At 48.1% G+C, this 68,500-nt stretch overlaps 1 protein-coding gene across 7 annotated transcripts; it reads left to right on the top strand.

The window, feature by feature from the left end:
• Positions 1–13,354: 13,354 nt before the first annotated feature.
• On the top strand, positions 13,355–53,163 carry LOC137562529 (RING finger protein 145-like). Of its 7 annotated transcripts, XM_068273967.1 has the most exons (12): positions 14,003–14,286; positions 14,336–14,950; positions 22,323–22,705; positions 22,794–22,902; positions 24,952–25,043; positions 27,329–27,564; positions 29,353–29,528; positions 40,244–40,384; positions 40,662–40,844; positions 41,284–41,431; positions 45,452–45,808; positions 51,170–53,163. In XM_068273967.1, exons 3-12 carry the CDS (start codon positions 22,537–22,539, stop codon positions 52,145–52,147), a joined length of 2,589 nt encoding a protein of 862 aa, XP_068130068.1. In that variant the 5' UTR covers positions 14,003–14,286; positions 14,336–14,950; positions 22,323–22,536; the 3' UTR covers positions 52,148–53,163. The 7 variants fall into 7 exon arrangements, with proteins under 7 accessions (XP_068130049.1, XP_068130101.1, XP_068130068.1 ...); XM_068273948.1 differs by lacking the exons at positions 14,003–14,286; positions 14,336–14,950 and adding an exon at positions 13,355–13,435; XM_068274000.1 differs by lacking the exons at positions 14,003–14,286; positions 14,336–14,950 and adding an exon at positions 13,368–13,435 and having other exon boundaries at positions 22,350–22,705.
• Positions 53,164–68,500: the final 15,337 nt, after the last annotated feature.

Below are 68,500 nucleotides of genomic sequence, written 5' to 3'. Positions count from 1 at the left end.
AAATTCAGTGTTGAACAAAATCATGTAAACAGTAGCCAATTCCTTTACGATCCACCAATATTTTCCATCCCGTCTGATCAAATAAATTCAGTGATTTAGGCAGAGGTCTAATGACAAGTATAAACTACAGAGCGTAATTAGTGCTGTACAAAAGATCATTGATTGGTACACCTCTGCCTCCTCTTGATCTCCTCCTTGCCGCTAGAATGAAGAAAAGAGCCACTAGGATTTTGCAGGATCCCTCCCACTCAGGCAGACGCTTCTTTAAAGCCCCTCCCATTGGGCCACCGCTTCAGAACCACGATGCACAGGAACACCTTTTTTCCCCAGGCAGTCTTCCTGCTGAACACCTGCCCACCTGGGCGCCTCTAGCCAGAGCTAAAGTTTCTAGGCTAAATTGCACCCAGGGCAAGGGTGTAAAAATTGTGCCCCTTTTTCCCCCCACCCCCGTGGACTGGCGATCCCTTACTCTTTAGGGACAGTGACCAGCCGCACCTCCAGGAGTAGGCAGGGACCAGAAACCACACAGGTGAAGAGAGCCCACAAAGCTGACTCCTCTCTCCTCCATGGGCACCGCCTGCAGTACCGCTACAGGACATCAGGTGTCATCATGCAGCGGTGACGTGATGATGACGCGACGTCTGACGCAGCTGATCGCGCTGGTAATCTTTTTTCCTTCCTCCATTTGGCTACACTGCGTGTCACCAGCTCACGAGCAGTTATGTCTTTCTGCCTGCTCCCCCTTTTTCTACTTGCCGGTCTGCGCCCAGGGCAACCTGCCCCGCACTGCTCTAGAAACGGCCCAGCCTCTAGCCCATGGTCAGCCTCATGTATGTCTCATGTATCACGCTCCCCTGCCACTGCCATGTGTACCACAACCAATTCCAGGTAAGTCAACAGCATGCGCGGCAAATAAAGTTGATTCTGAGATATCACTTTCCATTGATCGAAAAGCTTGGAATTAATTCTCCCCCGAGCCGATAAAAAGATTGAACCAAATGGTTAAGAGACAATTGCTTTTACAACTGTACAGAGTTATTTGTTATATAGTAGTGACCCGCCTTCCAGAGGACATTTAGCAGAAGAGTCTTGAGTGAGTCTGCCTGCCTTGCACATGACCCAGGCCACCGCTGACCCAAGTTCCATTTATACGCAATGCTTCCTGGACTAGCCTAGTCGTGTACACTTATTGGGGTGATGCTAAAACCAGATCCAGTACATAGAAATACTCCTAATGAATGCAGCATGCAGGGAGCGTTAGAGGATATACTTCTGTGTATCTCTGTCACTGCCGCACCACAGGCCTAATTACCCTAAAAATTCACTTTATTTGGACAGATGAAAGAAGCCTGCACGAGAAGGAGTGGGACTCATCCCTATTTATATACAGCCATTTGCTGCTGTTATCGGCAGAAAGTGGAGGATATGGATATTAGGGTATATTTTTAGGCCCCTCTGCCTTGTATCTGTCAGATCTGAGCACGTTTTCGGAGGTTAGTGCCTGCTAGACAGCGCTGGGATTTAGGGCAAAGCGATAAATATAGATGACGGAGAGAATGGAATACATTCCTCCCAGGAACGCGCTTCTGAATTGGCACCGGCTTTTATCCCTACGACATGAAAGAAGAGTTTTGTCACCGGGACAATCCCGCAGCCCGAGGCGACTTCAAGCCGCGGGGAGTGATTGTTCCAGACGGCTGCGGGGGAACGAGGCGAGAGATCCATGTCATCATGACAGCAAAACGACTTACAAAAGACTACGCATCTCCAAAAGAAGCCGTCAGCTTCAGACGCCAGAGACCATCACCTGCCGTCTACGCCAATTGTCTTCAGAAAGTCTTGACGAGGCGTTTGGCAGATGGCTGACAGAGAGGAAGAGCGTGCAGAGCCACCCCTCTGCCAGGAAGAAGAAGAAAGTCTTCATTACGCCGTGCAGAAGAGCAGCGAGAGGCTCTGGGACAACGTGCGGGACCGGTACCTGGAGGACAGAAGCTGCGAAGATTAATAGACCTATTCATCTCAGATCTCTCATTCGGCTAGTTACCTCCGACACAAATAGATTCTACACAAAAGTACCTCTGCTGTAAAAATCAGAGGAACGGATCACAGATGAAGGGATAAAGGAAACTGGGAACACATAGAACCAATTTCAGTCAAAATTCAGAGCACAAGATAAATGCTGACAGCCCGGCCTCCTCCACACCCTCCCCTAATAGAACAAAATATTATCTGTAGAAGAACAACGTGGAAGGTACCGAAAATCATAAATTATGCTGCAATATTCCTGTCGCCTTCTCCTAAAAAAAACCCAAACAGGCAATAAACATTTCAAAATGTTTCTGAGGAATAGAGATCAGGAAAGCCATGGAGAGGGTACAAGGAGGCTTACCAGTATCTGGCCCAGGTTAAAGGCTAAAGATCAGGGTGGCAATTAGGGGGGTAGAAGGTGGTACTCCAGTATCAGGCCCAGGTGGGTGGCCTGTGATTTGGGGCATACATTTGAAATCGTCACCGGTAGACTTGGGCGCAGGATACAGCCGGTATATGGCTGATCCTGCTTCTGCACAAGTCCGGGCCGTATTAATTACTATTCCCCCTCCAGGCCGCCATGGATAGTGGGGAAATGATTTAATTCGGCTTCCAGCGATTGCTGGAGGCCGAACTATTATGTTTTTTAACATCCTTAGTGGTAACCCCGTGTGTGACACGGGGTAAGCCGCCGGAGGGTGCCGCTCAGGCCCTGCTGGGCCGATTTAAATAATTTTTTTTTTTTGCTGGACGCAGCTAGCACTTTGCTAGCTGCGCCAGCACCCCGATCGCCGCTATCCGGTGCGGCGCACCCCCCCCCCCCCAGACCCCTGCGCTGCCTGGCCAATCAGTGCCAGGCAGCGCCAAGGGGTGGATCGGGTCTCCCAATCGGTGACGTCATCCCGCCCCGTCGCCATGGCGACGGGGGAAGCCCTCCAGGAAATCCCGTTCTTTGAACGGGATTTCCTGATCGCCTATCGCCGGAGGCGATCGGCGGGGCTGGGAGGATGCCGCTGAGCAGCGGCTATCATGTAGCGAGCCCTGGGCTCGCTACATGATATAAAAAAAATAAAATAAAAAAAAAACTGCTGCGCTGCCCCCTGGCGGTATTTTTCATACCGCCAAGGGGATTAAGCAACCTCGGCTCCGTCTTCTGACGGCGCCGACGTTACTCACTGAGCGCTGGTCAGTTGTGATTACTATTATAGTTTACGGTGGTGCCGGCTGCGCCCAAATCTAGCAGCACCGAAAAGCACTGCTCCGGATTTGTGATCCAATGGTGGTGGTGTCGGACTGGGAGGTGGAAAAGGTGAGGAAATCCACCTGCTGGCCAAGCAGCAGAAACCCTGTGTTATCACTCCCAAACAGAAACCTTCAGCAAGTCTACACTGTGAGCTGCTGCTTGGCCAGAAAGTGGATTTCCTCAGCTTTACCAGCTCCCAGTCAGATAGTGGGGAGACGGTATAAGGTAATACTCCAGTATCTCTGGCCCCAGGTTGAAGTTCATTGCATGTTTGTGGACAATAAATCCAGAAGGAAACCATGACAGCTTACAAAGCCTCAGCCAAGTTCCATTAGCATGTGTATGGGGCTAAAGGGAAGACTAGAGGCGGGACAAGGCCCTGCAGCACCCAAGGCTGAGACACCAAAGTGCGCCCCTCCATCCCTCCCACCCCTGCCGTGACGCCCTGTGGCCCTCTTAGTCTAATAGCAATCAGTGTGTGACACACTGATTGCTATTAGACTAAGAGGGCCACAGGGCCCACAACCTCCCCAACACCTTAATAACTAGTTATCTGGCTTGCAGTCACTGTCAAGTATCCCCTTTTCTTATTTCTTTCTGCTTCAAACACAATTAGGAATGACAGCTGAATGAATTCTGCGCCCCTCCTACACTGCGCCCTGAGGCTGGAGCCTCTCCAGCCTATGCCTCGGCCCGGCCCTGGGGAAGACTCTGTGCATACTGCAATGGTGTGTGCTAAAGTTGAACCTCGTGTTGGTCGTCAGTCACGACACCAGGTATACCTGCTGTCTGCTTCTACTGCTACAAAGATACTTCAGCTGCTTTCTTTGCTATTCTTCGAAAGAATAAAACCTCAAATAATTTCTGACTCCCTTTTCATGCTACCAATACCCTACTGTATGCTTTTTTACCTGGATTAGGACTTCAGTGAGGGCTTTGGAGATGTCACATGGTCCCCTCCTCTGAAGTGATGAACGGTGGCGGCACAGCGCCCCCCTCTGTCTGCAGCATGACATGATTTATTACTACAAATGGGAGGGGATTACAGACTGACCCCTACATACACACTACTTAAAGGAAACCTGAAGTGAGAGGAATATGAAGGCAGTCATATTTAATTTGAAACAATACCAGTTGCCTGGCTGTCCTGCTGATCCTTCTGGTCAGTGGTGTCTGAACCACACACCTGGAACAAGCATGCGGCTAATCTTGTCAGATCATTTTTGTCTGAAAAATCTGATCTGCATGCTTGTTTATGGACTATGGCTTAAAGTATTAGAGACAGAGGGCCAGCAGGACAGCCAGGCAATGTGCATTGTATAAAATGCAATAAATATGGCAGCCTCCATGGCCTTCTCACTTACAGGTTCTCTGTAAGCTGTCCTCATGTATAAAACATAATGTCTTAGTTACAACATATTTATATTACATGTTACAGGGCCATATAACACTTGTAAGTAGTTTAAAGCACATTGAAAACAACCAAACATCCTTCTTTATACTGTATGTCTGAATACAGAGCAGCCTGAAAGAGATTATTTGCATGTTCCAGTCTGTATAAGGGCATGATTCCATTAGAAGCATGCAAATTCATGCTATTGGGTCATATGCAACATTGCATGCAAACACAAATTTGCACACATATACGTCCGTTTTTTTAAATGCAAATTCTCAAGCGTAATCAATACTTTTTTGTTTTCTTTTTCCATTTTTCATGTCTATTGACATAAACAAAAATGCATGTGCAAATGCAGAAAAACCGTGAATGCAAAACCGCATATGAAAACGGCATGCAACGTCCAAATAAATTGTAGCATTGCTGTCCATCTAATGGAAACAGGCCCATTGAAACGCATTGCTATGCAAATTTATGTGCTGAAAAATCACACAGATTTACACCTAGTGGAAATGGGCTCTAAGACATGACTCTACTTACAAACTCCCTGCAGGGGCAAAACCTGTGTGTAGGTAGAGAACCACCTATAACTGGAAATCACCAACAGCTAACTGCCAAAGCAAAAATAAATCAAATTATGTTTTTTTCACACATAACTTTGAAGACAAAAAACAAAACCTCTTCTCTTAACTAGCGTCAGCTGCATTCAGGGTTCCGCATCCCCCTAGGGGCTCACAACACAATAATGACTCAACAAGGAACTACAGCAAACGCTGTTCTGCCCGGTAACTCAAAAGTCTTTGACATCGTTGAAACGAGCCGCCAGCAGCCGCCTGTGTGAACCGGGCCTTAGGGAAGTAAATTGGCCTTGTGTCGGGACTCATATGCCCAGCACAGGGGGGAGGGGTAGTGTCAGCAGATGCACAGGGGGGAGGGGGAGTGTCAGCAGATGCACAGGGGGAAAGGGGAGTGTCAGCAGATCCACGGGGAAGGGGGAGTGTCAGCAGATGCTCAGGGGGGAGGGGGAGTGTCAGCAGATGCACAGGGGGGAGGGGGGACTGTCAGCAGATGCACAGGGGGAATGGGGAGTGTCAGCAGATGCACGGGGGAGTGTCAGCAGATGCACAGGGGGAGGGGGAGTGTCAGCAGATGCATGGGGGGAGGGGGAGTGTCAGCAGATGCATGGGGGGGGGGAGTGTCAGCAGATGCACAGGAGGGAAGGGGGAGTGTGAGCAGATGCACAGGGGGGAGTGTCAGCAGATGCACAGGGGGGAGGGGGAGTGTCAGCAGATGCACGGGGAAGGGGGAGTGTCAGCAGATGCACAGGGGGGAGGGGGAGTGTCAGCAGATGCACAGGGGGGAGGGGGAGTGTCAGCAGATGCACAGGGGGAAGGGGGAGTGTCAGCAGATGCACGGGGGAGTGTCAGCAGATGCATGGGGGGAGGGGGAGTGTCAGCAGATGCATGGGGGGAGGGGTAGTGTCAGCAGATGCACAGGAGGGAAGGGGGAGTGTCAGCAGATGCACAGGGGGGAGTGTCAGCAGATGCACAGGGGGGAGGGGGAGTGTCAGCAGATGCACGGGGAAGGGGGAGTGTCAGCAGATGCACAGGGGGGAGGGGGAGTGTCAGCCGATGCAGGGGGGGGGGGGAAGTGTCAGCAGATGCACGGGGAAGGGGGGGTGTCAGCAGATGCACAGGGGGTAGGGGAGTGTCAGCAGATGCACAGGGGGAGGGGGAGTGTCAGCAGATGCACAGAGGAAAGGGGGAGTGTCAGCAGATGCACGGGGAAGGGGGGGTGTCAGCAGATGCACAGGGGGTAGGGGGAGTGTCAGCAGATGCACAGGGGGAGGGGGAGTGTCAGCAGATGCACAGAGGAAAGGGGGAGTGTCAGCAGATGCACGGGGAAGGGGGGGTGTCAGCAGATGCACAGGGGGTAGGGGGAGTGTCAGCAGATGCACAGGGGGAGGGGGAGTGTCAGCAGATGCACAGAGGAAAGGGGGAGTGTCAGCAGATGCACAGGAGGGAGGGGGAGTGTCAGCAGATGCACGGGGAAGGGGGAGTGTCAGCAGATGCACAGGGGGGAGGGGGAGTGTCAGCAGTTGCATGGGGAAGGGGGCGTGTCAGCAGATGCATGGGGGAGGGGGAGTGTCAGCAGATGCATAGGGGAGGGGGAGTGTCAGCAGATGCACAGGGGGGAGGGGGAGTGTCAGCAGATGCACAGGGGGAAGAGGGAGTGTCAGCAGGTGCACATGGGGAAGGGGGAGTGTCAGCAGATGCACGGGGAGGTGTCAGCAGATGCACGGGGGGAGGGGGAGTGTCAGCAGATGCACAGGGGGGAGGGGGCGTGTCAGCAGTTGCATGGGGAAGGGGGCGTGTCAGCAGATGCATGGGGGAGGGGGAGTGTCAGCAGATGCATAGGGGGAGGGGGAGTGTTAGCAGATGCACAGGGGGGAGAGGGAGTGTCAGCAGATGCACAGGGGGGGGTGTCAGCAGATGCATGGGGGGAGGGGGAGTGTCAGCAGATGCACGGGGGGGAGGGGGAGTGTCAGCAGATGCACGGGGGGGAGGGGGAGTGTCAGCAGATGCATGGGGGGAGGGGGAGTGTCAGCAGATGCATGGGGGGAGGGGGAGTGTCAGCAGATGCACGGGGGGAGGGGGAGTGTCTGCAGATGCACGGGGGGGAGGGGGAGTGTCTGCAGATGCACGGGGGGGAGGGGGAGTGTCAGCAGATGCATAGGGTAACTTTCTAAAGCAATCAGCAACAACAGATGCTGCTATAACTGATGATCTGTGAGTCTAAGTACAGGTCTCTGCCTGAGAAGCGGAGCTCCCTTTTAAAGTGATTAAGATGGCGGGCAGCGGCTGACAAGGGGTAATTGTAATTATTAATTATCTTTTTATTTTAGCCATGCACGAGGACACATTTGTTTTAATCTCGTTGCTAATGATGTAGTGATGGGTCGTTAATGAGATTTCTGAGCAGCGAGTGTCACATGAGACTGGCGGCGGGCGGGGGAGGGGGGGCACTACAGGCGAGACAAGAATTGCTGTAATGAATATGTCGCATGGAAAATGGATTACCGGCCTTTATTTCACTGTTAATTTGGGATCAGCTGCATGAATTAGTGAGTGCTCCATATACAGTGACAGTGTATACTCCGGGGGAGGTGACGTCAGTGTGGCTTCAGGACAATGAGCGCAGACACGCCTCGCAGGGGCAGGATGATGAGCGCAGACACGCCAGGCAGGGGCAGGACTATGAGCACAGACACACCGGGCAGGATGATGAGCGCAGACACGCCAGGCAGGGGCAGGACTATGAGCACAGACACACCGGGCAGGATGATGAGCGCAGACACGCCAGGCAGGGGCAGGACGATGAGTGCAGACATGCAGGGCAGGATGATGAGCGCAGACACGCCAGGCAGGGGCAGGACTATGAGCACAGACACACCAGGCAGGATGATGAGCGCAGACACGCCAGGCAGGGGCAGGACTATGAGCACAGACACACCGGGCAGGATGATGAGCGCAGACACGCCAGGCAGGGGCAGGACGATGAGTGCAGACATGCAGGGCAGGATGATGAGCGCAGACACGCCAGGCAGGGGCAGGATGATGAGTGCAGACATGTAGGGCAGGATGATAAGTGCAGACACGTGGGGCAGGATGATAAGTGCAGACACGTGGGGCAGGATGATGAGTTCACATATGCAGGGCAGGATGATAAGTGCAGACACGAGCTTGCACGTTACCCCAGTATATAAGACTTGGTGTGAAGAAACGCGGAAAAGCCGCCGCATGGACGCAGGATAAGGCGGCTGTTTCCGCGGCTGGCATAGCGGAACGTGGAGAAACCGACGCGTCTGACGCAGCGGTTTGTACGCATAGGCCTGCTTCTCTCAGTAAGACGGAATGCGGAGGAAACGCCGCACGCTCAGAAAGCGTGGCGGCGGATTCCGCATTCCATACAGCAACAACATTACAACACATGACTGGTGTGGCTGGGACTGATAGTCCACACTGGTTTAGGAGGACGCGTGTGCGCGCAGAGAGGCAGGGCCTTTATGGCAGTCAGAGGAGGGTCAGCTGACCAGGCCGGTCAGCTGACAATTGCAGCAACTTTCATTGGTCCAGCACTTAGGGGAGGTGCTGGAGAGCACTGGTGTATATATACTGGTTGCTGGTCATTTCTCTGGCGTTGCGATCACTACGTGGTAGCACTCAGGCCTTGTCTGTATCTGTGTTCTAGCATAGTTTCCAAAGGTGCTGACGATCACGGACCTCACACCTTAGCGTTAGGAATATTGAACTGTATTATCTGTTATGACCTTCTGCCTGCCTGACTATCCTCCTGAACTCTGATTCTGTACCTTGCTATTTCTGATATCCTGTTGCCAAACTCTGCTCGTTCCTGGACTCTGTATTTGAATCCGGATTCTGTACCCTGCTATTTCTGATACTCCGTTGCCAAACCCTGCCTGTTCATTGGATTCCGTATCTGTCTCCTAAATCTGTACCTTATCTGTCTGTGTGTTTACGACCTGGCTTGCCCGACCTCGAGAACTGGCCTTAGGGCCCTTTTCCACTAGCAGTCGCTAGCGTTCACGCTGAACGCTAGCGATTGCTGAATCGCAATTACCGCCGATTCACCGACGTTTGCGGCGGCGATTTTGCTATGCTTTGCACTGCATAGCAAAATTGCGGCAAATATCGCTCCCCCGCGCGTTCGCGTTCCCGTAAAAAACGAATCGTGGTAGTGGAAATTACCTACCGCGATTCCTATGTTAAAAAGCAAACCGTAGCGATTGTAAAATCGCTAGCGGTTTGCGTCTTTGCGATCAGCCAGCGCAAACGCGCTGGTGGAAAAGGGCCCTTACTGTTAGAGGCAGTTCCCAGACCTGTTAGTGACACCCTCTTACTGGTGTCACTCACGCTCTGTCCTTCCTACTCTCAGCCTAGCTCCTCCCCCGGGAGAGTCTAGGCCTCCGGAAGGAACCTTCTCCTGTGCAGTACTCTCCGTATTGCTGTTGCACTTAACACTCACTTGTTACCTCAGGTGTCCAGAGGTTAGTAGATATATCTGATTATCGGTGATACTGCAGATCATCAATAATCAGGTATATTCTGTATTGTCAGTGATACTGCAGTTCAGCGGTAATCAGACCCTCTCTGGGTTACACCGATCGTTACACTTGGCGTGTCATTTCCACGGTGTCCGTTATAGATTTCAGTTATCTGAGCCTGGGCATTGCTATATCACTGAGTCTAGTTAGTGATCCGTAGAGCTATATATATATTGCATACACTGCTGATATATATGTACTCTAGTTAGTTCAGTATTGTATATTGTATTCTTGATTGTTATTCTGTGTATGACCCGGCGTATCCTCCACTTCGATTAAAGTCTCATCCCTCTGTACCATAGTCATCTGATTCTCGATATAGCCTAACGAACCTGTCTCTGTCTCATTCCATTTGTACCTCAAAACATCTGATCTTATGTGTATGACCTCAGCCTGTATAACGACTTAGCACCTGTCTCAGCCCATTTGTACTTTAGCCATCTGATTACCAGTGGATGAATTTGGCCTGTTAATTCACCTAGCTCTGTCTTAGTCCATTTGTACCGCATATTCTGACTTCACGTGTATGACCCCAGGTGACGATCTGACTTCCATTTATTGTATTCTCAGTGTATAGTACTTACAGCCAGCATTACAAATACTTTATGTTTTTTTCTTCTTCCACTTTTTAAGCCAAACGTTAGGTTAAGAAAGTGTCCAAGTACATACATCCTAACCTTTTTAGATGATAAAAAGCGGCTCTTAAACCACACCCCTGCCACACCCCTAGTCACGCATACCATAAAGATTTTATAAGAAAAAATGGTACTTACATATTATCCCGTCTGGAAAGTTTGGCAGCTTTTTGTTAAAGTTCTGTTTGCTCCACCAGATAGATCTGACCATTTTTGGAGAGCTGAAACTCCTGGCTTTCTGTTGCACCAGGTCCCGAGTTGGTATGATGCTCAGTTCCCAAGCTATGGGGGTTTGAAGGAGGGGTGTCCCCAGAACTTGGCTGCAGAAAGTGCAATTACAGAGTACAGGATGAACCCGACATGATGATCAGCACCACATATCAACTTATATCAAGTTCCCTGGGCCTCTCATTACAGATGAAGGAGCAGCGCAGCTAGGCACCCTTGTCTTACTGGCATGGGCAGGAGACTCCATTTCAATGTGCTCTCTGCAGCTAAGTGCAGGGGACATCCGTCCCCCAAACCCCCCTTAACTTGGGAATGGGGCATCGCATTGACTCGGGACCCAGTGCAAAGGAAGGCCAGGACTTTCAGCTTGCCAAAAAATGGTTAGATCTGGCTAGGGGATCAAACAGAACTTTAACAAAAAGTTAAAAGCCAAACTTTCCAGATGGGATAATACGTATGTACCGAAAAAAATATGTTGTTTTATAATTCAAACCACACTGGTCCTTTCTCTCCTGCTTCATTTGCCTTCATATTAACATTTGCAAATAAGAAATGTATCAGTTTAAAAGATGGGAGTAAAGTTAGAGTGTTAAGCACATTTTCTATAGGAAAAATACATATATTTACACAGATCTGTATAAATGAGGAAGAAAGAGGGGCAGGATTCCCAAAGAGGGACTGTCACTCCGAAAGAGGGACAGTTGGGAGCTGTGGGAGTAGCATGGAGAGAAAGACAGTAGCCCCACCCAACAGAAATCTAAAACTTAAATGGGCACTATGGCGAAAAATTTAACAAATGTGCAAACATAGGCAAATAAGAGGTATGTTTTTTTCCAGAGTAAAATGAGCCATAAATTACTTTTCTCCTATGTTGCTGTCACTTACAGTAGATAGTAGAATTCTGACAGAAGTGACAGGTTTTGGACTAGTCTATCTCTTCATAGGGGATTCTCAGCATAGGATTTAAACAATGATGCTGGCCAGCCTCCCTGCTCGCTACACCGTTTTATGGCAGTTGGATAGAGTAACTACCATTTATTAAGTGCTTTTGAAAATAAATAAATCCCTGAGAATCCCCCATGAAGAGACGGACTAGTCCAAAACCTGTCGCTTCTGTCAGATTTCTACTACCTACTGTAAGTCACAGCAACATAGGAGAAAAGTCATTTATGGCTCATTTTCCTCTAGGAAAAAAAATGTACTTATTTGTATATGTTTGCACATATTTTAAATATTACATTTTTTTTGCCATAGTGCCCCTTTAAGGTGTACCCAAGGGGAACCTCAAGTACATAAATACATACTCACCTAGGGAGAGGGAATCCTATAGAGGCGATCACTGAACAAGGAACAATGGTGACACAGGCTTGTTGGTAGGAACATTGGGGATATGCTCGTCCCCAGGCATGGGTGGCTCCATGCGCAGGTGCGGTAGTACTCACATGGGTGCATCACGGCTGCACGTGCCAGAAGAGCAGCTCGGCCCCGATGTTAAGGAGGGTCCCGGCAAGCAGCGGCAAAAGCAACGAGTCCCTGGGAAGCCTCTATCCGATCCAGAGGCTTCTCTCTTCTTAGGTAAGTATGAGTTTTCTTTAACATACGGCTACTGTTAATCTTGGGTTTTGGGTATCCCTATTGCTACGCCCCTGGTTCTGGGTATTCAGTCTGCCATCTTATCTGAACACTAATTTTTGAGGTGAACTTAAAACTACAGCCAACCCATACAGTGGGGAAAGGAGGGGGGCAGATGGCGGAACAGAAGCTTCTCACTGGATCCATACTGGTGAACTGTGTCCTGGACGCAGACAGCAACTGGGGGGAACCTCCAAAACTTTGCTATGGGGCCCCATGAGTTCTAGATACACCCCTGGGAGCTTCCTCAGGATACTGGATTGCAGCAGTGTGCCCATGCCAGTGCTGCCCTGCGTCTTAATGTGTAATGACTTTTTCCAAGGCGTGATGCACACTTGTTCGCTGACCATCTGCCCCCTTCACATGACCCCATCTGCAGGAATAACTATCACCAGAGTACATTAGTGTGGTGCACAAACCATTAGTTACACGGCCTGCATGCCTGTTTCCTAAACTCTGCTGAATCAGCTCATGGGTAGAGTCAAATGATAACCCCTCCCCCAGACTGCTCCGCCCTATCTGGCCAGCTCAGGCCCCTCCTCCGCAGAAGGGATGTGTGTGAAGAGGGCCCTCCCTCAACTATAGTATTAGCTCTCTATTGGTCCTGTGCTCATAATAATCACTTCTATAGATAATTTGAACAGTGGTAATCATTAACAAACTGTTCCCCATCCCCTTCTTGCACCTCTGACACTGTAGTTGCCATTGGCAGGTTTTGCGCGCGTATCATCAATTGTTATGTATAGAGTGCTTGGGGGGCCCCATTGTAAAACTTGCATCGGGGCCCACATCTCCTTAGCTACGCCACTGGCTGCAGTATATTCAGTGATATAAGTATAGGGGTGAGGCTGACTGACATACATACAGCCTCGCGTCTGCAGCATCATAATACATAAATACTGATAACCTGGAGAATCTCCGGTAACCATGACAGCAGAGATGAGACTAAAGCGCGGGTCGCCGTGTGATTGGCCACTCCCTCCCACGTGTCAGCGATGCCTCCAGTCACAATTTCGAGCTCCACCGCTAGAGGTTGCTGTTGCGTGCCGTCACGTGACACTGACCTTGCGGTCGCCCGGCGCGCATGCGCTGCCCTCACCTTAGATGGCGGATCCGGCGTCATGACGGCTCTCAGACACCGGCAGGGGGTAATCCGGGGATTCAGGGCCTGAATGCTGGAGGGAGGGGGTTACTGCTGTCACCTGGGGAGACCCTCATGTGTAGCGATAACCTGACGGGGTAGGAGGGGAAAGTGCCTGGAAATGAGACAGCAATCCTATCGTCCTGTGTGCCTTGTGTCTGCTCTACAGGACTGGGGCGCCCCTGAGCAGAGAGAGGACTCCCTACACCCCCCCCCCCCCACACTTCCCAAGTCATAGGTCCCCCATGTCCTGTGTTATGTCACCTCCGCTCCCCCCCCCCCCCCCCCCCGTGTTATGTCACCTCCCCTCCCCCAGTGACAGGTCCCCCCCATCCTGTGTTATAATGTCACCTCCCCTCCCCCAGTGACCGGTCCCCTCCATCCTGTGTTATAATGTCACCTCCCCTCCCCCAGTGACAGGTCCCCCCATCCTGTGTTATATTGTCACTTGCCCTCCCTCAGTGACAGGTCACCTCCATCCTGTGTTATATTGTCACCTGCCCTCCCCCAGTGACAGGTCCCCCCCATCCTGTTATATTGTCACCTCCCCTCCCCCAGTGACAGGTCCCCCATGCACTGAGTTATAATGTCACCTGCCCTCCCCCAGTGACAGGTCCCACTCATCCTGTGTTATAATGTCACCTGCCCTCCCCCAGTGACCGGTCCCCTCCATCCTGTGTTATAATGTCACCTCCCCTCCCCCAGTGACAGGTCCCCCCCATCCTGTGTTATATTGTCACCTGCCCTCCCCCAGTGACAGGTCACCTCCATCCTGTGTTATATTGTCACCTGCCCTCCCCCAGTGACAGGTCCCCCCCATCCTGTGTTATATTGTCACCTCCCCTCCCCCAGTGACAGGTCCCCCATGCACTGAGTTATAATGTCACCTGCCCTCCCCCAGTGACAGGTCCCACCCATCCTGTGTTATAATGTCCCCTCCCCTAATGACAGGTCCCACCATGTACTGTAATATCTTCTCATAGCCCCCCTAAATCCTGTCATGTCACCTCCCCTCCCCTGGTGACAGGTTCCTGCATAGCCTGTGTTATATTGTCACCTCCCCTCCCCCAGTGACAGGTCCCCTCCATGTCCTGTAATGTAATATCTTCTGATAGGACCCCTTAGATCCTGTCATTATGTCAACGCCCCTCCCCTTGTATCAGATCCCCCATGTTCTGTATGGTAATGTAACCTGCCTCTTTGCTGGGCACTGGTCCCTTCATATCTCGTCCTAATTTACAGTGACCAGACATCCCAGTTTACTGGGGACATGTTTCCCTGCAAATGTCCTAGGTGGGCCGCTGGATGTCCCAGCTGACAGATTCTGTAGCTGCACAATTGGCTCCTTGCCCGCCTCCTTTGGCCTGCCCCTGGATCAAGGGGGAGGGGGGCACTCTGACGTGTCTTCCTTCTTTTGTGTTCCACCTTTTAGCTATTTCTGGACAGCGTACTTACATTTGTGAAAGTAGATTCACATATATATGGGTACAATGCTTCAAGTCAACTTGTAAGGAGAAATAAGGTAAAAGTGGCTTTCCTCAGTAACGGAGAGGCGCTGGATAATCCATTCCAGAGGCTTCCAGAATCTTTCTTGAGTTAAAATTGGGCTTTAATCACAACGTGTACCAGAGCTTAACGAAATAAAAAAAAAATGGATACTTACCTGCAGCTTCCTCCAGCAGTATGAGCTTGTCTGAGTCCCACCTGTCCTCCCGCGGTCTGTCGTTCAGCCGCGATCAGCCCTGGTAATAGGCTCTGTTGCGTCAGTCCGGGTCTACCGCACATGTGCTGGAGGTCAGCGCGTGCTCAGAAGACCCAGACTGCCACGACCTGTTACCGAGGCTGATCGTAGCTGACCAGCAGACCACGGGAAGACGGCGTGGGACATTTTTTTAAATTTCGTTCAGCTCTAGTTTACTTTAAATATAAGCACTGTAAGAATTAAATGTAATGTTCCACTTTTAAAAGTATGAAAGTTTCACAAGAAATGTTGTTGTTCAAAACCTCCCTTTTGTTGTTCAAAACCTCCACTGGCCACTCCTCCCTGTGTCGTCTCTCCATCCCTGCTGGCCACTCCTCCCTGTGTCTTCTCTCCATCCCCGCTGGCCACTCCTTCCTGTGTCTTCTCTCCATCCCCGCTGGCCACTCCTCCCTGTGTCTTCTCTCCATCCCCGCTGGCCACTCCTCCCTGTGTCTTCTCTCCATCCCCGCTGGCCACTCCTCCCTGTGTCTTCTCTCCATCCCCGCTGGCCACTCCTTCCTGTGTATTTTCTCCACCTCTGTCTTCTCTCCTGGGGTGCCTGCGTCACGTGACCAACACTAGAGCCCGAACACTCTAGTGGTCACATAAGGTATATGCTACGTTGCCTCTAGTGTTTGGCACTGGACATAGCTCCAGAAGAGATGGTACAGGAAAGAGAGCCTGGTGGTGGGAGGCATACACACAATGGCAGACAGGTGAGTGTAAGCTGCCTAAACTCTGCAAGGTTCGAGGGGCACATAAATCGGGGTGACCTGGGTGTTCTGGCAGGCTGTACTTGGTCTAGTGTGTGAATTGATTCAATCCCTATCAGATCAGACATGATCTGAGGGAGATCTGAAGATTGCATGTTCTGGCCATCTATTATTGTATGGCTGCACCATTTTCTCAGGCCAGCAGTAAAATACTTGTCTTCATGCTGGTCCTCCTTACCTATGCCTCATTTTTGCTTGGGTTGCATTTTGCCCACGTGTGGTTCTAGCCACAGCCCAGGAACTGCACTGCCAGTCACTGGGACAGGCTGCCTATCAATGGGCAGTAGAGTCTGAATATCACACAGCCTGGTGATTAACACACATGTAGTTCTAGCTGGTTGGTTACATGGGAAACGTCAGTGAAGACTAGGGATGGTCGGAAATGCTGTTTTCCGATTCTGTCGAAAAATTAGATTACCGCATTGCAATATCGATTCCTGATCGAAATCCGATACTGCTTCTGATTCCGATTGGAATACAATTTTATTTCTGCAATCTAATGATTTAACTTAATATCTATTTGGTATGCTGCGGTGCAGAATTCTGATCTAAATCGGAGAATGATCTGAATCCTATCGGAATCGATATTGCCATGCGGTAATGACGGTTTAGCTTTTCTACAGAATCATTCTGAGGTTTCCAAATGTACAATCTGATTCTCTGGCTTATTCATTCTGAATGCTCTCATTGGCCTAAAATTACCGACTATCGGTATCTCGGATTTTCGCCAGATGTCCGACAGAATTCCAGTTACTGTACTGTGATTACCAATTTCCGGTTTCTTATTGGAAATGCAGAAATTTTAATTCCGCGGAATCCCTAGTGAAGACAGCATGTCCGCTCATCTCTGAATGATGCAGGCGTGATTGCGCGCCGCGATACGAGTAACAAAACGCATACTCTATGTGAACATGAAGTGGTTTCTGCAGGGGGACAAACAATGCAGAGGTCCTTGGATCTGGTCTGTACGGTGACACTAATGTGAAGGAGAAAGTCACACATACATTTGAAGTCAGACTTTTAAAGAGAACCCGAGGTGGGTTTGAAGAATATTATCTGCATACAGAGGCTGGATCTGCCTATACCAGGCATGGGCAAACTTGGCCCTCCAGCTGTTAAGGAACTACAAGTCCCACAATGCATTGCAGGAGTCTGACAGCCACAGTCATGACTCAAAGGCAAATGCATTGTGGGACTTGTAGTTCCATAACAGCTGGAGGGCCGAGTTTGCCCATGCCTGGCCTATACAGCCCAGCCTCTGTTGCTATCCCAAACCCCCCTAAGGTCCCCCTGCACTCTGCAATCCCTCATAAATCACAGCCACGCTGCTGACAAACAGCTTGTCAGAGCTGGCTGTGTTTATCTCTATAGTGTCAGTCTGCTGCTCTCCCCGCCTCCTGCAGAACTCCGGTCCCCGCCTGCATCCCTTCCCTCCCTGCTGATTGGAGGGAAGGGACGGGGGCAGGGACCGGAGCTATGCAGGAGGCGGGGGAGCAGCCGAGACTGACACTACAGATGTAAACACAGCCTCACAGCACGGCTGTGATTTATGAGGGGGTTTGGGATAGCAACAGAGGCTGGGCTGTATAGGCAGATCCAGCCTCTGTATGCAGATATCATTCTTTAAACACACCTCGGGTTCTCTTTAAGCTCTTATGATATATCTGTGAGGTCACCAGACTAATTGCTGGTTTCAGAGAAGCCCACTTTTTGATAGTTGTCCTTTTAAGGTGTAAGCGGCCTTCATTGCGGCCCTGGGGAGCGTCTCTCCTGTGAAGTGCGGCTCCCGCGGTGTTTATAGAGGCGCCGTACGCTTGCTGGGTGAGGCATAATTCTCTGTGTTTGAAGTTATCATCCAATTTAAAGTGTGTAACAAGCAGCATGCTACAAAGTGATGCTCGTTAACCCAGAAGAGCGGAAGCGCTGTGCGGACACAGCGGGGGGCGCAAGCTTCACGCAGTTACTGTACTTACACTGAAGCATGCTGCTAATGAGGGTCTGATCAGTAATGTCATATATACTTCCATTATTCGTTTTAGCTACATCCTGGTCTGTCACCGAGGTACAGATTAGCCATACGTGCTGTCACGGCAGATCATTAAACATCACTGCACTGTGGTGCAGATGGACACATGCAAGGTTCTTGGTCAAGACGGCACCAAAGGACTGTCTTGGCCGAAGTTCATGTATTGTGTGGGCCGGTAAAGCAGTGCTGTGGAGTCGGTAAGTCTTCCGACTCTTTAGTTTATGAAACCTCCGACACTAGGTGCCCAAAATTACTCTGACTCCTCGACTCCGACCCCTTAGTCTAATACTTAGCAGGGCTGTAGAGTTGGTACAAAAATCATCCGACTCCTCAGTTTATAAAACCACCAACTCCAACTTCAGGTTCCCAAAAATTGCTCTGACTTCACAGCCCAGCAATAAAGACAATCTGGACTGGAGTCCTTTGTAAATTGGCTGCTATTAGGTGACTTTTCCACTTCTCTGTATCGAGTTTCATTGTCCCACAATACACTGAGGGTCTCCATCCTGACTTCAGGTCATCTCAGTCCAGCAGATCACCACTTCCTACGGTAAACAGTCAGCAGGCCTCTTAGTCAGAGATGAACTCATACCATACTACCGACCCGAAAGCTGAAAGAGGTGAGACGGGTGACCATCCCAGAAGAGGGTATAGCTGTATCTTTCCTGTGACAGGGAATCCAGATTAACAATAAGGGGACTTTCCTGGAGATTGGTGGTGCAGGGTTATCTGCTGTAAGCGTCACCTAGGTTGATGGTGGTGGAACCTCTTCCCACCTAATGGCAGACACATTATAAACCATAGCAATAAGGGGACCTTCCTGGAGATTGGTGGTGCAGGGTTATCTGCTGTAAGCGTCACCTAGGTTGATGGTGGTGGAACCTCTTCCCACCTAATGGCAGATACATTATAAACCATAGCAATAAGGGGACCTTCCTGGAGATTGGTGGTGCAGGGGTATCTGCTGTAAACGTCACCTAGGTTGATGGTGGTGGAACTTCTTCCCACCTAATGGCAGACACATTATAAACAATAGCAATAAGGGGACCTTCCTGGAGATTGGTGGTGCAGGGGTATCTGCTGTAAGCGTCACCTAGGTTGATGGTGGTGGAACCTCTTCCCACCTAATGGCAGACACATTATAAACAATAGCAATAAGGGGACCTTCCTGGAGATTGGTGGTGCAGGGGTATCTGCTGTAAGCGTCACCTAGGTTGATGGTGGTGGAACCTCTTCCCACCTAATGGCAGACACATTATAAACAATAGCAATAAGGGGACCTTCCTGGAGATTGGTGGTGCAGGGGTATCTGCTGTAAGCGTCACCTAGGTTGATGGTGGTGGAACTTCTTCCCACCTAATGGCAGACACATTATAAACAATAGCAATAAGGGGACCTTCCTGGAGATTGGTGGTGCAGGGGTATCTGCTGTAAGCGTCACCTAGGTTGATGGTAGTGGAACTTCTTCCCACCTAATGGCAGACAATGACATAAATCATAGCAATGTAGGAGATGATCTATTTCATTTATGTTCAACAATATCCACCCATAGAGAAAAACTCCATAAACCAGGTCCGCATTGTAGCTGCCCGCCCAAGCCAATCTAACAACTAAACAGTTCTCTATAGCAGTGGTTCCCAACCTTTTCCGGCCCGGGGAACACTTTCTGACCATATTTTTCTCCGGGGAACGGCGGGGGGCGCGCGGGTGTTTGCGCGACCTAGTGGACAGTGCCGTGTGTAGCAGGCTATGGGGGGGGCTGGGGTGCGGCTGCATAGCTAGCATAGTTGCCCCAGTATAGGGAGTTTAGTTGCCCCAGTATGGTTAGTATAGTTACCCCAGTATAGCTAGTATAGTCCCAGTATGGATAGGTAGTGCCCCAGTATAGGTAGGTAGTGCCCGGTATAGCTACTATAGTGCCCAGATAGCTAGTATAGTGCCCAGATAGCTAGTATGGTGCCCAGTATAGCTAGTATAGTGCCCAGCATAGCTAGCATAGTGCCCAGTATAGGTAGGTAGTGCCCTAGTATAGTTGCCCCCAGTGTAGCTAGTTTAGTTGCCCCCAGTGTAGCTAGTTTAGTTGCCCCCAGTATAGCTAGTTTAATTGCCCCCAGTATAGCTAGTTTAGTTGCCCCCAGTGTAGCTAGTTTAGTTACCCCCAGTGTAGCTAGTTTAGTTGCCCCCAGTATAGCTAGTTTAATTGCCCCCAGTATAGCTAGTTTAATTGCCCCCAGTATAGCTAGTTTAATTGCCCCCAGTATAGCTAGTTTAATTGCCCCCAGTATAGCTAGTTTAGTTGCCCCCAGTATAACTAGTTTAGTTGCCCCCAGTATAGCTAGTACAGTTGCCCCCAGTATAGATGCCCAGGAGGGGGGAAGCAGCGCTAGAAGGAGGGGCAGTGGAGGCAGCGGTGGGGAGGGGGGAAATATCCCCCCCCCCTCCCTCACCTGGGACCCCTCCTTCTGCCTCTCTCCCCCTCCATTTATCGGTGGCAAGTGCGGGGCGGCTCGGCGGCGGGGAGACATGCGCAGACTTACCACTTCTGCGTTCCAAGCGCCGGCAGCGTCATGTCGTCAGATCTCCGCCTTCAATGCCGCCCACTGTGCTTCCTGATTAGCGGAAGCACAGTGGGCGGCATTGAAGGCGGAGATCTGACGACATGACGCTGCTGGCGCTTGGAACGCGGAAGTGGTGAGTAATTCTCCGCGTGCCTCCCCGCCGCCGACCCCGCACTTGCCACCCATAAATGGAGGGGGAGAGAGGCAGAAGGAGGGGTCCCAGGTGAGGGAGGGGGGGATATTTCCCCCCTCCCCACCGCTGCCTCCACTGCCCCTCCTTCTAGCGCTGCTTTCCCCCTCCTGCGTTCTACATACAGTAGGAACGCACGGCACACCAGGCACAGCGGTTGGGAAACGCTGCTCTATAGTTACTGTTAAAATAAGAGAAGTTGATAGCAATGTAGTGCTAGTTTTCTGTACAGAACAATATACACAGAACATTTATATAGCACTTTTCTCCTGGCAGACTCAAAGCGCCAGAGCAGCAGCCACTAGGGGGCGCTCTATAGGCAGTAGCAGTGTTAGGCCAGAGCAGCAGCCACTAGGGCGCGCTCTATAGGCAGTAGCAGTGTTAGGCCAGAGCAGCAGCCACTAGGGGGCGCTCTATAGGCAGTAGCAGTGTTAGGCCAGAGCAGCAGCCACTAGGGCGTGCTCTATAGGCAGTTGTAGTGTTAGGGAGACTTGCCAAAGGTCTCCTACTGAATAGGTGCAGCTTACTGAACAGGCAGAGCCGAGATTCGAACCAAGGTCGCCTGTATCAGAGGCAGAGCCCTTAACCATTACACTATCCAGCCAGAACTATATAGGACTGTTGTATGATAAGCAGAAAAGTTAGCCTGCTGTTATAGTTCATTTGTGTGTAGAGTAACAGCCTGCAGCATCAGCTATAATATAACTAGCTAAGCACAGGACATTACAGGGTTAATCTGAGTACTCCAATCACCTGACAGTCTAGTCCAATCAGAAATCAGCCTCACTCTGAGATCTTCAAGAATCTAACCAGACATGCCAGCAGCCATCTTACAGACAGAATCTTCAGAGCTTATGAGAGAGACAGAGAAACTGCCCTTAAGTTCCTATGAGGCGATGAGCTATCATAAATAGGTGAGCTATCTTGGTTTATGTATACTGATTCATGCTGCTAATGAGAATGTTAGTGGTGTTATGTTAGAGTCTATACTGAATACTGATTGTGTATGTTTGCCCCTAGTTCTACCGCACTTAAACTTCTACCACTTGAAACTGCTAAGATCGCGTTCTACCATGTTCAGCCACCAATATTACTAAAACTGTGATCATCTTTATTCCTGATTCCCTATCCCTTACCAATAAAGGAAGTTATTTTTGTACCAGCGGTATGTTCTTAAAGAGAACCCGAGGTGGGATTTAATTATGTTAGTGGGGCACAGAGGCTGGTTGTGCACACTATCACCAGCCTCTGTTGCCCCATGGTGTGCCTCCAGGACCCCCCTGCGCGCCGCTATAACCCCCGCAGTGCTGGCGACACGCAGCGTGTCACGCAGCTGACAGACAGCGCTTAGGTAAACATTGTGCTAGCGACACGCTGCGTGCTATGGGTTCTGTGGGGTGCAGACAGTTCAGGAAAGTTACCGGCAGTGCATCTTGTATGTAAAGGTATAGCTCATTGATATTTGTCTTCTGGAAGGAATGTCTAAAAGAGCTGGTTAAACTTGTCCAAACATCTGCCACATGGGAAGGTTCTTTGGAAATGAAGGAATTTGGGAAATTCTGGCTGGTTATGTCTTTGTAATGATGAAATATCTCTGTTATTGCAGGTGTGTCTTTATCTCTTCCTGCTCTAGATGATTCTCCAGGCCATTTTTCTTCAGACATCGGGGGTCTCTCCGTGATGGTCCACGTTTGTCATTGTCCTTCCTGTTGTAGGTCGCAGTCTCATGTGACTGATCCACTGTTCAGAAGGCTGGAACTGTAAGGTGTGGACTTCCACAAAGGAGTGTAGTGTCGTGTCTCTGTCCTCTGTCCTCTGCTATGTCCTGGCTGGAGGAAGTGGCCAATGTGGTGCTCCGAGTCCCAGGCATTGTTATGCTGGACCTGCTCTACCGCTGGGATGTGGAGAACTACAGTACGGAGCTTGGCCATGCAGTCTACCAATCCTTTTTCCTCTACCCCGATTACTTGTGGACCATATACTCCCTAGGTGAGGAGCGGCCCTCAGGGACCTGTGGGGGAGGGTAATTGTGGTGCTGTTGTGTACCGGAGATCTGATTGCCAACCTCTCTCTGCAGCTCATGTGGTGTGCATTGGGCTGGTTGTCCTTCCTCTGCGGCATCTGGTGACCGTTTACCTCTACCTCCTGACGGCACTTCTTCTGTACGTGGGCCACCAGGCCCTCAGGTGGGTCATCTGTAGATACCACCCCTCCTCTCGTATCTCTGATCCACGTTCTGACTGTCTTTTTCCTCCCTCCTCTCTCTCCTCCTTATTCACAATCATCAAATGCCCTTTTTACTTACCTCTCCTATCTCTTTTACATTTTAAGATATAAAGGAAACATCGAGAGCCCACTATGGTAGTAATTTTTAACCAGTTAGGAGTAAAGTAGTAGTGTAGAGTTATACTCACAAGTGTGGCTTACCAGCAGGCAACCACTTTTTAGGCAACAGGGGAACTTAGACCTGCCCTCTCTGGGGATGGTAAGATGTTGCTGTCTGTAGATAGAAAAAATGGGGATAGATCCCTCCACCTTATGTTGACTCGATGTATGTTGGTGCCCTGTGGGAATACAATGTAACCACGAACATAGTCCCCAACAGTCCCGATTTGATCGGGACTGTACCGATTTGGGGGGCCCCTCCCGCCATCCCGCGCTGCCCCCCTTCTGTCCCGGCCGCTGGGCAGAGAGAAGGAAAAAAATTGATCGAGGCACCAGCCCCGGGGATCTGCATGCGGGATGGATTACCGCCGCTATTTATTTCTCCCTCCCTCCTTCCTAATGTGTCCCCCAGTGTCCCCGGCTTCCCCCCGCACAGTAATATGGGCAGCGGAGCGGGCAGTGAGTCTTACCACTGCCTCTCCGCTGCGTACCGGGATCTCCTCTGATCTTCTCGCTTCCTGTGACGTCACAGGAAGCGAGAAGATCAGAGGAGATCCCAGTACGCAGCGAAGAGGCAGTGGTAAGACTCACTGCCCGCTCCGCTGCCCATATTACTGTGCGGGGGGGAAGGGGACACTGGGGGACACATTAGGAGGGAGGGAGAAGGATAATGATGGCGGCGGCGGCGGCCATACATGCCGCATACCGGGCGGGCTGGTGCCTCGATCGGCTTTTTTTCCCCCCTCTCTCTGCCTGGCCACCCCCCTCCTCCTCCTCACCACCACCACCCCGGCACCCTCCCATTTGGGAGTAATTTAATAACAAAATTATTTAAAAAAAAAACAAAACTTTTTTTTCCCCCTGGGGTGGGCGTGACTAGGGGGTTGCGGGCGTGGCCAGGGGTGTGGCCTAATTGTCCCGTTTTGGGTCATTGAAATGTTGGGAGGTATGACACGAATGTAGCCGATTCCAGAAGCTGCATGTAGCTTCTGAGAAAATTCTATCAGCCGCGACACTTGACTAAACGATGATACACGTAGTGCAATGAACGCTCTCATTTATCTCAGTGACTGTGCAGAGCATTAAACGCCGGGACAATCACCAACAGCCATCCCTCTGAACCAGCCCTTACAGAATCAGACGTAATGTCAGTTTACCCTCTTTGCTCTTCTGTCCTCTCTGACTCTTTGTGTTTTGTTTCTCTCTGTCTCCCCCAATCCCCTATGCCTCTGTTAGCTTGTGCCTCCCTCAAACATGTCTTCCCATTTCCTGTGTCCTCCTCTCTGTCTCTCCCTCCTCCCCCCAATCTCCTATCCCTCTGTTAGCTTGTGCCTCCCTCAAACATGTCTTCCCATTTCCTGTGTCCTCCTCTCTGCCCCCCCCCCCTCCTACCCCAATCTCCTATCCCTCTGTTAGCTTGGGCCTCCCTTAACCACGTCTTCCCATTTCCTGTGTCCTCCTCTCTGCCCCCCCCCTCCTACCCCAATCTCCTATCCCTCTGTTTACACGTGCCCCCCTCAAACGTGTCTTCCCACTTCCTGTATCCTCCTCTGTCTCCCACTCCTCCCCCAATCCTCTATGCCTCTATTTGCTCGTGCTTCCCTTAGTTGTGGCTTCCCACCCCCTGAGTCCTCCTCTAACTCTGTCCCCCCCCCCCCCCCCCAACCTTTTATCCCTTTGTTTGCACGAGCCTCCCTCAATCGTGTCTTCCCACTTCCTGTGTCCTCCTCTATCTCAGTTTGTCCTTCTGCATATCTCTCTGCCCCTCCTCCCGCCTTATTCCATTTACTGCCAAGTTCACTCATTCTGATTGCTGTTTACCCCTCTCACCCTGCATTGTGTGGTTTCAGGGAGTACATCCGGAAGGAGATGGAGGCGGGACATTTGGGGATGGTGTACGAGGATCAGGCGTCACTGACACGCAGCGCAAGCACTCTTACAGGTGAGACCTCCCACGTAACTGACACGCAGCGCAAGTACTCTTACAGGTGAGACCTCCCACGTAACTGACACGCAGCACCAGCACCCTTACAGGCGAGACCTCCCACGTCACTGACACGCAGCACCAGCACTCTTACAGGTGAGACCTCCCACGTCACTGACACGCAGCGCCAGCACTCTTACAGGTGAGACCTCCCATATCACTGACACGCAGCACCAGCACTCTTACAGGTGAGACCTCCCACGTCACTGACGCGCAGCGCCAGCACTCTTACAGGTGAGACCTCCCACGTCACTGACATGCAGCACCAGCACTCTTACAAGTGAGACCTCCCATGTCACTGATCCGCAGCGCAAGCACTCTTACAGGTGAGACCTCCCACGTCACTGACACGCAGCACCAGCACTCTTACAGGTGAGACCTCCCACGTCACTGACATGTAGCACCAGCAGCACTCTTACAGGTGAGACCTCCCACGTCACTGACATGCAGCACCAGCACTCTTACAAGTGAGACCTCCCATGTCACTGATCCGCAGCGCAAGCACTCTTACAGGTGAGACCTCCCACGTCACTGACACGCAGCACCAGCACTCTTACAGGTGAGACCTCCCACGTCACTGACACGCAGCACCAGCACTCTTACAGGTGAGACCTCCCACGCCACTAACACGCAGCACCAGCACTCTTACAGGTGACACCTCCCACGTCACTGACATGCAGCACCAGCACTCTTACAGGTGAGACCTCCCACGCCACTAACATGCAGCACCAGCACTCTTACTCGTGAGACCTTCCATGTCACTGACACGCAGTGCAAGCACTCTTACAGGTGAGACCTCCCACGTCACTGACATGCAGCACCAGCACTCTTACAAGTGAGACCTCCCATGTCACTGATCCGCAGCGCAAGCACTCTTACAGGTGAGACCTCCCACGTCACTGACACGCAGCACCAGCACTCTTACAGGTGAGACCTCCCACGTCACTGACACGCAGCACCAGCACTCTTACAGGTGAGACCTCCCACGCCACTAACACGCAGCACCAGCACTCTTACAGGTGACACCTCCCACGTCACTGACACGCAGCACCAGCACCCTTACAGGCGAGACCTCCCACGTCACTGACATGCAGCACCAGCACTCTTACAAGTGAGACCTCCCATGTCACTGACACGCAGTGCAAGCACTCTTACAGGTGAGACCTCCCACGTCACTGACACGCAGTGCAAGCACTCTTACTGGTGAGACCTCCCACATCACTGACATACAGCACCCTTACAGGTGAGACCTCCCACGTCACTGACATGTAGCACCAGCAGCAACCTTACAGGTGAGACCTCCCACGTCACTGACATGTAGCACCAGCAGCACTCTTACAGGTGAGACCTCCCACGTCACTGACACATAGCACCAGCACTTTTACAGGTGAGACCTCCCACGTCACTGAAACGCAGCACCAGCACTCTTACAGGTGAGACCTCCCACGTCACTGACACGCAGCACCAGCACTGTTACTGGTGAGACCTCCCACGTCACTGACATGCAGCACCCTTACAGGTGAGACCTCCTACGTCACTGACATGTAGCACCAGCAGCACCCTTACAGGTGAGACCTCCCACGTCACTGACATGTAGCACCAGCAGCACTCTTACAGGTGAAACCTCCCACGTCACTGACACACAGCACTAGCACTCTTACAGGTGAGACCTCCCACGTCACTGACACGCAGCACCAGCACTCTTACAGGTAAGACCTCCTACGTCACTGACATGTAGCACCAGCAGCACCCTTACAGATGAGACCTCCCATGTCACTGACATGCAGCACCTTTACAGGTGAGACCTCCTACGTCACTGACATGTAGCACCAGCAGCACTCTTACAGGTGAAACCTCCCACGTCACTGACACACAGCACCGGCACTCTTACAGGTGAGACCTCCCACGTCACTGACACACAGCACCAGCACTCTTACAGGTGAGACCTCCCACGTCACTGACACGCAGCACCAGCACTCTTACAGGTAAGACCTCCTACGTCACTGACATGTAGCACCAGCAGCACCCTTACAAGTGAGACCTCCCACCTCATTGACATGTAACACCAGCAGCACCCTTACAGGTGAGACCTCCCACGTCACTGACACACAGCACCAGCACTCTTACAGGACGTACAGTCCCTATCTTGTTTGTTAGCTGGGGACTACCTGTATATATTATCTGCGGGACTTTTGCACATTAGACCTGACCTCCGATGTATCGCCTGTTTCCCCCCCCCTCAGGGCTGGTGATAGTTGGCACGCTCTGCTCCCTGCTGATGAGAACCCGCCAGGCATGGCTCTTCAGCGCCCCCGTGCTGCCACTGCTGGGCCGGCTGGCCGGACTTCCCCTCCACACTCTGCCTCATCTCAGCGCTCTCTCTACGGGAGTCACGCTGCTGGTCATGTCTTACCTGGGCCTCTCTGGATTCCGTCCTCTATGCAGCCTCTTCAGCAAGGCCTACCAGCTGCTGACACAGGTAGGAGCACCGAAACTACTGGGATACCTGCTCATGAATGCCTGCCAGGACTTCGGGAAATGCAGAGTACCAGCTCCTCCCCCAGGAGATTGGGTAATCTAGAGGTGTTAATGAAGGGGCAAGGCCGAATATCAAACAGCAAAAGTAGTGAACCCTTCAGGACTTCAGAAGGCTTTAGCAGTACTGGTGACCCAGACTACTTCCGTAAGCCTGGACGCGTGTGTGCGTGCGTGTTTGTGTGTGTGTGCGCGCTGTGTTGATCCGCAAGGCTTTGAAGGTACTTGGGGACATAAGTACTGTTGAAGTGTTCCAACAAATCCGGAAGGCGTATTCCAACACTCAGGTTGGATAATTTCAAGGGGGGAGGGTCTGCTGTCAGAGGGGGAACAATGGGATACAGAGGACCATACCCTCTTTCCCTGAATTTAAGACATCCCCTGTAAGTAAGCCCTAGTGGCAGTAAGGGGTATAGCGGGGGACACCTGGAGGACACTAAAGTTACAAGGGGGACACAGGCACACAAGAGGTGGATCCAGCAGAGGAAGAGTTGGGAAGGCAGGAGGACACAGCACAGGAACTTGTGTGTTCATAAACCTATAAGACATCCCCTGAATAATAAGCCCTAACACATCTTTTGGTACAAAAATGAATGTAAGACACTGTCTTATTTTTGTGGAAACACGATAGGTGATCATCTAACTAAATTTTTTTTTTCTCAGTTTAGGCTTCCTTTAAGCCTCGGGCAACAGTTGAGGACAGAGTGCTGTACAAATATGCTGCTAGCCTGCAGGCCAGTGACATGTTCTGTTGCTATGGAGAGGGACAACACAATGCGCAGGAAGAGTAGGGATGAAGACATTAGCCTCATCCTGCACTCAGATGAGATGATGGGGCTGGCTAGATCTCTCATTGATGCCACCTCCTCGTCCCAGAACCATCTAGCATGTGTTCGAAACCTTAGGAGACTTGGGAAGAGGGCAGATTGGTAGGGTTTACACCTAGCTGTAGCACAACTGGTGGGGTTAAATACTATTCCCCCTCTGAGTCATCGCAACCCTGAGGGAGGTTTAATTCGGGGTACAGCAATCGCCAGAACCCCGAATTACTCTTACAAGCCCCGCGCAGCATAACACTGCTGCTATGGGGCACCTGGATTCAGCGCCGAGCTTCAAAACCACCTGCTTCACTAAGTTCTTGGTGTTCATGTGGGACTAGAGAACTACATGAGCCTTCCAACACTGGCGCAGCAGTCTCCAAGCCATCAGCCGATCTTTCTGTACTACTACCTATATTTACTATATAGCTAGAGGAGGAAGCTAAAACTGTCTTCCTGTTAATATTGAAACGGGAGAAATCTAGCTCCTCCCTTCTGCAGGGATTATTGATTGTTCCGGCTTGGCACGAGAGCTCAGTGTATCGGTAATGCATTATTCCGGTGGAGAGAGTCTGTTTATGTTATCTTGTGCAGGAATGGTCTATAACAGGCAAAAAAATGTTTGAGTTGATGCAGGATTATGCAAATGTTGTATGCAAATTCATACAGCTTGAAATGAACCGATCAAATCCTGCTGAGGTAAAACGCGATTGGTCCCTTTTTATGCTGCATAAATTTGCATAATCCTGCATCAACTTGAAATTATTTGCATCTCATTGACCATAACAAATCGTGTAATGTGATTATATGTTGGGGGCGCCATATTGTCGCTTGTCCGAACTCTCTCGCTTGCCACAAGAGAGCTCACTGTGTATCAGTATTATTCCTCTTATGTTATCTTCTGTTATTTGCAGGACATGGAGCTGTACAGGCTGGTGGCCCTGGTCGTGGTTGTGTGGCAACAGTTGGCCATCCCGGCCCTCTTCCTGGTTTTCTGGTTGGCGCTTTTCCTCCACCAAGTTTACAACACGTTGTCTTCTAAGCCGGGAATCCTGGAGCTGCAGGGCCCGGTGATCATCTTCCTCACCAGGTGGGTCTTACCCATGTATAAAGAGACCTTAAAGAGAACCCGAGGTGGGTTTGAAGAATATTATCTGCATACAGAGGCTGGATCTGCCTATATAACCCAGCCTCTGTTGCTATCCCAAACCCCCCCACGGTCCCCCTGCACTCTGCAATCCCTCATAAATCACAGCCACGCTGCTGACAAACAGCTTGTCAGAGCTGGCTGTGTTTATCTCTATAGTGTCAGTCTGCTGCTCTCCCCGCCTCCTGCAGAATTTCAGTCCCCGCCTGCATCCCTTCCCTCCCTGCTGATTGGAGGGAAGGGACGGGGGCAGGGACCGGAGCTATGCAGGAGGCGGGGGAGCAGCTGAGTCTGACACTACAGATGTAAACACAGCCTCACAGTGCGGCTGTGATTTATGAGGGATTGTAGAGTGCAGGGGGACCTTAGTGGGGTTTGGGATAGCAACAGAGGCTGGGCTGTATAGGCAGATCCAGCCTCTGTATGCAGATAACATTCTTTAAACACACCTCGGGTTCTCTTTAATAGCTCTGCATCTCCTTCCTGTATCTCTCACTGATAGCTAATGCTTTCCTGATGAAGAGGGGAGACCCCCTTGAGATGCATTGGCCAATAACAGCAAATTAAAGCAATTAATTTGGAAGAAACTAAAAATGGGATACTTAAGTTGTGGGAAGACTCTGGATGCTCTCATGTCCCCCTCATGCCCACCACACCCTCTTCTTCGCACATGAAGCTGCTGGTGTATGTAGGAAAAAGCCATGCAGGAGTGACTTGTGCTGCTGTGCAGGTGCGGCCCGTTCTTGGGCATGCACAGTTCAGTACACAGATGGGATGCTCAGAGGGATCATCTGCAGGAATATCAGGCTCAAGGATGATCCAGGAAGCCTTGGGACCATCCAGATGTTTCCCTCTACTGAGGGAACTGTCTATTTTTTATTTTCCCAATCCAGGGTCACTTTACCGATCCTCATCCAACAAGCGTTGTCAGTCTCTCTGTGTCTCTCTCAGCTCAGCTGCTTTTGATCTCAGCTACCTTTGAGGGTCTATGGCTTTCCTTGCTGTCCTGAGACAACTCAGTCTACTGCAGACCAGCTCCACATCTGTGTCATTCAGGAGCCCGGCTGTTTGAGCCGCCTATCAAAAAGCACTGTGTGTGTATTTTTAGTCAGCTGTAATTATAGCCCTTGCAACTCCTATGATGGAGGTGGGGCTAAAGGGGCCCGCATCTCTCTCCCATCATCCAATAAGCAGCGCAGCGGAATACCTTTTCCACTGGGGCCGGGTCCTCTAGTCTCCTCCTCACTGCAGCGTTCCTCTGCAGGCTCCAGAATGCAGGTCATGTGACCTCCCAGTGATCTCCCAGCGGCCTCCTAGTGACACGAACGCTTTGACTTTCATTCACTAAGGCCCAATAAAAGCTGATTCACTTCCACTGTTTCTGCATGGGAAAGTGAAACCACCGACTAGTGAGGTAAATTACCGTCTTGAGCTGTAAATTCCTCGTAAATGTGAATTAACAGAGATTATCACATGCGGTAACACAAGTGAGATGTTCAGTGTCTCCAGCCTGGAGCTGTTGTAACTATGGTAACAAGCAGCCATTCAGAAGGTTACAGAAGGGAGGAAACAGAGCAGAGAAAAGGGGGAGACTATTCAGGAAAATAAGTGTTAATAATATAATCCTATTATTAAGTAGTACCGTATATTCCGGCATATAAGACGACCTCTCCAACTGTTCCAGTTAAAATATAGAGTTTGGGATATACTCACCGTATAAGGCTACTCCTCTTCCAACGCACACCAAATAAAAATTAAAAAAACATATACTGGTACAATGTATGAACAGATACTGGTGCTGTACTGTATGTGGCACCCAGTATATAACAGTATGCAGGCGATTGACTGGTTGGATTGGTCAGCTCTCCCTGTCTCTACCTGGATTTTAAAGGCCAATTGGACGGTTTATTGCAATACCACAGTGCAGAGTGCTACGTTTCGACCCTGAGGTCTTTTTTAAGTGGAAGCACTTGAAAAAGACCTCAGGGTCAAAACATTGTGCTCTGCACTGTGGTATTGCAATAAACCATCCAATTGGCCTTTAAAATCCAGGTAGAGATCCAGTTTTGTCTTTTTACATGTTTAAATAACCGTGTGGTGGATGAGGGTTTTGCCTGGTTGACTCCCTGGTGCTGAAAATATATAGGGTTGTAGTGTTGAGCTATCTGAATTGCAATTCTCCCTGTCTCGCTGTTTATCAGAGCAATATGGAAGAATAGATTGCGCTGTGCCCATAAAACACGCCTCTTTCACCCTTATGGCCCCGCCCTTTACCTATTTACTTCCTTCTCTGCCCTTTCAGATATCGCACATGTGCGCCTGCGCCACTTCACTACAGTCCTCAGCAGTGATATCTAAGAGGCGGTAACAGGATAGGGCGTATCACCCGGCATCAATGACACCCGGCGTATAAGACGACCCCTGACTTTTCAGATTTTTAAGGGTTAAAAAGTAGTCTTATACACGAGATCACCTCCCAAGTGCAGTGTTTACATCTCTTCTCTCCTCTAAACACCCACTAATTACCAATCAATCACCCCTATCACCACCTGTCACTGTTACCCATCAGATTAGACCCTAATCTGCCCCTTGCGGGCACCCAATCACCCGCCCACACCTCAGAACGCCCTCAGACCCCAGCCCTGATCACCTCGCTAGTGCATTGCTTGCATCTATTTCCCCCCTCTAATCACACCTTGAGACACCCATCAATCACCTCCTGTCACCCCCTAGCACACCTACCCATCAGATCAGGCCCTAATTTGCCCCGTGTGGGCTCCTGATCACTCGGCCAAACCCTCAGATCCCCCTCAGACCCCCTTCCGATCACCTCCCCAGTGCATTGATTGCATCTATTTTCCCCTCTAACCGCCCCCTGAGACACCCATCAATCACCTCCTGTCACCCCCCTAGCACTCCTATCCATCAGATCAGGCCCAATACATCCTGTCATCTAAGAGGCCACCCTGCTTATGACCGGTTCCACAAAATTTGCCCCCTCATAGACCACCTGTCATCAAAATTTGCAGATGCTTATACCCCTGAACAGTCATTTTGAGAAATTTGGTTTCCAGACTACTCACAGTTTTGGGCCCGTAAAATGCCAGGGCAGTATAGGAACCCCACAAGTGACCCCATTTTAGAAAGAAGACACCCCAAGGTATTCTGTTAGGTGTATGATGAGTTCATAGAAGATTTTATTTTTTGTCAAAAGTTAGCGGAAATTGGATTTTTATTGTTTTTTTCACAAAGTGTCATTTTTCACTAACTTGTGACAAAAAATAAAATCTTCTATGAACTCACCATACCCATAACGGAATACCTTGGGGTGTCTTCTTTCTAAAATGGGGTCACTTGTGGGGTTCCTATACTGCCCTGGCATTTTAGGGGTCCTAAACCGTGAGGAGTAGTCTAGAAAACAAATGCCTCAAAATGACCTGTGAATAGGACGTTGGGCCCCTTAGCGCACCTAGGCTGCAAAAAAGTGTCACATATGTGGTATCGCCATACTCAGGAGAAGTAGTATAATGTGTTTTGTGGTGTATTTTTACACATACCCATGCTGGGTGGGAGAAATCTCTCTGTAAATGGACAATTGTGTGTAAAAAAAAATCAAAAATGTGTCCTTTACAGAGATATTTCTCCCACGCAGCATGGGTATGTGTAAAAATACACCCCAAAACACATTATACTACTTCTCCTGAGTACGGCGGTACCACATGTGTGGCACTTTTTTGCACCCTAAGTGCGCTAAGGGGCCCAAAGTCCAATGAGTACCTTTAGGATTTCACAGGTCATTTTGCGACATTTGGTTTCAAGACTACTCCTCACGGTTTAGGGCCCCTAAAATGCCAGGGCAGTATAGGAACCCCACAAATGACCCCATTTTAGAAAGAAGACACCCCAAGGTATTCCGTTAGGAGTATGGTGAGTTCATAGAAGATTTTATTTTTTGTCACAAGTTAGCGGAAAATGACACTTTGTGAAAAAAAACAATTAAAATCAATTTCCGCTAACTTGTGACAAAAAAAAAAAAAAATCTTCTATGAACTCACCATCCTCCTAACGGAATACCTTGGGGTGTCTTCTTTCTAAAATGGGGTAATTTGTGGGGTTTTTTATACTGTCCTGTCATTTTAGGGGCCCTAAACCGTGAGGAGTAGTCTTGAAACGAAATTTCTCAAAATGACCTGTGAAATCCTAAAGGTACTCATTGGACTTTGGGCCCCTTAGCGCAGTTAGGGTGCAAAAAAGTGCCACACATGTGGTATCGCCGTACTCAGGAGAAGTAGTATAATGTGTTTTGGGGTGTATTTTTCCACATACCCATTCTGAGTGGGAGAAATATCTCTATAAATAGACAATTGTGTGTAAAAAAAATAAAACAATTGTCATTTATGGAGATATTTCCCCCACCCAGCATGTGTATGTGTAAAAATACACCCCAAAACACATTATACTACTTCTCCTGAGTACAGCAATACCACATGTGTGGCACTTTTTTGCAGCCTAACTGCGCTAAGGGGCCCAAAGCCCAATGAGCATCTTTAGGCTTTACAGGGGTGCTTACAATTAGGCACCCCCCAAAATGCCAGGACAGTGAACACACCCCACAAATGACCCCATTTTGGAAAGTAGACACTTCAAGGTATTCAGAGAGGAGCATAGTGAGTCCGTGGCAAATTTCATTTTTTTTTGTCGCAAGTTAGAAGAAATGGAAACTTTTTTTTTTTTTGTCACAAAGTGTCATTTTCCGCTAACTTGTGACAAAAAATAAAATCTTCTATGAACTCACCATGCCTCTCACTGAATACTTTGGGATGTCTTCTTTCCAAAATGGGGTCATTTGGGGGGTATTTGTACTATCCTGGAATTTTAGCCCCTCATGAAACCTGACAGGTGCGCAGAAAAGTCAGAAATGCTTGAAAATGGGAAAATTCACTTTTGGCACCATAGTTTGTAAACGCTATAACTTTTACCCAATCCAATAAATATACACTGAATGTTTTTTTTTTTTTAATCAAAGACATGTAGCAGAATAACTTTCACGCTCAAATGTATAGGAAATTTGACTTTATTTGAAAAATGTCAGCACAGCAAGTTAAAAAAGTCAATTTTTTGACAAAATTCATGTCTTTTTTGATGAATATAATAAAAAGTAAAACTCGCAGCAGCAATCAAATAGTACCAAAAGAAAGCTGTATTAGTGACAAGAAAAGGAGGTAAAATTCCTTTAGGTGGTAGGTTGTATGACCGAGCAATAAACCGTGAAAGCTGCAGTGGTCTGAATGGAGAAAAAGGCTCTGGTCCTTAAGGGGCGAAAAGACTGTGGTCCTCAAGTGGTTAAATACCAAATGCAACACCGCATGAGGTAACAATGTTACTGAACTGTCACACAGTGTTTTGATAAATTACTGAACTATTACTGCATGTGTGAAAATCAAAAATCTTAGTGAATTCAGTGGTCTCCCCAGAATTATTTTTCCAACCGGGTGGCTTGGAAAAGTAGCCGGGTGGGGCATGACGGGGGGATGCAGGGCTGGTGCAATTCTGCTTACAGCATTGAGGGAGGAAGAGGAGGTGAGCCGACGACAGCCGGGTGCTCACCAAAACTAGCCGGGTGCTCACTAAGATTAGCCGGGTGGTGTACCCGGCTAAAAGAGCCTGGGGAGAACACTGGAATTTAAAAAAAAAAAAAAAAAAAAAACATAAAACGCCGGAAGCAGTATTTTACCCAACCTTTATTTTTTTCCGAACGCATCTTAGTGAATTGAAGCCTTTATGCGTTTCCTGATCATTGTGGGAAAGCAAGGGTTTCATTCCATGAAGGAGAATGCAGAAGGCAACTCACCGATAGACCCACTGCAATCTGGATTTCGGCCTGCCCACGCAACCGAAACCTGCTCTCACCAAAGTGGTCAATGACCTTGCCATAGCTAACGTTAAAGGTAAATACTCCATTCTCCTCCTCCTTGACCTTTCAGCAGCTTTTGACACAGTAGATCATCCCCTACTCCTCTAGTCCCTCCAGTCCATGGGCATTCACGATCTCGCCCTGACCTGGCTTTCATCCTACTTTTCCAACCGCTCCTTCACGACCACCTTCAATGAGTCCTCGTCCACCCCCAACCACCTCTTAGTGGGAGTCCCACAAGGCTCGGTCCTTGGCCCCCTACTGTTCTCCCTATACACATCCTCCATTGGCAAGGTTATCTCCTCCATGGGTTTTAACTATCATCTGTATGCAGATGACACCCAGATCTACCTCCACACCCCTGACATATCCACCACTACCATGGACAAGGTCTCCTCCTGCCTATCAGCCATCTCCTCCTGGATGTCCGCTAGGTTCCTGAAACTAAATCTAGACAAAACGGAATTTATGATCTTCCCACCCCAGCCATCCACGAACCTCCCAGATGTGCATGTCACTGTTAACCACACTACCATTCGCCCTACCTCTCAAGCCCGCTGTCTGGGTGTCACCCTGGACTCCGCACTCTCCTTCACTCCCCACATCCAAAACCTCACAAAGTCCTGCAACTTCCACCTTCGTAACATCTGTAAGATTCGCCCTTTCCTGACCTCTGCCACCACCAAACTCCTCATCCATGCCCTCATAATTTCCCGCCTCGACTACTGCAATGCCCTGCTGTCTGGTCCCCCTATGACCCGAACAGCCCCACTGCAGTCCATCATGAATTATCCACTCCTACCATCGCTCCACCAGGGCGGCTCCCCTCCTGGAATCCCTCCACTGGCTTCCTATCCAGTCCTGAATCAGATTCAAAATACTGTGTCTGACCTACAAATCTGTCCACAAAACCTGTCCAACCTACATTTCCGATCTTACTCAGAGGTACACACCTAGCCGCTCACTCCGCTCTTCCAATGAACTTCGCCTGACCGCCCCCCGCATCACCCAGTCCCGTGCACGCTTCCAAGACTTCTCAAGAGCTGCTCCAACACTATGGAACTCCCTACCTTCACCCATTAGGGCAGCCCCCTCCTTCAACATCTTCAAGGAGGCCCTCAAAAATCACCTTTTAACTCTGGCCTACCACCCCTCACAAGTGCTCTAAACCTACAGCTGAACTCTGGTCCCCTACCTTTCGTGTCCTTACCTCTCCCTCTAGATTGTAAGCCTTTGGGCAGGGTCCTCCTCCTTTTGTGTCCTACCTGATCATACACCTCCATTACTGTGCACCCATCCTATGCATCTGAGTGAACCTAACTTGCCTAATCTCCATGCTCCCATCCAGTGACTAAGCATTACCTTGTACTCCTACTGTGCTGTGTGATCTGGTCTTTCTTGTATTCCTGTATTGTCATATTGCTGTATGTTACCCCTAAATATTGTCTGTAACCTAAACTAATGTCCAGCGCTGCGTAATATGTTGGCGCTTTATAAATATAATAATAAATAAATGTAGATCTTTAATATGCAGGTCACATAGCACCACCTAGTGGAAGGAAAATGGTAGCGCGCTAGACTCTGATTATGATAGAAAACCCTGTGAGAACTGGGATATCTAGATAAACTATGGTGAATGAGAGTTGACCTAAAATAACACAAAATTCTCCATAATGCAAAAAGAGAAATACAGCATTGCCTGCTTTAAGTGAAGCTGAACTCTTGCACAGGACAGAAGGAAAACAGAGAAATGCACCCTTTATGTATTTAGAGAGTTTAGCCTAATTCCCCCTTATCTGTGTCTAATCACAAATTGTCATTTGATCTTGCAGCCGTGTCAGCTGGCTGCCTCAGCAGAACAGCTAATTTGAAAACACAGGATGTTAATCCTATGTCTGCTTCCATGAAAGCTGGAAGTAGATACACTGCAGATTTATTGCAGGATTTGTATCAGCTGTAACAAAGAAATGTTTGCCTTTTAAATGATGATATGCTGTTGCTTACCATATCTTTTAGAGCAGAGAGGAAGTTCTAAGTTCAGGTCCGCTTTAAAATAGAAGGTATGTGCAACTGTACAGTAACAATACATCTGAAGGGCGCACTCAACTGGCCTAACAAACTCGCATCTACAGTGGCTTGCAAAAGTATTCAGTATTGAAGTTTTCCACATTTTGTCACATTACTGCCACAAACATGAATCAATTGTATTGGAACTCCAGGTGAAAGACCAATACAAAGTGGTGTACATGTGAAAAGTGGAATGAAAATCATACATCATTCCAAACATTTTTTACAAATCAATAACTGCAAAGTGGGGTGTGCGTAATTATTCAGCCCCCTGAGTCAATACTTTGTAGTACCACCTTTTGCTGCAATTACAGCTGCCAGTCTTTTAGGGTATATCTCTACCAGCTTTGCACATCTAGAGGCTGAAACCTTTGCCCATTCTTCTTTGCAAAACAGCTCCAGCTCAGTCAGATTAGATGGACAGCGTTTGTGAACAGAAGTTTTCAGATCTTGCCACAGATTCCCAATTGGATTTAGATCTGCACTTTGACTGGGCCATTCTAACACATGGATATGTTTTGTTTTAAACCATTTCATTGTTGCCCTGGCGTTATGTTTAGGGTCATTGTCCTGCTGGAAGGTGAACCTCCGCCCCAGTCTCAAGTCTTTTGCAGACTCCAAGAGGTTTACTTCCAAGATTGCCCTGTATTTGGCTCCATCCATCTTCCCATCAACTCTGACCAGCTTCCCTGTCCCTGCTGGAGAGAAGCACCCCCAGAGCATGATGCTGCCACCACCATATCTGACAGTGGGGATGAAGTGTTCTGAGTGATGTGCAGTGTTAGTTTTCCGCCACACATAGCATTTTGCATTTTGGCTAAAAAGTTCAATTTTGGTCTCATCTGACCAGAGCACCTTCTTCCACATGGTTGCTGTGTCCCCCACATGGCTTGTGGCAAACTGCAAACGGGACTTCTTATGCTTTTCTGCTAACAATTGCTTTCTTCTTGCCACTCTTCCATAAAGGCCAACTTTGTGCAGTGCATGACTAATAGTTGTCCTATAGACAGAGTCTCCCACCTGAGCTGTAGATCTCCGCAGCTCGTCCAGAGTCACCATGCGCCTCTTGACTGTATTTCTGATCAGCGCTCTCCTTGTTCGGCCTGTGAGTTTAGGTGGATGGCCTTGTCTTGGTAGGTTTACAGTTGTGCCATACTCTTTCCATTTCTGAATGATCACGTAAACAGGGCTCTGTGGGATGTTCAAGGCTTTGGAAATCTTTTTGTAGCCTAAGCCTGCTTTAAATTTCTCAATAACTTTATCCCTGACCTGTCTGATGTGTTCTTTGAACTTTACGGTGTTGTTGCTCCCAATATTCTCTTAGACAACCTCTGAGGCCATCACAGAGCAGCTGTATTTGTACTGACATTAGATTACACACAGGTGCACTCTATTTAGTCATTAGCACTCATCAGGCAACTGACTGCACTCAGATCAAAGGGGGCTGAATAATTACGCACACCCCACTTTGCAGTTATTTATTTGTAAAAAAAAATGTTTGAAATGATGTATGATTTTCGATCCACTTCTCATGTGTACAACACTTTGTGTTGGTCTTTCATGTGGAATTCCAATAAAATTGATTCATGTTTGTGGCAGTAATGTGACAAAATGTGGAAAACTTCAAGGGGGCCGAATACTTTTGCAAGCCACTGTATCAAATCAGGCACAAGCATTCCCAGTGCTATGAACAATAATTCACTGACACAAGGCACTCCCCTTCAGGACAATGGGTAGAATAAGCAAATCTTTCCTTTCCACGCTTGTGAGGCCGGGCCTTCATCCGGGACATACCGCTGGTTTATAGCACACCTGTTTTCCTCTGTAGTAGCGCTCAAACACAATATAGTTTAGATGGTAACATACAGAACAGGCCAGTAAAATACAGCATTCAGTATTTTAGATTTTTTTTTTCCAAATTCATAAAGATTTTCACATGTGTGGTAGAAGTTCGGTAATTTACTGAAAACTTCTCCCACCTGGCAGTATATCTGCACCAATGGAGGAAGTAGCATGAGGGGGAGGCTCTTCCTATTGGCTCTCTGCTTCAGGGCCTGTTTTCACTACACGCAGATTCTGGATGCAGAAAACTCACTCCAATGAATGCCTATGGGAAAATCTGCATCAGAAAAATCACGTTTAGTGGAAACAGGCCCATAGGCATTCATTGGAGTCAGTTTTTCTGCATCCAATCTGCATCCAATCTGCGTGTAGTGGAAACAGGCCCTTAAGGGGCCCATACACTCAGCCGATTTTCCGGCCGACCGATCGATCCCGATCGATCGCAAATCGGTTGGCCAATCGACCGATCGATGGCCGATTTCGATGGATTTCCATCGAACTGGCAGGGTGGAAAATTTAGGTCAATCTGATGAGATTGCTTATCAGTTTGCATTGGCCTTAATGGAAATCTGATGGCAAAAAATGCCACCAGACCGCATTTCAATAGATTTCAAACTGAAATCTATTGGAATTCTATCCTGGTAAAAAATGTTCTAAAAACACATCAGATCATCAGATGCATTTCTTATCTATCTGCTGCCAATCTGACGAGTGTATGGGCACCTTTAGTCTGTCAAATGTTATCACATGCTGATAGCTCGCTTACAATATTTTTTGTTCTAAATACTAAGGTAAAAATAAACCTATGGATGACTGGAATTTTGTGTGTTGGCAGTGTGTCGGAGTGCTGCGGGACGCCATATTGCCTCCTGGGACTGGCTTCCACCGTGTCCTACCTGGCTCTGGGGATCCTGAGTCTTTGCAAGTTGTACCTGATGGGCTTTGCGGCTATGCAGAATGGAAATGCCACGCCCAGGTGAGACCGCGTGTCACAGCTGAACTCTCAATTAAAAATCCCGAGGCAAAAATCCACGACTTTCCAGGTTGTAGATTTTGCTGCCCGGGGGAGGCAGAGCTTCTGCCTCCAGTCCAATCTATCTGCACTTATCGCCACTTCTGCTCGCCCCTCTCAGTGAAAGAAGAGTTTCTGCAAGTCTGCAACTGAGGAGGTTACACTGCACACTACAGAGCACAATGTTCCTCTACTGCAGCTGCTGCCCCCTGGTGGTCTCATCCTGTGTGTTTCATTACAGGGGCGTGACAGAAGGGGTGATGCTCATGCTGCTGTCTCTACAGATGGGTCTCCTGGACATGAAGATCCTACAGAGAACCGCACTCCTCAGCCTCATCTTCTTTATTGTGGTCACCTCCACCCTGCAGTCCATGATTGAGATCGCCGACCCCATCGTGCTGGCGCTGGCCGCCACTGGGAACAGGTATGTGACAGAAGCACATTTTCCATGCATGTGATCAGTTTTCCAGTTATTTCAGGAGCCATCAAACCAATACTGAGGTGTGGTCAGTGAACTGGTCACCACTCAACCGATTTATTTTCAATCTGGAGTTGAACAGGCCTTATATTGCCAAATGAGCATTTTTAGTATTTAGAAATGAATATATAAACATAGGTAGTTATGTCAAAGATATAGTAAATGGCTATAGCTGAGCACAAGGACAGCCATCTGCTCCCCTCACAGACTGATGGGTTAGACCGTCTTGTTCAAGCTATGGTAAGCGATACTGAAGATCACTTGATGGTGTCATGAGGCGCTGACTCCCTGTCGACCAATTCTCTTTAGTACTATGGTCAGGTCATGTGACCTTGTCTCCACAGTAGTTTATATTCTCATGTGTTGGGTTTGTTCCACTTTGCAGAAATGTGTGGAAACATGGGCGCGGCCTCAGCGTCTGCCTCTTCCTGTTGGCGTTTCCCAGCTTCATGGCCTACAAGATCGTCTACTTTTTCCCCATGGACTTCTGGTTGCTGATCCTGGTGTCCAGCTGTCTGCTCACCTCTCTGCAGGTATCCAACCCGTCCCTGTCTGCTCACTTACCTACAGGCATGCAACCCGTCAATTGGGCGCCGCTCAGTTCAACGTGAGGAGAGCCGATTGACGGCTCTCCCTGCTGCCGCCAAACTCTGAGGCGGTGTTAAAAACTATTCCCCTCCGAGTTGTCGCAATTCAGAGGGAGATGTAATTTAGGGTCCAGCAGCCGCCAGAGCCCCGAATTACTGATATGCAGGTTGCACATCATAGCATTGCTGCTATGACGGCGCTCAGCGCCACTCGCCAACATAACCTGCTTTGACCCGTCCGTGTCCACTCGCCTCTTTCAGGTATCCAACAGGTCCCTGTTTGCTCACCTCCCTATAGATCAGCCTTACTCTGCCTGCTGCATTTAGTAAACCCAAACGCAACTTATATCTTCTGCTCGGGTCCCAAGATCTTCATCGTTAAAGAGAAAGTCCAACCTAGAATTGAACTTTATCCCAATCAGTAGCTGATACCCCCTTTTACATGAGAAATATGATTTTCACAAACAAACCATCAGGGGGCGCTGTATGACTGATTTTGTGCTGAAACCCCTCCCACAAGAAGCTCTGAGTACCGCGGTACTCTGGGCAAACTGCCACAATGTAACAATGTTCACAGACAGGAATTAGCTGTTTACAGCTGTCTCTAACAGCCAAAACAGCTAGCAGCAGCTACATAACCTGCCCACAGTAACAATGTCACCATGTAATAAATGTCAGAATGTGAATCTGGGAGAGGAAAGATTTTACAATGAGCAAACACTGACTAAATCATTTATACATAATTATGGTAAAAAATGAAGCACTTTTTTTACTACATTATTTTCACTGGAGTTCCTCTTTAACATTAGGCGGTCTCCTCACAATCATTCTCCACTAGAAGACAATACCACCTCCACCCCGCAGTGAAGAGGCTCCCATCGTGGGGGTGGGGCCAGCAGCTGACAAGGCCATAGCCATGTATCCCTTGTGATTGGAAGCCTATCCAATGGGTGGGGCTGTTGTTGGGATTTGGACATGTTCAGTGCCATTACTAAGTGACCTAACTGGCTGCCAGAGAGGACGGCACTGATGAGCAAGGTTGTCAGAGGATAAACAGATGACCACCAGGGAGCTGCTGTAACTATATTCTCAGAGCCGGGCCAAGGCAGAGGTGAGAGAGGCTCTAGCCTTGGGGCGCAGTGTAGGAGGGGGCGTACAACTCGCTCAGCTATCATTCCCCTATTGTGTTTGAAGCAGAGAGAAATTAGAAAAGGGGATACATGGCAGTGACTGCAAGCAAGATTACTAGAGATTAAGGTGTTGGAGGCGCAGGGGAGCCTCTTAGTCTAATAGCAATCAGCGTGTGACAGCTGGGGTGGGAGGGATGGAGGGGCGCACTTTGATGTCTCAGCCTTGGGTACTGGAGGACCTTGTCCCGGCTGTAGAGATGGGAAGTCTGGATCTGTTCAATGATTCGGATGATTCAAATCGGATCATTGAAAAGATCCGGATCTTTGAACCGAATCTTCGAATCATTTTACTAGGGAAGCATTCTGGGGGTGAAATGACTAGCAGGACAGGACTTTCCCTGCAGTGGACAGAGAAGGGGAGGGGGTGGACAGACAGAGAAGGGGAGAAGATGGACAGAGAAGGGCAGGGAGTGGACAGAGAAGGGAGGAGGTGGACGAAGAGGGGTGAGCAGAGAGCAAACATGTTTTTTTGCACACATTACCCACATGTTGCAATCATATGCTTTAAATATATTTCACCTATGTGTTCATCTGTATACTTTGAATGCAAACGTCTCACAGTGAAAGAAAGCATTCCCCAATGTGTCCTTTTCTCACCTCGAACACTCATCATAAATTTAGGGAGAAGTTAAAGGAATACTGTAGGGGGGTCGGGGGAAAATTAGTTGAACTTACCAGGGGTTTCTAATGGTCCCCTGCAGAGGTCCTGTTCCCGCGCAGCCACTCACCGATGCTCTGGCCTCGCCTCCAGTTCACCTCTGGAATTTCAGACTTTAAAGTCTGAAAACCACTGCGCCTGCGTTACCGTGTCCTCACTCCTGCTGACGTCACCAGGAGCGCACTGCGCAGGCACAGACCATACTGGGCCTGTGCAGTACGCTCCTGGTGACATCAGCAGGAGCGAGGACAGGGCAATGCAGGCGCAGTGGTTTTCAGACTTTAAAGTCTGAAAGGCGGGGCCGGAGCATCGGTGAGTGGCTGCGCAGACACAGGATGTCTGCGGGGGACCATTAGAAGCCCAGGGTAAGTTCAACTCCTTTTCCCCCGACCCCCCTACAGTATCCCTTTTAAGTGCAGCTGTTTAGAGCAGAGTGCAGGAGGATCATATTGCACAGCAATCACAGTGCCTGCCCTATCATTCTAGCCCAGCACACTGTCTGCAAAGTTACTGAGCTGTGCTTCTGAGCCAAAACTACAGAACAGACAGCCTAAAATCAGCAGCACATTACAGCCAGTACGTGTGCTCTACACATATCTGGCAGTGGCACCCATGTCCCCTTCTCTCTTCTACCTGTCCCTGCAAGCCTGGCTCCCCTCCAACAAAGCGATCCATCTCTGCTCTGCTTCCAGGACCCCACTGCCTGCTGAGAGGGGGGGGGGGGCTCCTGGCTCCACCCCCTTTGTGAACCGAATCGTTCGTTTGGATGATCCGGATGATTTGACTCAAAAAATATCTGGATCAAAGATCCGAATCGTTCATCACTACCCGGCTGTGTATATTCTTCTAGTTTTCCATGTTCCTAGAACTGCGGGTGACAGTTCTTGTGTGTGTAGGCAACCCTATTCTAAGTATTGAGCAACCATTGTTTTGACTGTATAGTACAGTACAGATTCCAGGCCAGGGAAGAAGTGCGTTCTGTGCTTAGGGTGAGTGTCAGTCTTCCCAGCCATCCACTCTGCGATGTATAGGAATTTATGGAAACCTTTCATTATAAGGCATGTATGTTGGGATAATAGTTGGGAGTAAGTCTTTACAGACAAAAGCTAATGATCATCCTCAATAGAGTAGTTCACCACACTCTGCGCAATACTTGTACTTAAAGCAAACCTGAGATTTTAAAATAGTGTGTATTAATACTTACCTGGGGCCAGTGTCGGACTGTGAGCTGGAAGAGCTGAGGAAATCCACTTGCTGGCCAAGCAGCAGTAATCAGGTGTTGCTGCTCACAGTGTAGACTTGCTGCAGGTTTCTATTGGGAGTGATAACACAGGGTTACTGCTGCTTGGCCAGCAGGTGGATTTCCTCAGCTTTTCCACCTCCCAGTCCTACACTGCCTGGGGCTTCCTCCAGCCCCATGAGAACTGTGGCCTCCCTCACCATCTTCTTAGGCCCCTCCATTCTTGAGGGAGTCATAGCGCCAGAACGGAGGGTCCAAAGAGGACGGAGAGGGAGGCCATGGTCCTCATGGGGCTGAGGTAAGCCACAGATAAGTATAAATAAGGCCCAATGTACCATCTCAGGTACACTTTAAGAGGATAAAAAAGTTCTTAGGAAACCACAAACGTGTGTTTGCTGTCCAAAATTACTGGTTTCAGCTTTTTTTTTTTTTTTTTTTACTGTGTATCAAAGATATAAAACTTCAGTAAAACTTGATAATCAATCTGTCTTCATGACTATTCATAAATCCAACTGATTCAGAGGCATCTGGTTCTCCATGAAGGCCACATAATAAATATTTGAATTGATATAGCATATTTTTCAGACAACATTGTTTACGTATTTTTCAGACCATAATCATGGAGATTGATTGATCTAGTTTTATTGAAGTTTTGTATCTTTGATACACAGTTAAAAAAAAAAAAAAGTTGAAACCAGTAATTTTGGAACTGCAAACACACTATTGTGGGTTCCTAAGAACTTTTTACCCTCTGAAGTACAACAAGCATGTATGTTGGGACACAGAGTTCATGTTTTCCACAGAATTCAGTTGCTTACTCTGTGGGACATTTCTCTGTTTCATCTTCTCCTCATCACCACGTCTTTGTGTCTCCCCAGGTCCTGGGCACCCTCTTCATCTACTCTCTCTTTATGATCAAGCTCCTCCAGGACAGTCAGGTGGAGCGGATGGATGAGATCATTAATGGGGTGAACGCCATCAGTCGGGTGCTGGAGGTGCTGGTGGTGGTGTGCGTGGTGGTCTATGGCAGCTGGGAGTCTTACTTCGGGGAGTGGAACTGGATGGGTGTGTCGGGCATCATGGTCCACTCTTACTTCAACCTATGGCTGAGAGGGCAGTACGACTTGAGTAGCTTCCTGCAGCGGAGAGAGGTGGCCAGGAAGATCAGCCACCTGCCTTCAGCCACGGAGGAGCAGCTCAGGGCCCACGACGATGTCTGCTCCATCTGCTTCCAGGTGAGGCCTCCAAGAACCACATAGCAAGGAAAGGGGTGTCTGGGTTATGCATGAAGGTCTGGATTAGAGATGGGCCATAAGGAGGCTAATTTTCAGAGTTCTGGTGCACATTGTTACAATTAGGATATTACCCAGTGAAAATCTGTGTGTTGTTTGCAATGTATGTGCTACACAGTCAGAAAATAAGCATTCACCAATTATTTCTAGTATGGATTGGATATGATTGTATGATGGGACATACCTAAGAGATGTTACAGGGGGCACAGAGAGGTATTAGAAATCCAGAACCAGCAGAATTTTGGGGGAAGGGCCAATAGGAACTTAAAAAATCTTTTGGTCACTACAACTGCTCCAGGTGTTTCTGTTTCTCCAAAACATAACTATGGACCCTGTAACTTAAAGGATGCCTTAGTTTTAACTGAATTTTCAAAACGGGGTGAGCAGGCATGTGCAGCAAGCGATCCTGCTGTCCACTGCTCCCCCCAATCTTCTCAGTCCCCTGCCGCTATCTTGTAAAGGCCGCCCGAAGCTACACCCGGGTAGGCCAGGGTTGGTGAGCAGGTAATAGTGTGCACGTGCAGTGCGTTTCCGGTCCGCGGCGCACAACCAACGACCCGCATCGTCGGCCAGCGCCTGCACACTACTCACCAGCCCTGGCCTACCCAATGATGAAGCCCCCCATACCGCATAATTTTATCAAACCTGAAGTCTCTTTTGTGGCGCTTCACATGCTAAATGGAGCCTGCCATGGTTGTGAGACCTAAAGCTGATGATTGCAGTACTGTCCACAGGTCCATGTTCTGGTGCAGGAAAGGTACGCAGATGATTTCTAAGCTCAGCCTCAAGTATGCAAAATCAGGAATGATAAATAAGAATGTAATTTACCCAGAATTCTTTTTCCCTTGTGAAATCTTATAGTGGCCATACATGGTACATTTTTTTCATACAATCTTACCATTTCTATCCTACTAATATTATAAACTAGCTTGACGCCCTGCGTTGCCCGGGTATGTATTTGGCTGGTGTTGGCCCCACCCCCTTTTCCTAACCCTAACACACAATTACTTAATGACCAAGTTTGTGAGCTTTGCGGTCTTTTGGCATCAATAATTTGCATTAAAATAAAATAAATCTGATTGGCTGTGGCTCCACCCCTTTTCTGAATTTGAACCCAAATCATCCAATGGCCAAGTGTACCAGGTACAGTTAATTAACCGTGCAAGAGGCTTGTGCCAATAACAGTGCAAGAATGTCATAAATTAAATATTTCCCTTAAAAATCAATAGGTGGATTTTGATTGGCTTTTGTACGCTCCACCCACCTTTCTGAATATTAATCCCAGTCACCCAGTGACCAATTGTGCAGTTTGAGAACTCTACAATTAACAGTGTAAGAATGGCTGCAGTTTACATTTTCTCAGTGAAATTTGTATTTGTCTCCGCCCCATTTTTGGTTATGGGAATAAAAAGTATCCTATACTTTATTTCAGGTAATGTACTATGTGTGTGCCAAATTTCATTCAAATCCGTTCAGCCATTTTTGTTGCGTGATCAAGTAACAAACATCTGAACTTTCCCATTTATTATATTAGTAGGATGGGAAAGTTTGCATGTTTGTTACTCGAGCACACAAAAATGGCTGGACAGTTTTGAATGAAATTTGGCACACACATAGTACATTACCTGGAATAACATATAGGATACTTTTTATTCCCTTAAAGCGGTATCGTCACCATAAAAATCAAATTTCAACAGCAACTGGTCTGAGTGTATTAAGTGATAAAGATGCTAATCCTGCATTCAAAACTTTCAAAACTTTTTCTGCTGTTATGATTTGGAGTTATCACATAAGGAGCACTGGCCCTTTAGTAGTCGTGCCAAATAATTGCAGGCTGGGGGTTCTTTTTATCTATAATCTATTCCTCCTCTTCCCTTTATTTCCCTGCCAGCTGCTTATCTGAAACCTAATCCCCTACTCACTTGTGTTTACAAGCAAGGTTGAGGCGACTCAGCGATTGGAGGGGACAAGAAAAAAAGTAGAGGGCAGAAATGACATCACGAGTTAGCCTTAAAGAGAACCCGAGGTGGCTTTGTATAACGTTAGTGGGGCACAGAGGCTGGTTGGGCACACTAACACCAGCCTCTGTTGCCCCATCGTGTGTGTCAAAGACCCCCCTGCTCGCCGCTATACCCCCGCAATGCTGGCGACACGCAGCGTGTCGCCAGCACAATGTTTACCCTAGCGCTGTCTGTCAGCGCCGCTCCGCCGCCTCCTCCGCATCGCCGCTACCCGCCCTCGTCCCTTCCCTCACGCTGATTGGAGGGAAGGGACGAGGGCGGGTAGCGGCGATGCGGAGGAGGCGGGGGAGCGGCGCTGACAGACAGCGCTAGGGTAAACATTGTGCTGGCGACGCGCTGCGTGTCGCCAGCACTGCGGGGAGGATAGCGGCGAGCAGGGGGGTCTTTGACACACACGATGGGGCAACAGAGGCTGGTGTTAGTGTGCCCAACCAGCCTCTGTGCCCCACTAACGTTATACAAAGCCACCTCGGGTTCTCTTTAACTGTGGGCAACAGACATGGCCCCCACCAGGAACAGAATTCTCGTCATTTACTATATAACATTCATTGAAATCAAAACGTGGACAGTAGAATACATGTGTTATGTAAATAGATCAAGTATTTATCTAGTTATATATGTGTTTTTTTCCCTGGCATAGTATGGCTGATCCTACTGCTTTAACCAAAAAGTGGGCGGTGACAAATACAAATTTCACTGGGAAAATGTAAACAGCAGCCATTCTTACACTGTTAATGGCAGGGTTCTCAAACTTTGCACAGATGGTCACTGGGTGACTGGGATTAATATTCAGAAAGGTGGGTGGAGCCTACAAAAGCCAATCAAAATCCACCTATTGATTTTTAAGGGAAATATTTAATTGCTGCCATTCTTGCACTGTTAATGGCACAAGCCTCAAACTTGGTACAGTTGGTCACTGGGTGACTAAGGATTTAAACTCAGAAAGGGGGTGGAGCCACAAACGGCATTTGTTTCATTTCAATGCAAATTATTGATGCCAAAGACTGCAAATCTCACAAACCTCACAAACTTGGTCATTGAGTAATTGTGTGTGAGGGTTAGAAAAAAGTGTCTGCAACCAACACCAGCCAAATACATACTCGGGCAACGCTGGGTCAACAGTGGGTGGATCAAATACAAATTTCAATGGGAAAATGTAAACAGCAGCCATTCTTACACTGTTAATGGTAGGGTTCTCAAACTGCACAGCTGGTCACTGGGTGACTGGGATTAATATTCACAAAAGTGGGCGGAGCCTACTAAAGCCAATCAAAATTCACACATTGATTTTTCAGGGGAATATTTCATTGCTGCCATTCTTGCACTGTTAATGGCACAAGCCTCAAACCTGGTACATTTGATCATTGGGTGACTGGGGTTCAAATTCAGAAACGGGGTGGAGCTACAAACAGCCAGTCTGATTTTTCTTCATTTTAATGCAAATGTTTGATGCTAAAGACTGAAAAGCTTACAAACTAGGTCGTTGAGTAATCAAGTAACTGTGTGTTAGGGTTAGAAAAAGTGTGTGCAGCCAACACCAGCCAAATACATACATATCCAGGCAATGCTGGGACATCAGTGGGCGGAGACAAATGCAAATTTCAAGGGGAATATGTAAACTGCAGCCATTCTTACACTGGTAATGGTAGGGTTTTCAAACTTTGCACAGTTGGTCACTGGGTGACAGGGGTTCAAATTCAGAAAAGGGGGTGGAGCCATAAAGAGCCAATCAAATTTGTTTCATTTCAATGCAAACTATTGATGCCAAAGACCTCAATGCTCACAAGCTTGGTCATTGAGTAATTGGCCATCATTCATAAAAGTGTGTTCGGTAAAAAAATCCGGACCTGAAAATACCGCATTCGGTATTTTAGACTTCTGTGTGCTAATTCCTAAAAATGTTTACACTTAAGATAGTAGTTTGGTATTTACCGGAACTAAGGCTGCCGGTAACATGAGAAGCTGCCTGAGTTGTTATATTTTCTCCCTGCAGAGACAGCGTTACAATAAAAGAGGCATCCCCAGCTTCCCTTTAGATGTGCATTTTTTTTTTTCTTTAAACTGCCTCTGTTTGCCCTGAATCTGCGCTGAATCTGTCTATTAGTCTTTCTAAACAATCTATTTATTTAATTGCCACAGCTTAGAAGAACTTCAAAACGTGTTACACATGCAGAACACATATGAAAACAGGTACCCAAGAGGTTAAAAAACACAGTCTGGGGTATTCTGGAAAGCCTTGTTTGTTCTGCTCTCACCGCTGCTGCCTGGGAGATCTGTCCCCATTAACTTTGCTCTTATCCGCATGCTTATCGCCTCTTCCAAGCAAGCGGTATTCTCCGTCCCAATACCGCCTGCTCTAATCTTTATGAATTGACATTTAATGACATGTGTTTGGATAATCACCGCACAAGGTGGTAGTTTATCTCACTGCTCGGTAATTTGAGCTTTTCATGTGGTAACAGGTTTTATGAATTGACATTTTGCTAAGTGCTCTGTAAAGTCAGCTGTTTTCAGCATTATTGCATGCGGGAATGCTTTATGAATGATCGTGAATGTGTGTTAGGGTTAGAAAAAGTGGGCACAGCCAACACCAGCCAAATACATACCCGGGCAACGCCGGGACATCAGTGGGTGGAGACAAATATAAATTTCACTGAGAAAATGTAAACTGCAGCCATTCTTACACTGTTAATGGCAGGGTTCTCAAACTTTGCACAATTGGTCAATGGGTGACTGGGATTCATATTCAGAAAAGTGGGTGGAGCCTACAAAAGCCAATCAAAATTCACCTATTGATTTTCAAGGGGAATATTTAATTGCTGCCATACTTGCTCTGTTAATGGCACAAGCCTCAAACCTGGTACAGTTGGTCATTGAGTGACTGGGGTTCAAATTCGGCAAAGGGGGTGGAGGCACAGCCAATCAGATTTATTTCATTTCAATGCAAATGGTTGATGCCAAAGACAGCAAAGCTCACAATCTTGGTCATTGAGTAATTGTGTGTTAGGGTTAGAAAAAGTGGGCGGAGCCACACTAGCCAAATACATACCAGGGCAACGCTGGGCGTCCAGCTAGTGTAGTATAAGGGTAAATTAAGTGAATATACTGAAAGGATAATTTAGGCAGTTCCCTTATATTACATAGAATTGGTAAGATTGGATGAAAAAATTGTACCATGTATGGCCACCATTAGTCAGAAGTCAGGGAGATGGTTGTATCTCATATGTTTTATTATACTTTGTTTCCCTATTTAGCAGTAAAATGTATGTTTGTGTCCCGGCAGGATATGTTGGTTGCTGTCATCACTTCCTGTGGACACTTCTTCCATGCGGACTGCCTGAAGAAGTGGCTTTATGTCCAGGACACCTGCCCCCTGTGCCACCAGCTGGCGACGGCCACAGTCATACATGGGGTAGGAGGTGAAAGGCAGGACTCTAATTCTGAAGATGAGATAAGGGAAGGTAGAATGTACCCCGAAGGAGAAGATGGAGTCCAGACTGAAGAGAGTAGTATGGAAGCACCCCAGACAGAAGACTATGGAATTAGAGCAGATACGGGTGTATGTGCAGCAGAAAATTGTTCCTCAGAAGAAGACATCCCCTCCCTAGAAATGGAATGTGGCTACTTCAAGGAGTCAGGGGATTTCTCCCAGAGGGAGATGGAAGATCAAAAGGAGGTTGAGCAAAAGGAGGAGATCCTCCACAGGCAGGAACTGATGGCCCTGTGTAGGGAGAAGCAGGAGTTGCTCCTCTGCAAGAGGATAGTACAGGATCCTTGCAGTAAGTCAGAAGAAGATGCAGATGAGGACTCCTACATAAAGAAGCAGAAAGTAAAGATCCCTAGCAATGATTGGAAAGAGGTCCTTTCTAGAAAAGATGTTGTCCCGACTTTGAGGGCAGTACAGGTTCTCTATGGGGAGCTAGAAGAAGTGACAGAGGCATTCCCCTACATAGGGGAGCAGAAAGAGGACTTACCCGGCAGAGAAAGGGTAGATGTGGTTCACACTGTAAAGGGGGTACAAGTTCCTTACAGAGAAGCAGAGGGGATTCCCTTCACGGATGAGAAGAAAGAGGAGATGTCCTGCAAAGAGAGTCAAGCTATGGCAATCTGCAGGACGGCTGTACAGGTTTGTTACACGGAGGGGGAAGTATCGGAGGAAGTCCCCTCTACAGAAGTGCCACAGAAGGAAGTTGTCTCCATGGAGGCAGAGGATCCCCAGTTCTGGATGAACATGGCTGGAGGTGAATTTGTGGGCAAGTGAACAGATATGGATAATGAAAGGATCTTCTGGAATTACTACCCTAGGCTGGCACTAGATGCCATGATGAACGGGGCTCTCACAGTGCTGAAATCAGAGATAAGTGGAGCCGCTCTAGAGGAGGATCTACTGAAGAAGCTCTGATAATTTAGCAGAGCCTGCAAGCAGTAATTTTTATAGGTGAAGGACTCTCTTCTCGCTGACTAACATTGTAAGACATCTCAGCATAGACTATTGATCGATAATGAAGGAAAATGCACTACACAAGTTCCAGTGTTGATAAATTTCAGGGATTTACAGTTATTGTGTTTTACAGAATCCAGTATTGATCCACTGACTGATACTATATGGGAGGTCATAACCCTAGACCCCAGAACGTTTAATGCAGAGCCGTCCATCCCGCTGGACTGGGGCCCCAGCACCGGAGCAGTTCATTAATGTCACTACAGAGCTGAGAAACACTAAATAGTTTACTAATAACATTCAAGAATCTTTTTGTGCATCTGAGGTCCACACATCCTGGAAACTACATCAACAGAGTGCCTTAAAGGAATAGTATTAAATAAATCATTTTTGTGCTAACATTAGTAATGGATGTAAAAGCATTTTTAATAAAGGACTCAGCATATATTTTTGTTATATAATGCTTTTTACATACCAGGTACCTGCACGTCAGGGTACTCTGGATTAACTGACGGCGTCGGGGCAGAGGAACTGTCCACATTCCTAGGGGATGCCGCTGATGTATCTCTGTAATCTGAGCGGCACAGTGTATTTCCTGGCTCCGCCCCCTCACCCAACACGCAGTTAGGTTTGAGGAAGGAGAGACAACCTCTCTCGCTCCTATTATGCAGCCCACCCCTCCTCAATGCAAGTTCTAATTGAGGTGGCAGCTGCAGAAATTGCTATTGTGCCCAGCAATAGTATGTAAGAGGAGGGAGAGCTATCTCCCTTCTCTCGCTCCAGTCCTGCACTTTCTGTGCGCGCACTGAGTCTGCCCCGTTATTGTGTGCTGTGGTTATGCAAAAGCAAACTAATGCAAAGGAGGGCAGAAGCGTCCCATTCTGCAGCGCATCATCTGTACTAAAACATGTTCAAATTGCTCTGCAGAATGGAATGTTTCTGCTCCCCTTTTCCTAGTTTGCCATTGCATAGCAACCGCATACCTCCGATGACAGGGCAGACACACTGTGTTCAGAGAAATTTATGACAGGAGCGAGATAAGAGGGAGACGCTCTCGGCTCCTGTTACAGCCTATTGATGGGCATATTAGCAGACATACACATGACAGGAGGGCGAGAAGGGAAGAGAAGCTATCAGCTCTTGTTACATTGGCAGGCATATGAGTACATTCTACAGCAGCCCCATGAGTTACGTGTGAGTGAGTGTGTGTGTGTGTGTGGAGTGGGGGGAAGCTTTAACACATTTTTACCCTCAGCGTCGGCACCTACAAAAGTGGACTATTCCTCTGTCCACTGCTATCTATAGGAAACTGTAAAACAGGTTTATTGACTAAAAAAGCATTACATGACAAAAGTATATGTAGAGTCCTTTATTTATAATGCTTTTACATCCCTTACCAATGCTGCCACAAAAAATACATTCTTCGATAGAATTCCTTTAAGGAAGGACCCGCCCCACCTCCAGGCCAATGATAGAGCACTGAAGAGCCTTGGATCACTGATGGTGTCAGTTCTTGGCTCTCTTCTGCCGTCAGCAAGCTTCCGGCACTGTACGTTGCCAAAGTCTTCTCTTGTGGAGCTACAAGACCTTCTAAATGCAGAATGACTCTCAAACCACTCATCGTGTTTTGGGCTGAGTGTGACTATGGCCACATACATTATACTTTAGTCTGGAGATGGTGGACCAGTAAGAGCAGAAGGTTGGTCAACCACTTTCAGACTGCCCCATAGAAGACCTGTGCCTGTAGAAATGCTGAATGGTTTGGTCCATTTCAGACAGTAAGTTTCCAACAAAGGAGCTGCTATTTCACCAGGTAGTATTGCAATACAAATGACGAGGTACGGAGCTACGGCAGTTGTCAGTACTGTGTTGTGATGTGTGAAAGTTCTCTGTGTGTTGAGAAATATTGTATTGCTCCGCACTACTCCGCCCTTGTGTGACACATTTCCTTAAAGAGGATCTGTAACATCAAAAGATCCCCTGGGGGGTACTCACCTCGGGTGAGGGAAGCCTCCGGATCCTAATGAGGCTTCCCACGCCGTCCTCCGTCCCTCAGGGGTCTCGCTGCAGCCCTCCGTACAAGATGACGTCAATATTTACCTTCCTGGCTCCTGCGCAGGCGCTCTGACGGCTGTCGGCTCCGAAGTAGGCGGAAATACCCGATCGCCGTCGGGTCTGCTCTACTGCGCAGGCGCAAGTTTCCGGCGCCTGTGCAGTAGAGCGGACCCGACGGAGATCGGGTATTTCCGTGTAGTTCGGAGCCGAGAGCAGCCACAGCGCCCCCGCTGGAGCCAGCAAAGGTAAATATTGAATATAGTCGGGTCTGTCGCCGGCTGTTCGGAGGGCTGCAGCGAGACCCCCATGGGACAGAGGACGGCATGGGAAGCCTCATTAGGATCCGGAGGCTTCCCCCACCCGAGGTGAGTACCCCCCAGGGGATCTTTTTGACGTTACAGTGTCTCTTTAATGCAGTCGTCCATGAATGATGTTAGTGACATTTTTATGTGTAGCGTACTGACCTCTCCAATGACGTGTGGCCTTAAACTTTGTGACTGGCGTCCTGGCTGGTAATGGGGCTGGGGGAGCCTTGCAAGACATATAACTCTTCCCCCGGGTCATAAAGTGGACCTCCGCTTGCTGATCACCTTCTTCACTTACTACCTGCTCTATGCAATGTATGAAGCTATGCACCAAATAAAGCTGACCTGTCTCTTGTCTTCCATCGCCAGCTCTGCACCCAGCTCTACAGATTACCTCACGCATCAGCTTGGTGGGATCTGGCTTTATCTAATAATATACAATCCTAATGACAATACCATAAAGTATTACACAACACCATTAGTAGTTACTCTCGCTCACAATTGAGACGGCAGAAAAAATTCTACTGAAGTACTGACTGGAAAATCCATGGACCATCACTTTACAAAACATGGTTTTAAATTAACCCTGTAATTTTTTATTTTTTTTTAAAGGGTACTTGTGTATTATCCCATCTGGAAAGTCTGGCAGCTTTTTGTTAAAGTTCTGTTTGCTCCCCCAGATAGATCTGACCATTTTTAGATATCTGAAAGTTCCGGCTTTCGGTTGCACCGGGTCCCGAGTCGGTATGATGCTCAGTTCCCAAGTTATGGGGTTTTGAAGGAGGGGTGTCCCCAGAACTTGGCTGCAGAAAGTGCAATTACAGAAGTACGGGAGGAACCCGACATGATGATAAGCAGCACACCCGGGTGGTCTTCTTCCTTCACAGCATAAATCTGTGTCTTCAAAACTTATGTCTCTCATTACAGATAAAGGAGCAGCGCAGCTAGGCACCCTCGTCTCCTCTGTCTCTCGCAGGAGACTCAATTCCACTGTGATCTCTGCAGCAAAGTGCAGCAGACACTCGTCCTCCAACCCCCCCACCCTTCCCTTAAGTTGGGAATGGGGCATTGCACTGACTCGGGACTCAGTGCAAAGGAAAGCCGGGACTTTCAGCTTGCCAAAAATGGTTAGATCTGGCTAGGGGATCAAACAGAACTTTAGCAAAAAGCTGCCAAACTTTCCATATGGGATAATACGTAAGTACCAAAAAAAGTGTTAAGATTATTTCACTATTATGGTTACATCTGTGAAGAGCGACTGCAGGACTCTTTGTGTATGTGGGTGTATTGTTGTTGCTGTTGTAGCAGCTGTTTTTGGGTACAGGAGTATCTAGGGACATAGTTTGTCTCCTACTTACCTCCTGTGGCTGCCAGTCACTTGCACTTAAAGGACAACTGACATGAGAAATGTCCTGTCAAACAATACCAGTTTTTGGAAACAAGAAAAAGCAAAATGTCCGTGCACCTTCCGTCTTGCAAAACAATTTGTATTGGTAAAAATAGTGACAATTCACATTTGCAGTACAAACTTTTCTTGATATATTCAATCAATCATACTTGTGGAAAACACGCTGGATGTAGCTTACGTGTCCCTCGGCGTGAGGCAGGCTGTGCAGTTGGGAGGTGGGTGTCAGGCACTAGGTGGGAGAGCGACGGCCGTTTCGCGTCTGGATGACGCTTGGTCACGCTGCGTACACACTCTCCCACCTAGTGCCTGACACCCACCTCCCAGGATTAGCAGGACAGCCAGGAAACCGGTATTGCTTAAAGGGAACCTAAACTAAGAAGGATATAGATTTTCCCTTTTAAAATAATACCAGTTGCCTGACTCACCTGCTGATCCTGTGTCTCTAATACTTACAGCCACAGCCCCACAACAAGCATGCAGATCAGGTGCTCTGACTGAAGTTAGACTGGATTAGCTGCATGCTTGTTTCAGGTGTGAGATCCAGATACTACTGCAGCAAATTGATCAGCAGGACTGCCAGGCAACTGGTATTGTTTAAAAGGAAACATTCATATCCCTCTCAGTTAAGGTTCCCTTTAAAAGAAATAAACATGGCAGCCTCCATATCACTCTTGCTTCAGTTGTCCTTTGAAGAAGTGTATCTGAAGGGAAAAAAGTGCCGCAGATGGGTACTTACCTCAGTCCTCCAGAGGCTTCCCTCGCCTCCACCGGTCCAGATGGGGCCCAGAACCCTGCTGACAAGAGCTTTGTGGAGCGGTGCCTGTGGCTGCACTCTTGTCTATGAATGAGTGCCGGGCACCTCCTGCCTGTGCAGCAGCACAGAGCCACCTGTATTCAGCTTTTTCTGCCACACCCGAGTGACTCTGTACTACTGCGTAGTAGTGTGTGGCCATGCTCATTCACAAGCAGGAGCATGGACACCGTCTTCCAGAGGATCAGGCGCTGTATCGGTGGCCTGGAGGAGGACATGGCAAGCCACTAGAATAGTGTGACATAAGTGTTATTTGTCTTGTAATAGAGTGAGCTGCTATGTGCTTTCACTCAGAGCTCCCCAGCACAAGCTTACTAGCGGGAGGCCAGCCCTATACTGAGGCATATCAGAAGGTTGGAGGAGTAGTGGAGGGGGTGTGTCATGCCTGACTGCAGGGTGAGGGTGAGAGGCTGATATGCCCATAACTGCTACGGTGCATTTTACTTGCCCGGGTCCATGCAGAAAACAACTGCCATTACATTTGCATTGAAACCAGTATTATTAGAATTTTGTTGGCCATGGAGCGGGTACACAGGAAGGCTCCTATTTCTCAGCATCATGATCATGTGACACCAGGAGGGTGGGACGCAGCTCCATGTCCCCTGCTCCACGGTCAAAAACATTCTAATGATTCTGGTATCAATAAGAAAATGTAATGCCAGTTTTCTTTATGGACCTGGGCCAGTCAAATGCACTGTGCCAGCTATGGCCAGGTCAGCCTGTTCACCCTCACCATGGACCCTCCCACCCACCGCTGTGCATGGGGAAATGTCCCACCCGTAAAAACGAGCATGGTCATGTGACACCAGGAGCGGGAGACACAGGAAGCTTCCCATTTCCCACCATCATGGTCATGTGACAACAGGTGCCTGGTACACAGGAAGGCTTCCATTCCCCGGCATCATGGTCATGTGACCCCAGGACTGGGAGACACAGGAAGCCTCCCATTTCCTGGCATCATGGTCATGTGACACCAGCAGTGGGGGGCCACAGGAAGCCTCCCATTTCCTGGCATCATGGTCTTGTGACACCAGGAGCGGGGGCCACAGGAAGGCTCCCATTCCCCAGCATTATGGTCATGTGACATCAAGTACGGGGCACACAGGAAGGCTCCCATTTCCCGGCATCATGGTCATGTGACACCAGGAGCGGGGGACACAGGAAGGCTCCCATTTCCCACCATCATGGTCATGTGACACCAGGAGCGGGGGACACAGGAAGGCTCCCATTTCCCGGCATCATGGTCATGTGACACCAGGAGCGGGGGACACAGGAAGGCTCCCATTTCCCGGCATCATGGTCATGTGACACCAGGAGCGGGGGACACAGGAAGGCTCCCATTTCCCGGCATCATGGTCATGTGACACCAGGAGCGGGGGACACAGGAAGGCTCCCATTTCCCACCATCATGGTCATGTGACACCAGGAGCGGGGGACACAGGAAGGCTCCCATTTCCCACCATCATGGTCATGTGACACCAGGAGCGGGGGACACAGGAAGGCTCCCATTTCCCACCATCATGGTCATGTGACACCAGGAGCGGGGGACACAGGAAGGCTCCCATTTCCCACCATCATGGTCATGTGACACCAGGAGCGGGGGACACAGGAAGGCTCCCATTTCCCACCATCATGGTCATGTGACACCAGGAGCGGGGGACACAGGAAGGCTCCCATTTCCCACCATCATGGTCATGTGACACCAGGAGCGGGGGACACAGGAAGGCTCCCATTTCCCGGCATCATGGTCATGTGACACCAGGAGCGGGGGACACAGGAAGGCTCCCATTTCCCACCATCATGGTCATGTGACACCAGGAGCGGGGGACACAGGAAGGCTCCCATTTCCCACCATCATGGTCATGTGACACCAGGAGCGGGGGACACAGGAAGGCTCCCATTTTATACATTGAATTAAACAGCGTAAGGTGCATCACATTTCAAAATTGTATAAAAAAAATAGTAAGGGACGTGATTTTTTTTTTTATTGGTAAAATGAATAAGGAATTACAGAATCAAAATTTTCACCTGAAAGAATGAGGACAGACATGACCAACAATCCTGCAGCAGATGTATTAAAATAATCCTCAGCTGGGTGGGGAAACTTGGCAGTGATAGCCTGGGTCATATCAGAATATAGTGAAGATTTTCATAAGCTTAGTGAATTAGAGTGCTAACGCAGCCACATAGGCGAGTGTATTCCCAGGACAGCCGCTATTTATTAACAAGTTCACACTGTGGCTGGTACAAAATGACTGCTGTCTCACAACTGCTGATATACACGAACCCTTACAGCAACTCTCACTATGTTCTGATATTACCCAGGTGAGGGTTGCAAACCTCTGCCACCTAATGGTGGGAAATGTAAATTGCATCCAGTCCAGGACTACACATGGGGCCATATGCAATTCACTTTTTTCACGCAGGAGATAATTTTTCATCTTCTATTTAAAATAACTATCCAGACTTCTGCAACTAAAAAAGTACCAACAAGGAGGTGAAAAGTGCTGCCAAAATTATTCAGAGTATTTTCTTGCTTGCGATTTGCATAATTCTGCTTCATCTTGGAGTTATTTGCATCTCTAGGGATGACCATCCCTAGGTTCTAATCATTCAAACGTGATGCATATTTAATCACACTGCACCTGTTTTACCTGCCTGTATGAACCAGAGCAGTTCTGACATTTTCACTATGCCTTTATTTAATCAGCAATAACTTTATCCCTACTTATGACTTTTGAACAAGTTCACAGTGATCAGTTGTGTTACAGAATAACTCTGCATGTCAGCTCACTGCCCATACAATCCTATGGGCCTGTTCACAGTACTGCGTTGTAACAGATCACTGCCCATACAATCCTATGGGCCTGTTCACAGTACTGCGTTGTAACAGATCACTGCCCATACAATCCTATGGGCCTGTTCACAGTACTGCGTTGTAACAGATCACTGCCCATACAATCCTATGGGCCTGTTCACAGTACTGCATTGTAACTGATCACTGCCCATACAATCCTATGGGCCTGTTCACAGTACTGCGTTGTAACTGATCACTGCCCATACAATCCTATGGGCCTGTTCACAGTACTGCGTTGTAACTGATCACTGCCCATACAATCCTATGGGCCTGTTCACAGTACTGCGTTGTAACTGATCACTGCCCATACAATCCTATGGGCCTGTTCACAGTACTGCGTTGTAACTGATCACTGCCCATACAATCCTATGGGCCTGTTCACAGTACTGCGTTGTAACTGATCACTGCCCATACAATGCTATGGGCCTGTTCACAGTACTGCGTTGTAACTGATCACTGCCCATACAATCCTATGGGCCTGTTCACAGTACTGCGTTGTAACTGATCACTGCCCATACAATCCTATGGGCCTGTTCACAGTACTGCGTTGTAACTGATCACTGCCCATACAATCCTATGGGCCTGTTCACAGTACTGCGTTGTAACTGATCACTGCCCATACAATCCTATGGGCTTGTTCACAGTACTGCGTTGTAACTGATCACTGCCCATACAATCCTATGGGCCTGTTCACAGTACTGCGTTGTAACTGATCACTGCCCATACAATCCTATGGGCCTGTACACAGTACTGCGTTGTAACTTATCACTGCCCATACAATCCTATGGGCCTGTTCACAGTACTGCGTTGTAACTGATCACTGCCCATACAATGCTATGGGCCTGTTAACAGTACTGCGTTGTAACTGATCACTGCCCATACAATCCTATGGGCCTGTTCACAGTACTGCGTTGTAACAGATCAATGCCCATACAATGCTATGGGCCTGTTCACAGTACTGCGTTGTAACTGATCACTGCATGCAGGCTTTGCATTAAAATAAAATAATAGTAATTTGTCCATTTTTGTATTAAAGGACAACTGAAGTGAGAAAAATATGGAGGCTGCCATACTTATTTCCTTTTAAACAATACCAGTTGCCTGCCTAGTCCTGCTGATCTATTTGGCTGCAGTAGTGTCTGAAACACACCAGAAACAAGCATGCAGAGAATCTTGTCAGATCTGACAATAATGTCAGACACACTGCATATGCTGCATGCTTGTTCAGGGGCTATGGCTAAAAGTATTAGAGGCAGGGGTGCCAGGCAACTGGTATAGCCTAAAAGAAAATAAATATGGCAGCCTCCATATCCCTGTCCCTTCAGTTGGCCTTTAAAGTCTATGTCTAGTCTCCATTGCAGTTCACACTCATTATAACGTGTGAGTTATGCAACTGAGCACTGTGAACCCAGCCTAAGGCCTGGAACCCACTGCAAATCGATAGCGCAATCACTAGCTGTAAGTCATTTCATGGGCAAACTTTGGTAGTGGTTTTAAAAAGTGTAAGGTTTTTGCCAGTGATTGTGATAGCGATTTGCGATTTTTATTGTGATTGATCCTTTCAATGTATAATTTTTTTTACCGTTTTCAGTAATATAAAATCACACACAAATCGCTATGTATCCATGAGTGATTTGCCAGCACTTCAATACTTTAGATCGCAAACACTCCCACAAGGCTGCATGTCCTGCGGTGGTGATTTTGCTAATCGCAATCGCTACTGTGGAATTTGTTACATTCATTTAAATTGGCAAAGCGTTTAGGGAAAGCGCTAGTGATTTAAAGCGCTCCATAAACACTCAAAAAAGCACTCAAGTGGCTTCCTGGCCTCAGCGATATATACATTGGGTTTTTTTTTACAGGACAAACTAAACTTACTTGAGTGTTTTATCCCCCAGGAATAATGTTATTTCCTATTCATGTTAAAGAGAAAAAAAAAATTCTCAGTTTTCACCGATTATCATATTAAAAAAAAGTGCTCTCATCTATATATATAAAATCGTGTGTGTGTGTGTGTGTGTGTGTGTGTGTGTGTGTGCGTGTGCGTGTGCGTGTGCGTGTGCGTGTGCGTGTGCGTGTGCGTGTGCGTGTGCGTGTGCCGCGATCACGCGAAAACGGCTTGACCGATTTGAACGAAACTTGGTACACAGATCCCTTACTACCTGGGATGATATGTTCTGGGGGTCTCGCGGCCCCCCTGCACACCTGGGCGGAGCTACAAACAGCAAATCAGATTCCACCCATTCAAGTCAATGGAAAAAATGTAAAAGCCTGCCATTCTCACAGTAATCAAGCCAGAGCCCCCACACTTGGCACAGTTGGTCACTTGGTGACCGAGGTTACAAATCCAGGAAAAGTGGGCGGAGCATAAAACAGCCAATCAAATTTCAGCCGTTCATTTTAAATGGGAAAATGTAAACTGCAGCCATTCTTACACTGTTAATCGCAGGGTTCTCAAACTTGCCACACTTGGTCACTGGGTGAATGTGATTAAGATTCAAGAAAATGGGTGGAGCCTAGAACAGCCAATCAAAATTCACCTATTGATTTTCAAGGGGAATATTTAAACTGCTGCTATTCTCACTCTGTTAATGGCAGAGGCTTCAAACTTGCTACAGTGGGTCATTGGGTGACTGGGGTTAAAATTCACTAAACGGACGTGGCCACATACAGCCAATCAGATTTCCTTGGTGGATAAACTGCTTCCATTCACACATTTTTGATTCCAGGAACCTGAAAGCTCACAAACTTGGTCATTGAGTGACTTTGTGTCAAGGTTACAAAAAGTGGGTGGAGCCAAAAAAACTTTTACTGGGAAAATATAAACTGCAGCCATTCTTACACCGTTAATGGCAGGGTTCTCAAACTTTGCACAGTTGGTCATTGGGTGACAGATTAAGATTTTGGAAGGTGGGTGGAGCCTACAACAGCCAATAAAAATTCACCTTTTGATTTTCAAAGGGAATATCTCATCTGCTACCATTCTCTTATACTGGTAAAAGCAGATGCCTCAAACCTGGTAGAGTTGGTCACTGGGTGACTAGGGTCAAAATTCAGGAAGGGGGCGGAGCCACAAACAGCCAGATTAGTTTATTTTTCAATGGGAATATACAAAGTATTGATACCAAGGATTCCAAAACTGATAAACTTGATAATTGAGTGACTGTATGTCAAGGTTAGAAAAAGTGGGCGGTGCCAACAACTTCATTTTTTTACATTGCAGGGTTCCCAAACTTTACACAATTGGCCACTGGGTGACTAGGATGAATATTCAGAAATGTGGGTGGAGCCTACAACAGCCAATCAAAATGTACCTATTGATTTTCAAAGGGGAATATTCACATTGCTACCATTCTTACACTGTTAGTGGCAGAGGCCTCAAACCTGATACAGTCAGTCATTGGGTGACTGGGGTCCAAATTCACTAAAGGGGTGGAGCCACAAACAGACAATCAGATTTGTTAGATTGATTTCAGCCATTCTGTTATTGGCAGGGTTCTCAAACGTGACACAGTTGGCCACTGGGTGACTGGGACTAATATTCAGAAAAGTGGGTGGAGCCTACAGCAGCCAATCAAAATTCACCTTTTGATTTTCAAGGGGAATATTTACATTGCTGCCATTCATGCACTCTTAATGGCAGAGGCCTAACATCTGCTACAGTCAGTCACTGGGAGACTGGAGTTTAAATTCTGAAGGGAGCGGGCCAAAAACAGCCAATCAGATTTGTTTAATTTCAAAGGTAAAATGCAACTTATTGATGCCAAAGACCCCAAAGCTCATAAACTTGGTCATTAAGTGACTGTATGACAAGATTAGAAATAGTGGGCGGAGCCAAAAACAACTAACTTTGTACATGGGGAAATGTAAACTGCAGCTTTTCTTACACTGTTAATGGCAGGGTTCTCAAACTTCACACAGTTGCTCACTGGGAGACTAGGATTAATATTCGGAAAAGTAGGTGGAGCCTACAAGAGCCAATCAAAATTCACTTATCGATTTTCAAGGGGAATATTGAAACTGCAGCCATTCTTACACTGTTAATAGCAGAGGCCTCAAACCTGCTACAGTCGGTCGTTAAGTGTTTGGGGTTCAAATTCAGTAAAGAGGCGGAGCCAAAAACAGCCAGATTTCTTTGCTGGATAAACTGCTTCCATTAGCACAATTTTGATGCCGGGAACCCAAAAGCTCACAAACTTGGTCATTGAGTAGTGACTGTGTGTCAAGGTTACAAAAAGTGGGTGGAGTTAAAAACAGATTTTTCGGGGAAATTGTAAACTGCAGCCCTTCTTCACTGTTAATGGCAGGGTTCTCAATCTTAGCATAGCTGGTTACAGGGTGACTGGGATTAATATTCAGAAAAGTGGGTGGAGCCTAAAAATGCCAATCAAAAATCACGTCACTTTTCAAGGAGAATATTACAATTGCTGCCATTCTTGCACTGTTAATGGCACAAGCCTCAAACCTGGTACAGTTGGTCATTGGGTCACTGAGGTTCAAATTCAGAAAAGGGGACAGAGCCACAAACAGTGAATCAGATTTGTTTCATTTCGTGGGAAAATACAAATTATTGATGCCAAGGACCCAAAAACTCACAAACTTGGGCATTGAGTAGTGACTTTGTGTCCAGGTTACAAAAAGTGGGTGGAGCCAAAAACAAATTTCACTGGGAAAGTGTAAACTGCAGCCCTTCTTACACTGTTTATTTCAGGGTTCCCAATCTTTGCCCAGATGGTCACTGAGTGACTGAGATTAATATTTAGGGAAGTGGGTGGAGCCTATAATAGCCAATCAAAATTCACCTGTTGATTTTCAAGTGGAATATTTAAATTGCTGCCATTTTTACACTGTTAATAGCAGATGCCTCAAACCTGCTACAGTTGGTCATTGGGTGACTGGGGTTCAAATGCTATAGAGGGGTGAAGCCACAAACAACCTATCTGATTTGTTTAATTTCTATGGGAATATACAAATGATTGATGCCAAGGACCCCAAAGCTCACAAACTTGGTCATTGAGTGTTTGTGTGTTAGGGTTAGAAAGTGGGCGGAGCCAACACCAGTCAAATACATACCCAGGCAACGCCGGGTCATCAGTGGGTGGAGACAAATACAAATTTCACTGGGAAAATGTAAACTGCAGCCATTCTGTTAATGGCAGGGTCTTTAAACTTTGCACAGTTGGTCACTGGGTGACTGGGATTAATATTCAGAAAAGTGGGTGGAGCCTACAAAAGTGAATCAAACTTCACCTGTTGCTTTTCAAGGGGAATATTTAATTGGTACCATTCTTGAACTGTTAATGGCACAGGCCTCAAACCTGGTACAGTTGGTTATTGGGTGACTGGGGTTCAAATTCAGAAAAGGGGGTGGAGCCACTCACACCCAATCAGATTTGTTTCATTTCAATGCAGATTATTGATACCAAAGACTGCAAAGCTCACAAACTTGGTCAGTGAGTAATTGTGTGTTAGGGTTAGAAAAATTAGGCGGAGCCAACACCAGCCAAATACATACCCGGGCAACGCCGGGCAATCAGCTAGTATGTAATAAACACGAATTAAATTTGGCCGTTTATACCATTTATTATTAAACTTAAATTTTGTTGTTGCTACAATGATTGATGAAGATATTGAATGTTGAAATATTAATATTTCTCTGCATTATGCAGTTTTTTCTGTCAGTACTGCAATGATAATACAAACATGTCTAATGCTGGGCATACACGGGTCGATGCGCCCTTAACAATCGAGTCGCTGATGGCTTGATTGATAATTACCGACAGGTCTGATCACGCGGCGGTTCGTTTCCCCGCGCAAGATGCGGTTGGAGTCGATCTGGCGGCTAATCGAGCCGCTGGGTCGACTCGTGTATGCCCAGCATTACACTACTTTTACATGAGATCCTTTCCGGTGCACATCCACAGAAATAGGATCATATCACAACTATGGTCATGAAAATTCGCATTGCATGTTTTCAATGCCATGTCTATAGTGTCACACCGCATTGCAAGATAACCAGTGTGAAGGGCCCCGTTGAAATATAATTGGATCACATTTGGATGTGATTACACAATGCAATGGACATAGAGTGAAAAGAGCCTCTTTTCCACGGACAGTTGATAAGGGCTCTTTCACACTAGAGGTTGCGGTAGAAAATGCTGAAAGTCAGCCTTTTGCTTAACGCCAATACATAGCGTTTTCAAAGCGTTTTACAGCTCATATAAAAACGTCCTTTTTTTTTTTTCTCTAGTAAAATAAGTGAACAAGTCAGCTGTAAAACGCTTTGAAAACGCTTTGAAAACGCTGAAGTTGGCGTTTTCCATTGACTATCATTGAAACACCAACAGCCAACTTCGGCTGTAAACAGCCCTGAAAAAGCTCCTGGGAGCGTTGAAACACAACGCTCCAAAACGCCGAGTTAGATGTGAAAGGTAAAATGAAAGTCTATGGACTTTCATTTTACCTTAGAAAACGCCAACTTCGGCTGTGGCATTAAAACGCTGAAAAAGTCCTCTGGTGTGAAAGGGCCCTTTCACACCAGAGGGATTTTTCGGCGTTTTAACGCCACGGCCGAAGTTGGCGTTTTGCTAGGTAAAAGAAATTCCATAGATTTTCATTTTACCTTTCACATCTAACTCGGCGTTTTGGAGCGTTGCGTTTCAACGCTCCCAGGAACTTTTTCAGGGCTGTTTACAGCCGAAGTTGGCTGTTGGCGTTTCAATGATAGTCAATGGAAAACGCCAACTTCAGCGTTTTCAAAGCGTTTTACAGCTGACTTGTTCACTTATTTTTATAGAAGAAAAAAAAAAGGACGTTTTCATATGGGCTGTAAAATGCTTTGAAAACGCCAGTGTTCTCCCTAGAGCCTTTTAACTGGGCGGAGCGCCCGGCTGGTGGTCAGTCCCCGCCCGGCTGCTGTGATCACTAATCATATTTGCTGTCCTCTGAATCCCCCACGCTCATCCAGCACAGAGCACAGCGGCTGTGGCATTGGAGCTGGCCCGCTGTCACTCTGACACAATCTCTGCCCTCCTCAGCTCCTGACAATCATTACAAGCCAGACCCCGGGAGCTTAGAAGGAGGCACACAGAGAAAGAACTGAGAGAACGTGGGCTTCCTGTGTTCCCTCTGGTGAGTCGCTGATCTGCCTGTCATGCAGAGGACGGGCTCTCCTCCTCCTGTCTTCCCAGCATGTGCTCCAGCCTCACCTGATCAGAGGTCCGTGTGGAGAAGCGCTCGTTCATGCCGGGGAGAGTAATGGCCCGTACTCACGGGCTGCAAATGTTGCCTGTCGCCAGCACACGTGAGCGTGTGGGCGACAGGCCGGCGACAGCTTCTCGCCAGGTCCCTCCGCGTACACACGCGGAAGAGGGACCAGCGGCGAGGCGGAAGCTGTCGCCGACGTTCCTCCTCCCCCCGCCGGAAGCTCCATTTGATACAATGGAGGTTGCTGTCGCTAGTCCGCGTACTCACGCGGACTAGCGACAGTTGCGGGGGAGGTGCGGCGGCGACTGTCGCCATGCGATTGAAACTTTCAATCGCATGGCGACATGAGCGGCGGGCGACAGTTCGGGGTGCGCGCGCGTGCAACGGCCCATACTCACGGGCGACCTGTCGCCGCAACACGCGCGCGCCGCGTGTTGAGGCGACAAAAGTCCCTCGTGAGTATGGGCCTTAACAGCAGGGCAGATGGTTATCTGATAGCAGTACGGTCCCCAAGCAGTGGAATCCTTCTGGTCAGCTGCTGTCTCTGTGCTAGAGATCGGTATTATTTAGACAACTTTACATATACAACTGCTTCCCTTCCCCCACTGCTCTGCCCCAGAAGGAGACGTTACATAGTAAGTCTAGCTGTCCTGGACATCAGTCTGCAGACTTCCTGCAGTGTGCTGTGCACTCACATACATTTCTATTCCTGCATGTCTCTCACTCTCCCTCTACATTTCCCTCTGTCTAACTGACAAACTTTCTCCCTCTTTTTTTTCTTTCCCCTTCCCCAGTCGCTTTCACACACACACTCTCTCTGTCCCTCAAAGACAATCCATCTCCCTCCCAGACTCACACCTATTCCTCTTCCCTTCAGTTTGTATTTACTTTTTCTACTCCACCCCCTCTATATACTGCATTTCCTGAATATATTTATGTCTGCTTACCAGTGCTTGACTTTGTTTAAGGGGAGAAGCCACAGCAGAAACCCCCAGGCACTTATTTTATCTTTGTAGTGCATGCTGTTTAGCAAGACAAACAAGCATGTCTACAGTGGGCTTACTACCACTATGTCAGCAAAGACTTTTGTGAGACTTTTTGAATGACATAACAGAACGGTCTGTGGGCATTTGTGGTTTTGGGCCTAAATTAGTCACTCAGTCTACAGCCCTGTCTGGTATTATTCCGGCTTTGGCAGCGCTCTTATCGGATTGCCCCTCGCAACAGCTACACTCAGTGTAAGATGTCTCGGAATCCATTAGCATCATTTAGTGTAATCCTCTACCCCTATCGGCACGGCAGTGCCTAGTATGATTACCTCACCAACACCCAGCGCGATCCACCTACTCTCCTCCCCAGCGAGCAGCACCCAGCATGATCCTCCCTGTCCATTCTTACCTAATAGTAGCACACACCATCACCCTCTTTCCCCACCCGTCGTGACCTTAATATCCCACCCGGCTACATTTTCATGCCACCCGGCTGGAAAAAAATTCTGGGGAGAACACTGAGCTATGTATTGGCGTTAAGC

Source organism: Hyperolius riggenbachi, chromosome 1, assembly GCF_040937935.1.
Source record: "Hyperolius riggenbachi isolate aHypRig1 chromosome 1, aHypRig1.pri, whole genome shotgun sequence".
In the NCBI taxonomy this organism is placed as follows: domain Eukaryota; kingdom Metazoa; phylum Chordata; class Amphibia; order Anura; family Hyperoliidae; genus Hyperolius; species Hyperolius riggenbachi.
The sequence above is the reverse complement of the archived record's forward strand: the minus strand, read 5'-3'. Positions and strand labels throughout refer to the sequence as shown.

Excerpts from the sequence above, each read along its gene's own strand:
- LOC137562529 (XM_068273948.1), top strand. The coding sequence starts at position 22,537 with ATGTCCTGGCTGGAGGAAGTGGCCAATGTGGTGCTCCGAGTCCCAGGC. Across the intron at positions 22,706-22,793 it reads GTGGACCATATACTCCCTAG|CTCATGTGGTGTGCATTGGG; the intron begins GTGAGGAGCGGC and ends CTCTCTCTGCAG. Across the intron at positions 27,565-29,352 it reads CCTACCAGCTGCTGACACAG|GACATGGAGCTGTACAGGCT; the intron begins GTAGGAGCACCG and ends TGTTATTTGCAG.